Source organism: Pseudorca crassidens, chromosome 6 (genome assembly GCF_039906515.1).
Source record: "Pseudorca crassidens isolate mPseCra1 chromosome 6, mPseCra1.hap1, whole genome shotgun sequence".
Taxonomy (NCBI): domain Eukaryota; kingdom Metazoa; phylum Chordata; class Mammalia; order Artiodactyla; family Delphinidae; genus Pseudorca; species Pseudorca crassidens.
The window spans coordinates 20,116,391-20,188,479 of record NC_090301.1 but is presented as its reverse complement, the minus strand read 5'-3'; the positions used below and the strand labels follow the sequence as shown (position 1 = coordinate 20,188,479).

The window sequence follows — 72,089 nt, the reverse complement described above, 5'->3', positions numbered from 1 at the left end:
ATAAGTGTATAGGAATGCCAGAGATTTCTGTGCATTAATTTTGTATCCTGCTACTTTACCAAATTCATTGATTAGCTCTAGTAGTTTTCTGGTAGCATCTTTAGGGTTCTGTATGTATAGTATCATGTCATCTGCAAACAGTGACAGCTTTACTTCTTCTTTTCCGATTTGGATTCCTTTTATTTCCTTTTCTTCTCTGATTGCTGTGGCTAAAACTTCCAAAACTATGTTGAATAAGAGTGGTGAGAGTGGGCAACCTTGTCTTGTTCCTGATCTTAGTGGAAATGCTTTCAGTTTTTCACCATTGAGGACGATGTTGGCTGTGGGTTTGTCATATATGGCCTTTATTATGTTGAGGAAAGTTCCCTCTATGCCTACTTTCTGCAGGGTTTTTATCATAAATGGGTGTTGAATTTTGTCAAAAGCTTTCTCTGCATCTATTGAGATGATCATATGGTTTTTCTCCTTCAATTTGTTAATATGGTGTATCACATTGATTGATTTGCGTATATTGAAGAATCCTTGCATTCCTGGAATAAACCCCACTTGATCATGGTGTATGATCCGTTTAATGTGCTGTTGGATTCTGTTTGCTAGTATTTTGTTGAGGATCTTTGCATCTATGTTCATCAGTGATATTGGCCTGTAGTTTTCTTTCTTTGTGACATCTTTGTCTGGTTTTGGTATCAGGGTGATGGTGGCCTCGTAGAATGAGTTGGGGAGTGTTCCTCCCTCTGCTATATTTTGGAAGAGTCTGAGAAGGATAGGTGATAGCTCTTCTCTAAATGTTTGATAGAATTCACCTGTGAAGCCATCTGGTCCTGGGCTTTTGCTTGTTGGAAGATTTTTAATCACAGTTTCAATTTCAGTGCTTGTGATTGGTCTGTTCATATTTTCTATTTCTTCCTGATTCAGTCTTGGTAGGTTGTGCCTTTCTAAGAATTTGTCCATTTCTTCCCGGTTGTCCATTTTATTGGCATAGAGTTGCTTGTAGTAATCTCTCATGATCTTTTGTATTTCTGCAGTGTCAGTTGTTACTTCTCCTTTTTCATTTCTAATTCTATTGATTTGAGTCTTCTCCCTTTTTTTCTTGATGAGTCTGGCTAATGGTTTATCAATTTTGTTTATCCTTTCAAAGAACCAGCTTTTAGTTTTATTGATCTTTGCTATCGTTTCCTTCATTTCTTTTTCATTTATTTCTGATCTGATTTTTATGATTTCTTTCCTCCTGCTAACTTTGGGGATTTTTTGTTCTTCTTTCTCTAATTGCTTTAGGTGCAAGGTTAGGTTGTTTATTCGAGATGTTTCCTGTTTCTTAAGGTAAGATTGTATTGCTATAAACTTCCCTCTTAGAACTGCTTTTGCTGCATCCCATAGATTTTGAGTCGTCGTGTCTCCACTGTCATTTGTTTCTAGGTATTTTTTGATTTCCCCTTTGATTTCTTCAGTGATCACTTCGTTATTAAGTAGTGTATTGTTTAGCCTCCATGTGTTTGTATTTTTTACAGATCTTCTCCTGTGATTGATATCGAGTCTCATAGCGTTGTGGTCGGAAAAGATACTTGATACAATTTCAATTTTCTTAAATTTACCAAGGCTTGATTTGTGACCCAAGATATGATCTATCCTGGAGAATGTTCCATGAGCACTTGAGAAAAATGTGTATTCTGTTGTTTTTGGATGGAATGTCCTATAAATATCAATTAACTCCATCTCATTTAATGTATCATTTAAAGCTTGTGTTTCCTTATTTATTTTCATTTTGGATGATCTGTCCATTGGTGAAAGTGGGGTGTTAAAGTCCCCTACTATGAATGTGTTACTGTCGATTTCCCCTTTTATGGTTGTCAGTATTTGCCTTATGTATTGAGGTGCACCTATGTTGGGTGCATAAATATTTACAATTGTTATATCTTCCTCTTGGATCGATCCCTTGATCATTATGTAGTGTCCTTCTTTGTCTCTTCTAATAGTCTTTGTTTTAAAGTCTATTTTGTCTGATATGAGAATTGCTACTCCAGCTTTCTTTTGGTTTCCATTTGCATGAAATACCTTTTTCCATCCCCTTACTTTCAGTCTGTATGTGTCTCTAGGTCTGAAGTGGGTCTCTTGTAGACAGCAAATATATGGGTCTTGTTTTTGTATCCATTCAGCCAATCTGTGTCTTTTGGTGGGAGCATTTAGTCCATTTACATTTAAGGTAATTATCGATATGTGTGTTCCCATTCCCATTTTCTTAATTGTTTTGGGTTTGTTATTGTAGGTCTTTTCCTTCTTTTGTGTTTCTTGCCTAGAGAAGTTCCTTTAGCAGTTGTTGTAGAGCTGGTTTGGTGGTGCTGAACTCTCTCAGCTTTTGCTTGTCTCTAAAGGTTTTAATTTCTCCATCAAATCTGAATGAGATCCTTGCTGGGTAGAGTAATCTTGGTTGCAGGTTTTTCTCCTTCAACACTTTCAATATGTCCTGCCACTCCCTTCTGGCTTGCAGAGTTTCTGCTGAAAGATCAGCTGTTAACCTTATGGGGATTCCCTTGTGTGTTATTTGTTGTTTTTCCCTTGCTGCTTTTAATATGTTTTCTTTGTATTTAATTTTTGACAGTTTGATTAATATGTGTCTTGGCGTATTTCTCCTTGGATTTATCCTGTATGGGACTCTCTGTGCTTCCTGGACTTGATTAACTATTTCCTTTCCCATATTAGGGAAGTTTTCAACTATAATCTCTTCAAATATTTTCTCAGTCCCTTTCTTTTTCTCTTCTTCTTCTGGAACCCCTATAATTCGAATGTTGGTACGTTTAATGTTGTCCCAGAGGTCTCTGAGACTGTCCTCAATTCTTTTCATTCTTTTTTCTTTATTCTGCTCTGCAGTAGTTATTTCCACTATTTTATCTTCCAGGTCACTTATCCATTCTTCTGCCTCAGTTATTCTGCTATTGATCCCATCTAGAGTACTTTTAATTTCATTTATTGTGTTGTTCATTGTTGCTTGTTTCATCTTTAGTTCTTCTAGGTCCTTGTTAACTGATTCTTGCATTTTGTCCATTCTATTGTCCATTCTATCTCCAAGATTTCGGATCAACCTTACTATCATTATTCTGAATTCTTTTTCAGGTAGACTGCCTATTTCCTCTTCATTTGTTAGGTCTGATGGGTTTTTATCTTGCTCCTTCATCTGCGGTGTGTTTTTCTGTCTTTTCATTTTGCTTATCTTACTGTGTTTGGGGTCTCCTTTTTTGCAGGCTGAAGGTTCGTAGTTCCTGTTGTTTTTGGTGTCTGTCCCCAGTGGCTAAGGTTGGTTCAGTGGGTTGTGTAGGCTTCCTGGTGGAGGGTACTAGTGCCTGTGTTCTGGTGGATGAGGCTAGATCTTGTCTTTCTGGTGGGCAGGTCCACGTCTGGTGGTGTGTTTTGGGGTGTCTGTAGACTTATGATTTTGGGCCGCCTCTCTGCTAATGGGTGGGGTTGTGTTCTGTCTTGCTAGTTGTTTGGCATAGGATGTCCAGCACTGTAGCTTGCTGGTCGTTGAGTGAAGCTGGGTGCTGGCGTTGAGATGGAGATCTCTCGGAAATTTTTGCTGTTTGATATTATGTGCAGCTGGGAGGTCTCTTGTGGATCAGTGTCCTGAAGTTGGCTCTCCCACCTCAGAGGCACAGCACTGACTCCTGGCTGCAGCACCAAGAGTCTTTCATCCACAGGGCTCCTTAATTTGGGATGATTGGTTGTCTATTCAGGTATTCCACAGATGCAGGGTATATCAAGTTGATTGTGGAGCTTTAATCCGCTGCTTCTGAGGCTGCTGGGAGAGATTTCCCTTTCTCTTTGTTCTCACAGCTCCCAGGGGCTCAGCTTTGGATTTAGCCCCGCCTGTGCGTGTAGGTCGCCGGAGGGCGTCTGTTCTTTGCTCAGACAGGACGGGGTTAAAGGAGCCGCTGATTCGGAGGCTCTGTCTCACTCAGGCCCGGGGGTAGGGAGGGGGCACGGAGTGTGGGGCTGGCCTGCGGCGGCAGAGGCCGGCGAGACGTTGCAGCCTGAGGCGCGCCTGTGCGTTCTCCCGGGAGAGTTGTCCCTGGATCCCGGGACCCTGGCAGTGGCGGGCTGCACAGGCTCCCCGGAAGGGCGTGTGGCTAGTGACCTGTGTTCGCACACAGGCCTCCCGGTGGCGGCAGCAGCGGCCCTAGTGTCTCATGTCTGTCTCTGGGCTCCGCACTTTTAGCCGCGGCTCGCGCCCGTCCCTGGAGCTCTCTCAAGCAGCGTTCTTAATCCCCTCTCCTCGTGCACCAGGAAACAAAGAGGGACGTAAAAGTCTCTTGCCTCTTCGGCAGTTCCAGACTTCTCCCCGGACTCTCTCCCGGCCAGCTGCGGTGCACTAACGCCCTGCAGGCTGTGTTCACGCCGCCAACCTCAGTCCTCTCCCGGCGCTCCGACAAAAGTCGGAGCCTCAGCTCCCAATCCCGCCCGCCCCGGCGGGCGAGCAGACAAGCCTCTCGGCTGGCGAGTTCCGGTCGGCCCGATCCTCTGCGCTGGAATCTGTCCGCTTTGCCCTCCGCACCCCTGTTGCTGTGCTCTCCTCCGCGGCTCCCAAGCTCCCCCACTCCGCCTCCCGAAGTCTCCACCCGCGAAGGGGCTTCCTAGTGTGTGGACACTTTTCCTCCTTCACAGCTCTCTCCCGCTGGTGCAGGACCCGTCCCTATCCTTTTGTCTCTGTTTAGTTTTTTCTTTTGCCCTACCCAGGTACGTGGGGGGTTTCTTGCCTTTTGGGAGGTCTGAGGTCTTCTGCCAGCGTTCAGTAGATGCTCTGTCGAGCTTTGCACTTTTTAAAGTCGTTATCTAGATCTAGATCCAGATCCAGATATAGATATAGGTGTAGGTATAGATATAAAATACATATACAAGGATAAATATAGAGTAGACAAATGAATTTATAAGCCTAAAGTTTGGGAACCATGTCTGGGGTGGAGATACAAATTTGGGGGTCATCAGCATACAGATGATATTTAAAGCTCTGAGACTTGGTGATACCACCTAGGGAGAAAGTGGAGAAAGAAAAGATTTTTATCATGTTTCCCATTGCTTATCTCAGTTCCTAACCTGCCTGAAGTCAGAACTTCAACTGTTTCCTTGGACAGGCTGATTGGTGTCTCTTGAATGGGTCTTCTTCACTCAAGAAGTCAATCTTGAGTGACCACAGGTATCTCATTGAAATGGGAGTATATACTCAGTCTCAAAGCTCAGATTTCATCCTCTTTGTACCCTTAGGCTTACCTCAGCATTGGGCTGGTCTATATTCTAGAAGGACCATTAAAGGACATTCCCTTCACCCTTGGACTCCTGCTGCATGTGTCATCCCCACATATGTCTGTCACTTCCTTCCCTCCTCCTCTCCCATTTATCATGTTGGTAGAAGGGCAAACTTGTATTGAATGTGTAATAAGTGTCAGGAATGATAATGTATGCTTTGCATATGCTATCTCATTCCATCCTCACCACAAACTGGTAAGGTAAACATTGACCCAAACTTACTGATGTCATAGCTGAAGCTCAGAGAAGTTAGGTAATGTGACTACATCACACCTAGAAAGGAGCTGGACTCTTGAATGGTACTTCAGTGAAGAGTCCCCATCTCTTTACAAACCACTGAGCTGCCTTACAACAAGAAAGGAGCTGATACTTGGGAGCTGATACTGGTACTTTGCAGATAAAGAAACATGCACGAAAGATAGATGATAGATAGATGGATAGATAGATAGATAGATGGCATATAGATACATGAGAATAGAGATATATAGAAATATTTAGGTGTTTTTTTTTTTTTGTTTTTTTTTTTGTGTGTGCTACGCGGGCCTCTCACTGTTGTGGCCTCTTCCGTTGCGGAGCACAGGTTCTGGACGCGCAGGCTCAGCAGCCATGGCTCACGGGCCCAGCCGCTCCGCGGCATGTGGGATCTTCCCGGACCAGGGCACGAACCCGTGTCCCCTGCATCGGCAGGCGGACTCTCAACCACCGCGCCGCCAGGGAAGCCCTGGAATTTTTTAAAACTCAGTACATAGTTCCCTACCTTCTTAAATAGATAATGAACAACATAGTTTAAACTTTCCTTCATACGTGTATTTTATGCCCATTCTGTGCTCAACATTGTGTCAAGAGCAGTATTTTTATTTCAAATTAAATTTTGTCCTCAAAAACTCTCAAGTGTTTGTAATCTAGTTGAAGAGGGATAAGAAAGTTCCAAGTATTCCCATACATAGACATTAAGAAAGATCATATTAAGAGGTATAGACAATTCTTTTTAAACGTTGAAGACTTTCTAAGTTGCAAGACATTTCCCCATACATTATTTCATTTGACCCTCACAATAATTAACACTATTTTACAGGTGAAGAAACTGAGGCTTGGAAATTTTTAATACTTTGTTGAAGATTACACAATGAGCACAAGGCTAAAACTGAGAAATAAAACCTAGGGTGTCATCTAATGTTCTCATTAATACTGTGATGCTAACTCGGCACTAGTAAAAACTCTCTTATTCTTCAAGACTTTCAGGGAAAGAGATGCCACTCCCTCCTTCCATCACCCAGGATCCCAGCTCCTTAGGAGATATTGAGTCTTGGTGTTCGTTTCTGTTAAGCTGGGCTTTTGGATTCAGCTGGGTGATGCCTGAGGGAGAGGGTGGCAGGTGAGAGAATGTGTCTGCTTTGCAGCTCTTGCCAACCCTGGAGAGGTAGCATTTTCTGAAAGAATGCTGGGTTCTCAGAAACACTATTGATAATAAGGTTGCTCATTTCTACAATACTGTAACCAGATATTCTAGGAAAACAGACCTGGTTCCAGGAGGGCAGCCATGGTGTTTGGGTTTAAGGTTTGAGGTGGTTGTTCAAGATGAGCTTTCAGCTGGCCTGCCGACCTGCCACTGGACTGAAACAAGTCTGCACAATCAGGCCATTGTGTTAACGGAGAAATCTCAGGGCTCCTTGGAGCCTAAACCTGGCACGTACTAAAATGGACTTTTCACCTCCTGGGACTCTGGTGAGAATGAAGTGCATGCATGCGTGTGCATGTGTGCGTGTGTTTCAAATCAGAGGAAACCAGCTCAGGGATTACACAGAATCCCCTCTAGCCTCAGTAAGCCTTGGAGAAAAATGTAAATGCATTTGGATTGAAGAAGAAGGTCTCAGGCCAACGGGAAACAGGGTGGCACAGAGCAATTTCTCAGCCTTGGCAAGGGTGCAATTTTCCAGGAGGCAGAGTTTCAACTCGTGTGTCTCCCACAGGCTGGGCCGGGGCCCCACAGAGTAATAAATGAAGACTCACATACCACGGACAAGCCTCTATTTCTGCTTAGAGAGTCACAGATTCAGAACTGAGCGGGTCATCAATAGGCTGTCCAGCCCAACCCCCTACCTCCTGGACCACTTTCTTTCCATCATACCTCTCACCCTGTATCTATGTTCTTCATATTGAATGAGACAGGAAATGAATGCTTACTACATTTAATTATATGCCAGGTGTTTCACTTAACTTATGATGGGAATAACACAGCATGACAAGAGCTAACATTTATGGAACGCCTACTAGGTGCAGGCATGGGTCTAAGTGTTGGATACATACTAACTTATATTTAATTCTCACATAGACCCAAGTGGTAGGCTGGGTAAGTATCATCATTTTACAGATGAGGAGACAGAGGCACAGAGAAAGACTCTTGGCTAGCAAGTAAAGGAACTGGATTTCTGCCCTTCACTCCAGAGGCCTCCACTTAACACAAAGCCAATCCTCCAGCCTGGATCCAAACAAGGTTCTCCACTCCAAAATGGCACATGGCCTCTTCCTGAGGTCATTCTGGTAAGGTTTCTTCCTCTTCTTCTTCCATCTGCTATCCCCGCTCCAAGGGGCAGAGCCAAAGATGACCATCTACTCTAGAGCTTGTCAAAATCCCTGCGGACCACCATCTCTTAGCATTACATTACCAAGGACTTTAAAACCCTGTCAACCCTTAAAAGTTCACCAACCCATATGTGTAGCTGATCCACTTTGCTGTACAGCAGAAACTGAGGCAACATTGTAAATCAACTACACTCCAATAAAAATTAATTTTTAAAAAATGTTCACCAACTCTAATGAGTCAATTGACATCTGGTAGTGATAACATTGGTTCTACCTCTGAAAATTAAGATGAGTTGTGCCCAACAGTTCTATTTGGTCTGGGTTCTTTTTTACATTGGTGCTTATTATTCTAAAGAATCTATTAAATTAATGACTTATTAAAGTCATTTGTTCAGGAGCTATGAATGTTAACTGGTAAACGTGAGCCCAGTTCTCGAGATGATGATGAGTTGGAGTTATAGAAGAAAAGATCTTTCCAAAATGCAGTCTTGATCATAGTAACCTCTAGCTTACAACATACCTGGTTGTTGTTTTTTTTAACCTTTTAAGATCTTGTTTTTTACCATCTTGCTACTCTATGCACCCTCACCCTGGAGATTCTAAGCACAGAATCTCAGTAGCACAAGTCTTCCTGGGGAGACTGAAAACCACTCTGAATACACTTTCTCAGACCGCCCATTCCATCCCCTCTACCCAGCTAAATCCTGCTAATCTTTAAAAACTTCATCACCTCCTCCAGGATACCTTCCCCAGAGAATGTCTTGGAGGTCAGGCGTACTTCCTGGAGGCTCCTGCCATATCCTGAGCCTACTACTCACAGCACCCATCTCTTCAGACTGCTGTTGCTAGATTCCTCTTAGCAGTTTGAATTCCTTGAGGCAAAGACTGCATTTCTTTTACTCTGTATCTTCAGAGTCTGACATCGTTCCTGGTACATAGCAGATACTCAGAAAGTACTTGGTGAGTGAATGATTCATGTTTATAAATCCACTACTTAAATGTTTTTAAGGCTTTAAAGGGACTAAGATATATGGACCAGGCACCCTAGGTCAAATATGATGTTTACAATGATTCAGAAGGAGGGCCTCCATTAAACTAATTAGGATGAATATATTAAGTCTATTCTTTGTTTTCATTTTAGTTTTTCTTACTAGGCATATTTTTATTGGGATCATGTTTTGGAGTACCATGGTATAATGTTCAACACCATAAAGAACAGAACTAAATTTAAGCATTTAGAAGGCAGAAATTAAGACTGATTGTAGGTCACACCAAGGTGCAGGCATGTCGAATGTACATTGACAAAGAGTGCAAACACTGAGCCATTATATAAATAGACTATATCTGTATCTATTATATAGATATAGATAGGTAGGTAGATACAGTTTATTGTTACATATAATATAGAGGAAAGCCTTGAACTTAGTTTTAACATTGGAAACAGTGATAATAATTAGCAAACAAATGAATCAGAACCATGTTTATATAATTCCTGACCATTATAATCACATATTTGTTTGAAAGGGGTTCTCACAGATTATTACACTTAACTGCCCCCTTCCAGAGTATGGATTTAGGTTTCAAAAGCTCTTGTTAACTTTTGGAGACTTCTCTGGTCTAGCTATTATTTGTTTTCTTTGATTCCTTACTGACTATTCTCTATTTTTACACTTTCATGTGCAGAGTTAGTGCATCCATGGGGAAGGGGACCAAGACAGGACTGAATCCAGACAGAAACGGGACAGAAAGTTTTCACATCATTCTTTCTGGAAGCAGAAAATTAGAAGTAGAAAGGGATTGTGTGTGTGTGTGTGTGTGTGTGTGTGTGTGTGTAGAAGAGAGAAGAAAATCCAGGATCAGGAAGCCCATACCCCCCTCCCTCCACCTCTCTGGACTTGGAAATTCTGTCTGAAATACAGCTGGCATTCACTTCTTATACACTGAGCCCCATGACCTTGGCTGGTACCCAAGTCTAAACTGCATCTATGGCATCCAAATAGCTAATTTCGTGTTGATGAAGAAAGGGAAGGCAGGTTGGAATTAAGGAATGGGAAGGAAAAAAACTGCAAAAGTTAGATTTCCTGCCAGGTGGCTTCCAAATCATCCAGCAGCTTTATTCAAGGCTTTGAAGTCTTGAGCCAACAGTTCCAGATCTGTAATATTTACCCTGCAGTCTCCAAAAACAAAAGATGACTGTGTTCCTTGAAGTCAATCTCACCAGCATTTCAGGATGACAGATGGGAGAGTCTGGAAAAGACTTATTGGATGACCTGGAACTCCTCAAACTCCTCAGTAAGTTTCTGTTATGCCTCAGTCTGTCTGTCTGTCTCTGTCTCTCTCTTTCTCTCTCTCCTCTCTCCCCTTCCCTCTCACTAACATTGCTCTATTTCCACTATCAATTCCTGTCCCCCCAAGCCAATCACCTGTTGCGTTATTCATCAGGTATGTCAAGAACTCACCCTAAAACAGCAATAGCCAACTAAACTCTAAATCCCTTTAGCCCAGTAGTTGAATTCTGCCACGTACACCCATGGACTAAGCAAATAATAATATAGAGCCAATTCTGTGTGTGAGGCAGAATCTCTATCCAGTTATGAACTTATCTAGGATAGACCTTTGTGCAGGGGAAATAGGTGATGGGTGAATATAAAATTCTGAAACTAAAACATACTCAGGAGGAAAAAACTCTATCCCAATCCAGCCTTGACGGATACTTCTCACTTACCTTTCTCCCTTGCTATCACCCATCCGTCTTTGTCCCTCCAAACCCTACTCATTTTTTAAGATCCTCTAAAGGTCACCACCACCACACTCACTCAACAAATATATATTGAAAATCTACCATGTGTCAGGCACTGTTCCAGGCTTGAATTAAACAATGTCCTTGCCCTGTTGGAGTTCATGTTCGGATGGAAGGGATAAAGAATAAACACATAAATATAATAAATAGTAGGTCAGGTGGTGAACCATGCTATGGATAAAAATAAAGCAAGATGAGCAGGATAGAGAGAGTGGGGAGCAGGGGCATTATTTGTTGTGTGAGCAGAGACCTGAAGGAGATGAAGGAACAAAGAGGCTGTAATGAGAGAGGAGCCTTCCAGCAGAGGAACCTGCCAGAGCAAAGGCTCTGTGGTAGAAGAGGAAACAGCAGCAAGGCAGATTGGTTGGGCCATGGCGGAGAGAGGTAGGAAATGAGGAGAGAGAAAGACAGCAAAAAGCTGGCTCACAGAGGGTCCTGGGAGGCCTTTGACTTTAACTCTGGGTGAGACGGGAACCACTGGAGAGCTTTTAGCAAATAAGTGACATGATCTGACTTCTGTCAGACTTTGAGCTGCTCTGTTGAGAATAGACTATTTAAGGGGAAGAGCTGAAGCAGCAGGACAAGAGTCTTTTTTCATTCATCCAGAAAAGATAATGTTGGCTTAGACCAGGGTGATGATGGTAGAGATTGAATTCTGGATATGTTTTGAAGGTAGGGCCAACTGATATAATTGCTGATGGATTTAGATGTGAAGAACAAGAAAAAATGAGATGTCAAGGATAACTTCTCAGTTTTTGGCTTGAACAACTGGAGAGACTCATCCTTCCTCTGTGCCCCAAGTACTTTTATTAACATCAATATTATAAAACTCTAATAACAGTTGTTCATGTGTATATCTCTCCCACTAGGTGCACTTACTCTTAATTTTCAGGTCTTAATATGCTGAAACTCTAATGAAAGTTATGGACTCTTGCCCGTGAGGGGAAAAACACACATACACAAATTCATACAAATATTTGTATTTAATTTCAAAAGGTTTATTTATGTCCTGAAGCTCATCCATGTGTTCCTGAGTTGTTCATGGATCCAGGATTTGAAAACCCAGGTACTAGGTTAGTTTATTCTTTTAATTAATTATTATTGAGTACCTGGGACTCTGAAGACATTGATGATCTGATAGTGACCAAATATAGGTGGTATCCCTTTTTATGGAGATCACAGTTTGATGTGGGAAATAGACAAGATGCTAGTAAGCAAATAAACAAGTAAATAATTATAACTTTTGAGAGAAACTATGGGGGAAAAAAAAAGCAAGGGGGTGTAATATGCTACTATAGGGTATAGTAGAACAGCGTTTAATCAGGAAACAGAAGTTATCCAGGTATCATAAACAGAGGGGATTTAATACAAGGAGTTGTGGTACACATGATGGAAAGAAGAGAGGACAATGAAAGTCATCAGACATTAGCAACATAGGAAGTTCACTGCCACCCCCAGGGCTGGAGGGGCAAGGGGAAGTGGTGGTAATACCAGAGCCTGGAAGCCAGGACTACCTGCAAGTTAGAAGCATAGAAGGGGTGCTGCCCATGGGAATCAGGACTTGAAATGAGGGCTTATCTATTAGAGATGCCAACCAAGATAGAGCGCGAGAGAGAAAAGTACCCTGGCTTCTCCCTCTCTCTCATACCCCAATGTTCTACTAGTGCCTCCGCTTGGCCAAATCTGGCTAGAGCCAGCTCCCTTAGTTCAGAGTGGAACAGGAAAAGACCAGGGATGGATCAATCAGATGAGAGAGCAATCAGGCAAGTGATTGACACCTACTAGAAAGAGCAGTCAAGTAAGCTACTTGGAGAAGCCAAAATTTAAGTTGAAACAAGCTAAATCAGAAGATGACTACCAAGGGAGGAGAGCATTCCCAGCAAAGGGAACTGCAATGGAAAGTTCCTGAAGTGGTAAAGAACTCTGCCTTTTTGTGGGTAGTGGAGCCTCACCTAAGGCCAATCTGGCTGTTCACTGCTATAGCATTCTCTAGACAATCAGAGTAGGAGGTTAGCCATATGGCTGCTCTTCCACAACCATGTGCCAGGTGGCATATTGCAAAGGAAACAAGCCTCAGACCAAATTCCGCCAGATGCCCAAACATTTATTATTGAGAACACTGAAAGATAGCCACACAACTTGCTCTGTCCTTTGGGGCACCCCACAAATACCTTGTCTGAAATGTGAACCCTGAGGTAGAGGCATATTCTGACAGCAAGAATTTTCTGTCGAGGTCTTCCCCTAAGTGGAGGCACACAGGCTAAATGGAGTTCTAGAACAAAGAGGTCATTTAGAAAGTGCTGGTTACTAGGCTTGCTAGGTTCTTATAATTTATGCAAAGGTGGAGGTGCTATACAACCTTCCAGCCAATCACATATCTTGAACACCACTCATTTCATCACTGAAAAGTTATTTGCAACATTGTTTATAATAATTAATATATCCTTTAATGCAGATTTAGAAATTGATATTTAAAGCAATTGCTGAGGCCATTTCTAGAGCATGGCATTTTTATTAGGGTGATTTAAATATTGCCTAACTGCCCCCTAGAGTGTAGATGGAAGCTAAGCTGCACGGTCAGTTAACATGTACATCACACAGTTTATACGGAAAGTTAACTAGAGACAACGAAACAGATGGCATGACAGGCACCCAGTATGGCTCAAGTTTTGCTAGCAAAGAGGGGAGTAGATCGAGATGAGGCTGCTGGAGTGGGAAGGGGCTAAACCTCATAAGCTACCTTAAATAATTTGCATTTATTTCAAACTGCACTGAAGGATTTTAAACAAAGAGGTAACATAATCTGATTTGGTTTTTAAGAGCTCATGCTGGTGCTTTGGGTAGAATGGGCCATAGAGGAGGGAGAGTAGAACCAGAACATTCTAGAGGTTCAGATAGAAGTCATAGCATCCACCCTGCTTGATGGCAGTGCAGATGTAGAAAAGTAAGCTGTATTTTGGAGATAGAGACACAAGAATGATGACTGGATGAGAGTCTGGAATGGGAGTGAGGGAGAGTTTGGAATCAAGGATGATTCTGAGTTTTAGCTAATGTACCTAATTATAGAATGGTATCTTTTACTAAGATGGAGGAGACTAAGAGGAAAAGATTTGGTAATAGAGTGAAAAAAATAAGGTAAAAGAGGGATTCCACTGTGTACTTAAAAACAGGGAATATGAGCTGGTCTTATTTATCTGTGTGTTCACCAGCATGACCTTGGTGGGTGCTTAGTGCATGCCTGAGGAATTGAAAAGCACAGATATGCTACTATTTTTGTCATTTATCTCAGTGTTTAACCTCTCACTCACCCCCTTCCCCTTTATCTTACTCCCCACCCCCCCTTCTTCTTCTCCTTCTCCTCCTTCTTCTACTCTCTCTCTCTCTCTCTCTCTCTCTCCAATTCTAGATGGTGGCCCAAATAATCAAAGACAAGATGAATCAATAACATAATACACTTTAGACAGAAATAAAGATTCTCTAAATCATGAGGACTTGGCTTGAGTTGGCAGGGTGATACCAATAAGGAATTAAAAGGAAATGAGCTCAGTGATCAAGTATGGAGTCTGGATAAAAAGATGTAGACCACAAATTCCCTTGTCTCTGAGATGGGAATTCCCTTGTCTCCTGTTGCACTTGAAGTTTCCACCAGCTCTTTGCAACTCTGATAGATGACACCATCACAAATGTTACCATCCCTGTGGGTGGATGTGATGATGGTTTCCTCAACTGTAAAATGAAGGGGTTGGATAATCCCAAAGACTTGAAAGGCTCCTCTCAGATCCATCACATCTACCTTTATTTGCAAATGTCTTCCAGAGAACCAGCAATACAACAGCAGCAGCTCTGGAGACTTCTCTGGTAAGGTTTCATGCAGTAGACTGAATAGCACCAGACCCTTCTGTAAAAAATAACAGAAGTTAGGGAGAAGCAGAAAAGGGTCTATATTGGACTTCCCTGGTGGGAAGAAGAAGCTGCCTGCCAATTCAGGGGACAAGGGTTTGATACCTGGCCCAGGAAGATCCCACATACCGCAGCGCAACAAAGCCCGTGCGCCATGACTACTGAGCCTACATGCCACAACTACTAAAGCCCGTGCACCTAGAGCCCGTGCTCAGCAACAAGAGAAGACACCACAAGGAGAAGTCCGTGCACCACAACGAAGTGTAGCCCTCGTAAGCTGCAACTAGAGAAAGCTCGCGTGCAGCAACGAAGACTGAACACAGCCAAAAATAAATTAAAAATAAATAAATAAATAAACACACAACCCAATTAAGTAAAAGGATCTATATTTATATATCATTTCTGCAGATGGAGGAAACTCTTATTCTTGCTTTCATTTGGAAAAATATTACACTCTTTTCTGTATTTCTTTATAGTTCATCAAAGAAAAGAGAGAATAGTACTCTATGGTTTACTTAATTCTGAAGCACAGTTTAAGAGTTTTCAAGAAAGAAAAACCTACTGAAAGCCTCAAAAGTAAATTAAAGTAAAAAATTTGTCCATGCTAGTCTCATAACAGCAGATTTCCTAGAGCTGTTCACCATATTAAATTATATATAGCACCTTTTGCCTAGGAAGGGAAATAGATATAGCCCTTTACCAGAAAGAAAACTTTACCCTGAGCAGATTATGCATATTCATATAGTCCAGACCATTTAACAAAATATGTTATCATATTCCTCCATTAAATCACTAATCTATCCATAGTTAAAATTGAGTCCAATTTGGTCCCAAGCCTCCTGATAGCCAATGCGAAACAAACACAGAATTGGCTACAAAATATTAATTATGACAAAGAAGGAAGCATATCATTTTGGAACGACAGTAAATACCTCCTTTAAATAGTGCGAGGCTGCGAGGAGCAGTGAACGATTCGGCAGTAGTCAGTAACCTTCTCACTCTTGCCTCTGCTGGCTGTGACACTTCGTATGGCTGTGTTCTTCACCAAAAGTCAAGGGCAGCCTGTTAAAACACAATTCATTGAAGGGTTAGGGCAAAACAGACCTTGGGTGGTGCCACTGAACCCAAGGATAAAAACAAAAGACCTAGAATGTCTGATACAGAGATTATGATCCATACGTGACTTGAAATGTGACTGGTCTGAATTGAAATGGGCCATAAGCATAAAATACACACCCAATTCTGAAGCCTTTATACAGCAAATAAAGGAAAAAAGATCTCAACATTTTAAATATTAACTATGTGTTGAAAAGATATTTTGGATGTATTGGGTTAAATAAAATATATGATTACAATTAATTTTACCTGCTTATTTTACTTTTTTAAAAATACTGCTACTAGAAATTTTGAAATCATAAAATTGTCTCATATTTGTGCCTTGCATTGTATTAATACCAGTGGAAAGTGCCAAGCTAGAGGGATGATCTCGCCACTTTACCTTGGATGTGTTGCTTTCTCTCCCCGCCCATCTTTTTCCTTAACTGTAAGCTGAGGAATCCTGATACCCATTTCCAAGGGTTAAGTGGACTGGCTTGTATAAAGTGCCTAACGTGTTGACTGACACGTTGTAGGAGGACACAGAGTCTTCTTTCCCTACTTCTCAGCCCAGAAGCCTACCTTTGGGGCCGAAAGTGGGAAAATGACAATATTCTGGCTTCTAAATAGCAATAGTCCTGCTAAAAGATCTGCCTGTAAACCTCCTTCCCCGAGGCCTGGGGCTATTTTCTCTGCCTTGAGGCAGTGCAGTACTCTGTGATTTCAGTGTCTCAAGACAGATAACTCTGGCCCCTGCAGAATAGCCAGCATGATGACAGAGAGGGCCTGTTTATAGAAGAGAGGGCTAGAACACTACTCAGGGACTTTGTTTAAAATTCTTTTTGTAACCACACAGCTCTCTGTTTGGGTTTGCTGTTCTCATTAAATAAATATCTGGAGAGTCTTTAGGGATCATCTCAGATATGTGTGACCGGGGTTTTTAAGATAATGAACCACACTCTTGAGTCAAACTCAGTGGATTCCCAATTCAGCTTTTATGAGTCACTGAAGGATGGTCAAGAGGGGTCGGCAAGGGATGCAATGAATTTCTTCCCAACGAGACCAAGCGAAAGGGACCCTTGTAGCGTTACATGCAAGGTTCCTACCCACCAGTTCCTTGCATAAATTTCTGACAGACAGTGTTTAGGTCAGTGAGAAGGCACAGGGAGGAGGAGAAAGACAAGACATATGATCTGAAAGGACAGAATTGGAGGGAACGAGAACATCTTGTTAACTTGAAGCCGGCCTGAGGCTCTGCTTCATGGTTTGTGTGAACATGTGCCAATTACTTATGATTAGCACAGAAACATAAATTTATATGTTTTTTTAAAATAATTTGAAATACTGATGATGCAGGAATATTTGGTGATCTAAATTTGACCCTCAGCAAGTCTAAGTCACTTTTAACTCAAACATTCCTGAAAGGAGATAGAGGAAATAGGGAAAAATACTTGGGGTAAAAGGAGCTTTCCTTTTTTAATTAATAAACTTTAGTTTTCAGAAAAGTTTTAAGTTTATAAAAAGTTGAACAGAAAGTACAGAGTTCCCATATATTCCTGCCCTCCTTCTAGTTTTAACACCTTTGCATTAGTGTGGTACATTTGAAAATATTAGTACACTATTTGTAACTAAATTCCATAGCTTACATTAAGGTTCATCCTATGCTGTACAGTTCTATGTGTTTTGACAAATGCACATGTCCTTTTCCCCTAATACAATAGGATACAGAATAGTTTCACTGTCTTAAACATTCCCTGTGAGCCACCTAGTCATTCTTCCCCTCTTCCTCTACTCCAGAACCACTGATCTTTTTACTATCTCTACAGTTTTGCCTTTTCTGAAATGTCATATAGTTGGAATTGTACAGTTTGTAGCCTTTTCAGACTGGCTTCTTTCACTTAACCATAAGTACTTAACAGTTCCTCCAGGAGGTCTCTTTTTTAAAAGATCAAGAAAATAGTGCCTTTCAAGAGAGATGAGGAGCATGAGAATAAATAAAAGGAAAATTTTAGGCTGTGCTATTGTTTTTGGCTCCCAGTATCTGAGAGACCTACAGGACAAACTCACTCTGGAAGAGGAGATCCTAGGATAAAAGGAGTAACGTTGGCATGAGGTGAAGGGTATGAGCACAAATAAACACAGTACACACCATGGGAAAATAGGGCTGGAGAGCAGGGGAACCTTGAGTTTGTCCACAAAGAATATAACCCAGTTGTCCAACAAGATGGTAGGTACAATTTCTCCTGGGGGCAGGAATATGAGACGACACCATTTAGAGTTATTACTCTATTACGTTGTTTTTTTCTTGTCTAGTTTAATTCACTTTTCAGTCATTGACTCAGAAGGATAACTTGGCTCTACCATGAGTCAAACTGATTTATTTACTTTTCTAGACAGTTTTTTTGTCCATTGATATCTTTTTCTAGAATAACATACTCTAGCTCATTTCATTAGAGGATGCTCACTGTAACACAGAGGGATTTGTCTTAAATGTATCCTAAAGACACAAACCTGAAATAATAGTAACATTTTCTTAAGCAAAATTTAATTTGGGGTTTTTCATGTCAGAGAATCCTGATCAGGCCAATGTTGATAGAAGACATAGGTGAAGGAGACCTTTGGGCTGGAGATTAGTACAGCCTGTGAATAAGAAGAGCTGTGGACACCTGTCCTACCACCAAACTACTGTCCATCCTTGAAGACAGCAGTCCTCAAGAAAAGGCCATCGGTTAACCACGAACTAATAACTATTCTTCTGAACTTCTGGGTCACTCAGTGTCAGTTAAATGGAAGATCCAGGAATCTGACCCGACTGGTAGCACCACCACTCATGCCCTCAACCTCTATTGCAGTCTTTGATGGTCACTCCAGGAAAAAATCTCACTCTCCAAAGGGTCTTTGCCTAAGTGAGCCATTGAGACACACTCAGATCTCCTCTGAACAACATGCTCAGGAAGCCATGGACTAAAGGGGCAAAATGTTTCCAACCTTCACCCCTTCAGAGTAGTGTCAAATTTGGAGGAAGAGGCAGGCCATCACACCAAACATCATCAGTGAAATCAAATATCCTGGCAGTGTGAGGAAACAGAATTTATCAGGGCTCACCTCAGGAAGAATACTGCATGTGCTTAGAAGGTATATTAAGGCACTTAGGGGCAAGGAGGTGAGATCTTCCTTCCTCCAAGGGTTAGGCTTAAGGAACCCTAGATACTTGCTAAGTAAGGAAGATGAGTCCATTTAACTTCAGGTCTTTGATTTGTTGAGTGGAATATGAAAGTCTGGGGCTAGAGTGGAATTACCATGGACAAGAGAAAGGGTTTGTATGCCCCCACCTGGGGTCCCTCTTCTCCAACTCCCCCCTACCCTCACAGCATTCAGTCTTTTCTTTAAATGAACTGTGTACAGCGTTGGAAGGAGTACCAAATTATTATCTCACTCAGAGGACCTAATCAATTTATCCATTTTCCCAGGATTCCTTAATGTCTTTTCAATCCTGAATGAAGTCAAGGTTCCACATCAAGATCCATCTCCTTGAAAGACAATGCCTTCCCATGCAGGTGGCAGCAACCTGAAGTCAAAGGTTTGCTTCTTCTACTTCCTCCATTTGGAACTTTTCTCTTTCTGTCCTCCATGTCTGCCTGTCTAAACTCTATCTATCCTTTAAGATCCAGCTCAAATGCATCTCCCCCAGCAGGCCTTATCTGGAATTAATTCGTCCCTTCTTTGTATACTCATAATTACTTGTAAAGAAACAAAGGAAGTATGATGAGACTTTAGAACAAGGTACAATGTGCTATCTCTCACTAAAATGTAAGTTCATGAACATCAACAACGTCTTCCTTTCTATGTTTATGTTGGACTCAATCTAGGTACCAAAGGCCACACAGAGAATAAAATAAACATTTGATACTGTTATTGCTATTGATTTAGGGGCTACCTAGATTGCCATCCATTCTCCAAACTTATCCTTTAGGAGCAAAACAATGGTCCACTTCTCTGTGATCCATGTCAGACTCCAAGAAGCCACTGTGTGTTGTGAGGAGTCCCAGAGAGCCCTGCCCTAGAGAATGTCTACTACTAGACCACGGAGTTGATGTCTGGCTAGCATTCATCTTTCTTCTGGTAACAGCACTCTGGTTTGCCTTTGGGATCATGCCTACCCACACTTAATCCATGTGGTTTAGATGGTGCTAACTCCACAACTCAGTTGTAGAGGTAGAAACATGACCCAGATCTAGCCAGCATTTCATCCCCTTGGGCAGAGTGTTTACTTGTGAGTTGCCCACAAGACCCAAGCGAGGTCATTGAGATGCAGCCCTGGGACTTTTGCTAGAACTCTTGAGACAAAAGGGCTCTTCTTCCATGGTTCTTGGCTCTGAGATGTGAGTCTAGGGCCTCCAACGGTCATTCCGTCACCTCATGGCTAGAGCCTGCTAGAGAGTAATCCTAACATGAGAAGCAGAAGAAAGCTGACATAGGGTGTCAGGTAGAGATAAAATATAGGAAGCAATATGGGACAAACTTATATTAAAAAAATTGTGGCTTTTTTTCTGTCTCTAAAATCAAACCTAACTAGGTGTCCTGTATTTTTATTTACTAAATATGACAACCCGAGCAGCAGGAAGCCTGGATCTTGGTGACCGATTTTGAACCTCTCCATTACTCTACACCTCTGAACTTCTCAGCTATGTGAAGCATTACCTTCTTGTTTTTGCTTAAATTAGTTCGAGCTGGGTTGCAACATAAATTTTCCTCACTAATGTAAAAGTTCTGCCATTTTAAAGACCCATAGGTGTCCTTTTCAAAAAGAAAATATTCTTAGGAAAGAGTCATAGACCAGAGAGATTAACAGCAGGACAAGAAATTTTTGCCAGCTGTTTAGGACATGAAATGTACTCAGATTGGTTAATACCTTATGCTTGGGGGTAGTAGAAAATAAGCCAGTGAAAGACCACATAGCCTAGGACTATAGGCTTCATGGGCTGCGATCAAAAGTGTGTTACCATCACCAGTGTAATCTGTTCTGAGCATTCCTGCTTGTCCTCCAAAAAACACTTCACCTCCAAAGACTGTACCCCTACCTTAACTTCTGGGCTATCTACAGGGGAAAAGAGCAGACTCAAATCTCCAACACAAGCCCCAAGTGATGGAAAGAAGCCAATATGTTCTTGCAGTTTGAGAGGAGGAAGAAAGAGAGAGGGGGAAGAAGAAAGATTCTTTTCAAAACAGCCCCTGTCACTTGCCATCACCACCTGGGGGAAAGACAAACTGAGGGCAGTCTGGGTGGGAGAGCAAACAGAAAAGTGTCTCTCTGGCACCTGGAAGCAAGCAATCTGATCCGAGGGCCCCAGAGACAGAGCTTGAGGACAGAGCTTTTGGGGGTGGGGGAGGGCAATGAGCTGTGCAGATTCCAAAGCCTTCCCTGCCCTGCCCTGTCTCTGGGCGCCAGCGTGTCAAGTCGCTGCAAACAAACAGCATGGGGAAGGCTGCCAGGAGAAATGACAAGGGTGTTTGTGAGTTCAGAAGGTTTGCACCGACCAGGCTGGGCAGGGCCACTGAAGATCTCCCCCTTCTTTACTTGGATTTCTGCTGTGTTAGCCAGTGCCTTAATTAAGCGACTTCTGTATTGGGGTGCTGGGCTTGGTGGGCATTTTAATTCACTTGACAATATTTTTTCTGATTTTCTTGCACCGCTTTTTGGAAAAATAAGTCAAAACTAGTATCATAATTAGGGGAACAGGAAACAGATGTGGATCCCCTTAGATCACACAGGACATCAGTGCAGAGGAAGAAAGATCTTTGCATCTATGCCGTCATTCCCAAGGCAGGACCTTCTCCTCTCCAGTAATCAACATGGTCGCTTACATGTCAACAATGGGGAACCCAGTTTGTAACAATTCTCTACAATTAACTACAACAGAATCAAGTTTTTGTTATTGTTTTCAAAAACTAAAAGTTGTACTGATGGAGATAATATCGAACCCCACAATTAATAAAGAGGGCACTAAAGGCTTTATCAATAGGGTGTTTCATTCAAGTTTGGGCAAGTTCAGGAAATATCACCATTTATTATTGATTTTGGTATTCTGCATAGCCTGTATTTGTGTGGTTCTTTGAATTCTCCTTCAAACCAGTTATAACTTCTTGCTGGTTCCCTCATTAATTATTGAGGGATATAAGATCTTTGATATGTGTTCCTTTCATAATGTCCGAGAATTGTAGCTTTACTCTTTAACAATGACTTGGCTAAAGAGAAAGCACAGGACACAATGCATCTGTGTTACAAGATACCATCAAGGCAGATTTTTCTCAAACTTTTGAAAAAAATAAAAGCTTTGCTTCTGCATCATTGCATAGTATTTTCTGCACCCTTATCCTCTTAAGGTGAGCCTGATTCCTAGCCCTCTCATTCTCCTCATTCCTCTCCCTGCTAACCCATTCAAACAACCCTCATCCCTTCCCTGGAAAAATTGGTTTTATGTAAAATCTCATACTTGTCCCTAATCAAGTGTAACTGAGAGATAAGCATTAACGAGTGTCCTTTCCTACAGAACTTTTCTAGCATGTTGCTAGGAAACAAAGCCTGAAGTTTAAGAAAATAATTTCTAGAGGTTGAGATTTCTAGGAGAAAATCTCAGACCATTCTGTGGAAAAGAATAAAAGCTTTTCAGAGGCCCTGAAATTAGAATTTGTCACTCTGCCTACACCCTCCTCTACCCCCTGCCAAAAAGGAATATATTTTGAGTAATAACCTTGAGATGGGCTGTTTACCTATGGAACAATGGCAAGTTATGGAGAATAATTCTGAAGGATAGGGTCTTTGCTGCTAGAAGAATTTTATTTGAGGTATAACACTATCTTAAACAATCAAGTAACAGACACACAGAATACACACGTTGAGTATACAAAGTGAAAAAAAAATCTTCTATTACATAATTCACCATGACCATATATTGGGTATGAATGTGGAGAATGGCTGGATGGCAGCATCAACTTTCCATTGCCACCCCTCTGGGACAGAAGACGCTGGGCTTTCAAAAGACCACTTTGACTTTCCCACCCTGGCTCACTGTGATCTGCCATCACCAATGGCAATGTTTGGCTACCTGCAGCTAAATCTTCTGAGTTTTCCCACTGAGCACATAGGGGACAAGACAAGCAATATTTTCTGAGAATGAGTGTAATGAGAAGGTTTAATCAGGTCAACAGACAAGCTCGTCCCAGGTGCTTCCCCTGATGTGACCCTTCATCACTGTGTAACCTGCCCACTCACCCTCTGATATACAGTTAAATTGCTGAGACAGGCTTTGGGACTGGCACCAGAAGCCCTCAGAACGCAGTGGCATTGTAGATCAGACTCACCTTCCACCAAGTTTAGATGGGGGAAACTGTCTATAAGGAGACTTCCAGGGGTCTCAGACCAGAACCAGCCTGTGAGTATCCAATCTGGGGTCTTAGATATGATGAGCTGTAGCCAACAAGAACTCAGTCACCAGCAGTTACCAGATCTATCCAGAGTTATGACTCCATTTATTCCCTTCATCTCACTGCTGCCAACACTCCCACAGACCTTGTGCAGGACGGTCAGTCTATGGGAAAGAGCCAAAAATTCCTTCATCTGGGGCTCTGCCTCCACAACTCTGAGATCTAAGTGCTAGAGATGATCTGCCTTTCAGAACTCACCAGCCAATCTTTAAAAAGAACCTATGACTGAATGGCAACCACGTGGTTTGACCTTCACCCCTCCACTCCCTCTGCCCTCACACCCTCAATTTCCAAATATGGACAGAGTTCATGTGACACTTCTGGAACACATGTTGTTGTACAGTCATCTTTAAACTACATCACTTGAAAATGATTTAGTCTAATTCCATCAGAGAGCAAAGGGCAGACCAACAGCTGCTTGATTGTGCAGTTTTCAGAACAAGAACTAGAACACAGAGCTGGAAGTATTAAGAAACTCATTCATCTGGAAGTCTCTGTCTCTAGTCCCTATCCTGTTTACCTCACTTAAAAATGAAATCATTTAGGATGGTGTATATAAAAGTGCCTTAAAAATAAAAATATGGAGCATCTATTACATACTGATCAAATGCTTTATATGAATTATCATATCTAATTCTTGAAGCTGAGGCTCAGATAAGTTCAGAAATTTGCCCACAAACACATACATCTATCAGATTCCAAAGCCTCTGTTTCACCAGTGCAGCTATATATCCCCCAAGCTATGTACCTGGTTAGCTCACCCTGACAGCCAATCTAATGCCCTCAGCTTTAGTTCTGGCTCTCTAGTTTAACATGTCTAAATGAGATTAAAAACAACTCCACAGTGTCCCAACACAAACTCCTTCACATGCCTCCACACTCCCAGAAAAGACAACTGCCAACGAGGAGGGAGTGATTCAATGACAAGGTGGGTGGCATTGTGTGAATAAGAAGGAACAAAGCTCTTGCCCAAAGGGCATTTATACTCCACTAGTTCCAAGGCCTGCAGACTCACTTCCTTTCAAACACCACCCATTATATAAAATGTGTCGCCCTGCGTGAGCCCCACAAATTCTGAGCCTTTATTTCCCAACCAGGCTGAAACAGTGGGTATTTAATTATTATTTTTATTACTTCCTGTGTGTCAGCACTTCGATGGATGTTTTCAAACACATAAGCTCATTTAACACATTAGTAGAGACATGCAAAATATTACCCCCATTCTGTTGATATGAAAACTGAGTCCAGTAGAGATCCAACCTTGTATATTCTATATCCCTGATCAGAGCCACTAACCAAGATGCAGAAGGCAATGAAAAACCTGGCTTCTTTTCCACCTGGTCTGGGTGTTGACAACCTGTGTGTCTTGGTCGATGGCCAACCTATTTGACCTGAGTGCCCTCCTGGTTACTGAAGGAAGTTTCTACATGACTGTAGTTCCCTAAGCAGGTTGCACAGCATTTCTGTCCCTTTCTAACAAGCTGATGTCACTTCTCTGAGTGATGCTTTGTGGTATATGAGAGGGCTATATCACATAACTTTTAGGCATCTATTATTTCACTACGTAAGTCTTAGGCTAAAAGGAATTTCAGGGGTCATTTAATAAAATACTATCATGCATTGAATCTTTGAGGCTTTATAACACTTCACCATTTCTAAGCACTTTTACGTGCATTAGTTCATTTGATCCTCACCACTCTAGAAATTGTGTAGGAACAAACTTGAAGAGTTTTATAAGGATTCAATGGGAAAATGTATAAGCACCTAGCATAATGCCTGGTATATAATACATGCTTGATAAATTTCACCTTTTATTACTGTTAACACTTTGAAATTGGTAGGCAATGTGGTCCATTTTCTATCACACTCTCAAGGATCTTCAGAGGATGGAGAATCTGAGTTTTCTTGACCTCTCCTTGCCCTTCAATTTGTTTATTTTCTTTGCTTGTTTCCAGGTGATAGGTAAAACTCATGTTGTTATGTACTAGCATTCTCTAGTCAGACTTGCATCACATTAGGATAAGAAATTTCTCTCCAGCTCGAAAACTGGGGAAGGTCCAGTGTTTTCATGGCTGACAGATCTGAGAAGTTGACATTGGGCTCTGTTGCTCATGATGGCCTTTGGAATGTTCAACCAGCAGCTTTATAGCATTGGGTCAGGTTGGACAATGGGGTATTCTGCTGGAATGAGCTCTCACCTGGGATCTAGGAGTCAGAATTTAAAGGCTTCATCTTTCTCTACTGAGTCACTGAAGCCTTTCCTGCATGAGTTCTTGCCTCTTCAAAACAACCTGCTTCTGCTTCACTCATGTATAATTATAAAGCTTCACTGCATGAAGCTGAAACACCCCAGTATGTGACCTTATTTGAGGATAGGGTCTTTACAAAAGCAATCAAGTTAAAATGTGGTTATTAGGGTGGGCACCAATCCGATATGACAGGTGTCCTTTACAAAAAGGGGAAATTTGGACACAGAAACACACATAAAAGGAAGACAGTGTGAAGAGACACAGAAAAAAGATGGCCATCTACAAGCCAAGGAGAGAAATTGGGAACAGATTCTTCCCATACAGCCCTCAGAAGGAACCGATCCTGCAGACACCTTGATCTTGGATTTCTAGCCTTTAGAACTGTGAGAAAATAAATTTCTGTTGTTTAAGGAACTCAATCTGTAGTACTCTGTTATGGCAGCCCTAGCATGAAAGGAAGCAGGAGTATCTTCCTAGCCCACAGAAGCCAGGGTTTCTGGGAACTTAAAACACAGACCCTCTCTTTATTATGACCTGAAGCACAAGCTGCTATAAAAGAGCCACATCTGGTGGACAGGCTTCCATGACCAGGTTGTGCATTATTGATGCAGAAGGTTTTAAGACTCCTCCTACTTCCTTCCCCAATATGCACTTTTCTTAGCCAAGAACACAAGTGAATAATGACATGTATACTATGGAAAGTTCTGTGGGTTTTACTCTTTCACCATGGATCTGCCATATGTTTATCTGCACACAGATGTTGGAACTTTATTTTCTGATCAATTATGAGCTCCCAAACAAAGCTCCCAGCACAAGAAAACTTAGAGATGCTCTAATCCCACCATTTCATTTTCTAGGTAAGGATACAGGGACCCAGAGAGCAGAAAAAGTGAAAGCAATTCAGCAGGTTGATAGACCCTGGCCGATGTCCTAACTCCAAGTCCAAGGTTACATCCTATACATCACATTGGTTTTCCTTCACAGAAATACTTTTTAGTATGGGAAATCTGATTAAGTTCTCCCTTACCCTGTATAGGATTCCCTTTATTTACTCCCTTTTTGGTGATTAAGGAAAAAGATAAGGCCTTGCCCTAGAATGAGGGACTCTGAGGTCATCTAACACCTCTACAATATTTTTATCAAGTGGTTTGCTAGTCTCTGATTAAACACTTTCAGAGATGAGAAACTTACTATTTCATTTCAAACAGCTCTAATGATGAGAAATTCCTTAAAAGTGAACCGAAAACATGCCCAGATCAAGAAGGCAGGGACTTTTTTTTTTTTAAGTTACTTAGCTTGAGCTGATGCCCAGGGCTTTTGGTCTGCCAAAGTCTCTGCAATGGTCACAATGGTTCAGATGACACCTCCCTTCTATTGGGAGAACTCCCTTCAGGGTGGTGGTAGGACTTGGTGCCCAGCTAGCACAGAGGACACTAAAAATGTCCAGTCTTTTGGGAAACAAGACAAAAAGAGTAACGAGGAGTAGTGATTTCAATTTCAAAGAATCTGCAAAGTGTGTTGAGTTGAAGAGTGGGATTCTGCCATAAGGAGAAGCATTAGCTTATTTGTGAGGAGAATGTAAGGGGGCACCCAGGGCATAGCTATGGCCTGCTCAGGTCTGCTCCATCCTACATGCTGAAAACTGGCCCTGATCCTGGCCACTGGCCCTTGAGGGAGTGCCACTGAAGGAGACGAGGCGTGGGGGAAGGGCAACAGATCAGGTGACATTTTATAGCTCTTCCACCCAGAGAATTTCTCATGGGTACCATTCTGCCCCTCCTTTACCAATAGTCACAGATGGTTATGCATGGATGGGGCTCTAAATACTTTAAGGGTAGCTTGCTGAAGTCAAGAAACCTGGCTTTATAGTCCCAGCCTTATGAACTAGGACAAGTCACTGAATTTCCATGGACATTGTGTTTCTTATTGGTCTAATGGGAAGACTGAAGTTAGAAGAGAGCATGGCATTCTATAGGGATGCACGTCTAAATATGTCCACTTCCACCCATTCAGGGGAAATTCCTGATAGACAAGTTAGAGAGAATAAAACAAATCCTGGGTTGGAATAGAACAAAATTCTTCACTAGGAAAAGCTGGCTTGGACTGTCACTTTTAACAGTAAATAACTGCTACCATATATTGAGTGATTACTGAGGTGCCAGGCTCTGCTCATCTCATTTAACCCTCCCAAGTTCCTGTGTCCATCAAGAGATGAATGTATAAAAAAGATGTGGTATGTATATGTATATATACATTATATGTGTGTGTGTGTGTGTGTGTGTGTGTGTGTGTGTGTGTATATATATATATATATATAAAATGGAAAATTACTCAGCCCTAAAAAGAATGAAATTCTTCCATTTGCAGCAACATGGATGGACTGGGTGGACCTAGAGAATATTATGCTTAGTGAAATAAGTCAGGCAAAGAAAGATAAATACTGTATGATATCACTATATGTGGAATCTATAAAATAATACACATGAATGTATATAGCAAAGCAGAAACAGTCTCATAGAAAACAAACTAGTGGTTACCAGAGGGGAGAGGGGAGGGGGAAGGGGCAAGTTATGGGTATGGGATTAAGAGATACAAATTGGTGTGTATAAAACAGATAAGCAACAGGGATATACTGTATAGCACAGGAAATCATAGACATTATCTCCTAATAAATTTAATGGAGTACAATCTGTAAAAATACTGAATCACTATGCTATACACTTGAAACTAATATAATATTGTAAATCAACCATACTTCAATTAAAAAAATAAAATAAAAATAGAGGGTGAAAAAAGCAATGTTTCACGTTTTTCAAGAATATATACAAATAATACACATTAAACACATGAGGAATGATTGCCTATGGAAATTTGGTGTGCAGGCAGAGAGAGGAATGAATGAATGAAGGTAGGGACATAGCAGGATGTAAAGAAAAATATTGTCAAAGTCCCTTCCAAAAAGTAATAGCGTTTACGTTAAAACCCACAGTATAAGGGAGTGGCCATTTTTCCATACCATTTCCAGTAGTGGATGTTATTGAACTTTAGAGTAATTTTTCCAAGCTGATGGTTATTATTAAACCTAAATTTTTTTCCAGTCTGATACTTGGGGTTACATTTTTCCATGATGAGTGGGGTTGAGCTATTCCTTTGTCTTTTTCTGTAACTCAGGATACTGTCCACACCAGAAATGTCTTTTGATCCTCAGGGGGTTGACAGACCTAACAGGACAGCGTCTTAGATCAACAGGTCTTCTGCTATCCACAAGAATGTCACATGGTCAGTGACCACACAATCCAGAATGAAACTGAGTGTGGGTGCCATGGTCACCTCCAAACCCTCTCTCCAGCTTTTAAGTCACCAGCTAAGGACTGGTGACCCCCAAATCTTTCCAAACTAGGAGCCCATCTGTGCTTGGTTGGTAACCTCAGCTGCATGTTCAGAACATTTCCAACACTGTTTCAAATTCATTCACACTTAATGCATCAAAAAGCACTGCTCTCTCTGCACTGAGTTCATGTTGTGGAGCTGTTTCCGTGAGCCCTTTTTGTTTAGCTGGGCTTTTTTTAAACCTTCCCTTCCACCTTTCCTCCTCCTCTTTTTTTTTTTTTTTTTGGCTTTTCTTGGAAGAAGTTGATTCTTTGCCAAAACTAAATGAAACTCTGGCTCCAAGTTCAACTCAGAATTTACTAGCTGATAAATTAGAAGTGGGGTGTGGGTTGTGAAGGTGGGAGGAAAGTGGATGGGGGAGGCAGGCTTTCCTTTGGGAGCAAGTTCAAACTTGGAATCAGAAGCTATTAAAGTGTCTGATTTGTGCTGAATCATATGGGGCGGGAGTCAGGGGATGATGCTGGCTACCTGCCAGCCACACACACTGCCCAGGTTGATGGACGAGCCTCCAAAGGAACTACAACAGGATTATAATTTCACCAACATTTGAAATATATCATGAGAAGCCACGTGCATGACACTGAGGAAAGCCACACCTCCGGGGCCTCTTGTGTTCATCTATCTAACCGGCACCTGAGTTTTCATCTTTGTTTCTTGGGCCCCAGACTCTCATTCAGTTTCTTACCCAAACTTCACCCACTATGATCCTTCCTCTCACCCTTCCCTCCCTCCTCCTGCTGAGTCTTTCTAGAAACTTCTTATTCAACAAGAGGTGAGGTGGAACCATGGAGAAGACTCTAAGCTTTGAGGAGTTGAGAGGAGACTCTTTCCTAAGAAGAAGATGATGATATTAGCTCATCTAATACTGAAAGCAGTCTTATAAGGTAGATAATGTTATCTCTATTCTTATAAAGAATCAAAGCACAAAGAACTTAAGCAACTTCTCCCAGGTAACAGAGCTAGTGAGTGCAGAGCTGGAATTCGAATCTAGGATGTTTGTGCTCTTAGCCTACAACTTCTGCCCCTCTTTCAAGCGCTCTCATCTCCGCACAGAAGTACTCATCATCTCCCAAAGAATACCTTCTCTCTCATGTTCCTGAGACTTAGCGTTTGCAGTTTTCTCAAAAGGCAGAGAAGTGGAGCAAAGAACAGGTCATTCCAGGTCTCTAGTTCCTTCCATGCCTTTCCTTACTCAAATTCTACTTCAAAGATCATCCAAACATTCAATCACTCCCTTTTCTCTCTCAACACTTTATTATGGAAAATTTCAAGCATGAAACACCCATGTACATACACCCATGTATGTACCCACCATCTAGATTCTACAATGAAGATTTTGCTGTTTTTTTTAATCATATCTATCTCTTCATACCTTTATTCATCTACCTGATCTATCTAGTTTTTTGGTACACTTCAAAGTAAGTTGTAACCGTTATCACATTACGCCTCTAACACTTCCGTGTTCCCCTCCTTTTTACTTTATGCAAAATAAGAATCACAGTTAACAATTATTGAGTATTTACTCTGTCAGGCACTGTGCCAAGCACCTTCTGTGCATTACATAATTTGATTCTATTGGTAATCATATGAGGCAGGTGCAATTACCACACTCATTTTACAGATGAGAGGAACTGAATTATAGAGAACAATGGCTGCAGCCAACATTTATTTAATGCTTTCTATGGACCATGGGCCATGCCAAGTGCTTGTCATCCATTATCTCATTTAATCCTTACAACAACCATATAAGGTAAATATTATTCCAGATGAGGAAACTGAGAGTTGGAGACTAATGTTCTGCAACCTATTAAGCATTAGAACCTGGGTTTGAATCATTCTGACTCCACTATGCTCCACTTGCTCCCATCTGCTCACATCCTACTGTCACATCTCTTTTTCCTACTGCATTTTAGTTTTTTGCCTCCATTTATGTTTTGTATCAGACCATGGCCTCTCACAGGAAAGAGTCACATTTTAGTCTTCTTAGTCTCAGGTCCTCAGTCTGATACAAATAGGTACTTTGTAAATGTTTCCTGAATGGATTCATAACAATGAATAGTAGTAACTGAAAGCCCCATGTCTTAGAACCAGTAAAGTATTGCTAAGTTCATGACTAGTCTAGAAAAAGCAATGGAAATCTTGAAAGCTGATTCAGATGCTTCTGCTGGTCCCCTGAAGCTTTCTTTATACCAGTAGAACCTGCAACTCATCAAAGGCTCCCCACTTCATGCAGTCTGGGTGACCTGAAGGTTGGGTTGGTAGCCTAGACCATACGAGTGCTCTTGCTTGCCCAGGCTGGAGCACATATCTGTGCTCTTTGATTCACTGGGCATCTTTTATGTGTCCCATACATGGAGGACACCAGGCTACATGCTGGGGAAGACATAAAAGTAAAACATGCAAAGAATTACTTAAGAGTTCCTACTCTAAGCAGGGCAGAGTAAAGACAAGAACACTCACCACTAGAACAAAGGCTATGATTGGGTACTTCCTAAGAAAGAGACAAGTCTAGTTTTAAAGGACTTCCAAGGAAGGACAAATCAGATTCCAGCATGGGGAGGAGACTCAGGGAAGGCCTGATCAAGAAATTTTGTCATTTGGGATGGGCACAGTTTTCAACAAGCAGAAGCATGGCAGAAACGAGAGAGTAAGAGTGGGAAATACAGTCCTGTGATGCTCCAATTGCCAATCAAGGAAGGCCAAGTTATCCCATGCAGGGTTGGAAAACAGGCAACACTGAGGCCAAACTCAACCACCATGTATGTTTATTACCAAGTACAGCAGTACCATGGACATAGTGGTGACCACAAACCTGACTTTCAGGTAGAAGCTCATGCAGCAGGTTGCCCAGGATCCTACCTGCTATTGAGATGCAACAAAAGGCACAGTGTGGGAAGAAAAGATCCTGAAGGACCACCTCAAATGTTATGTCCCAGGCACCAAACACGGGCTGTGCAATGTTCAAAGTTCTTTACTATATATCACTTCATTTGATCCCCATAACAAGATGTGAGAGCTGTTATTAGTCCCAGCTTTTCAAATGAGAAAACTGAGGCTAAGAAAACCTGATGACTCACCCAAGGTCAGATGACCGGGAGAGACAAACCATTGACTCCAAATCCAGTGCTCTAGGAGTTAACTCTCAGGATGGAATAGGAAGGTCATGGTTTTGGAAATGGTTATGGCATGCCAGAGATAACTTCCTTTCTCCAAATCTGAGTACTTCACAGTCAGTCTGTGTTATTAACTGCCACTACTGGGGTTATAGAGTAAAAAAAAAATCTAAGAATTTCGAGAAGTTAGTCAAGCCTGACATTGGGCAAAACTAGCCACTCAAATGGAGTTTACTCAAGAACACCTTGTGATAATGCTTTGTGGTTACAAGTGCAGGCTCTGAAAGCAAATTGCCTGGTTTTGAATCCCATCTTACTACCTACTGGCTGTGTGACCTTGCATAATGACTTCACCTCTCTGCGCTTCAGTTTCCTCATTTGTATAATGAAGATAATAATTGTACCTACACATGCAGCTGTTGTTAGGATTAAATGCTGTTTTACGTATAAAAAAGCCTAGGAGAGGGACTAGGTACATAATAATTGTCCTACAAAAGTAACTTGATGTGTCATTTATATCCCATTTTACAACTTTCGTTAGGCACTTTAAGGTTTCAAAGAATGGAGACCTGTTCAGATGACCTCAGAGGACTGGTGTTTATTATAAAGATATGTGGCATAAACAAAGTCCAGGAAACTCCACAGCTGCATGATCAGGCCTCAGAGATCTGGGAAATCAGTCTTCACCTTTTAGGCTATTGCAGCCATAACGGGTCATATGACCAAACACTGTTTGTCTGCTTGTCGCCAACTTTGCTGCATGCTCCTCACTTTTTCTCCTTTCCATTTTTTCCTCCTTTTTTGTCAGTTGAATAAAGTGTGTACCTCAGGCCATGGTTATTCTCTATATTATTTATATACTTTATCCCCTTTCCTGCATCCTTGTCTTTTTTTCCCCCACCCCTTAAGCAACCACTCTGATTTACATTTAGCGTGTATCTTTTGATTTGTACCTGTTCTTGTAAAACATGCATTTTTTTAATGCATGTACTTTTCATCTTGAAAAATGCTACTTTGTTATATATCTCTTTCCATTTCTTATTTTTTTCACCCTTCACTATTTATAAGTTCATCCATATTATTAGAAGTTCCTCTGGGTTGTTCATCTCACGTTGCTTATCTCTCCGACATATACCGACCATACGTTGCCTATCTAATCTCCGCTGGTGCATTCCCAGATTGCTGCCAACTGCCAATCACTACAAACAACACTGTAATGAACATCTCTGAACACATCCCCTTATGGACCTATGTGAACTCTTGGGAAATATGAGTAGCATTCATTTTAATTTGACTAAGTTTTGTCAGATTTGCTCTGTTTCTGGCAGCACCCTCAACAGCAGTGCATAAATCCACTCCAAATCATTGGCATCTCGCAGCTTTCTAACTTTGAATAAATGGCTTCTCAGTCATTCTCCAATTTCCACAATTCTGCTTCTTTCAGGTGCTGCTTCTGCTTTAATCCTCCACCTGCCCCAACCCTGCTCCCTTACACTGCAGCTACCTGCTCTTGTTCTTTCTCTAATCTCCTGCACACTCTGCATGGTTTCTTCTTACTCATGGCTTCTATAGCTTTCAGGAGCAATAGTGTCTCTTGGCCTCCTTGTCTTTCTATTTTACCTTCAAATACACTGACTGGGTCCCTCAGTCATTATCCAGTCTGGTGCACTTCTGTGTAGCAGAGTTCTGCCCCTGGGCCACCTCTCTGACTATCATTGGCTCAGACATCCACCCCTGGTCCAATCAGATGTCTCCATTATTCTGAGGATCACCTGGTATATACCTTATTGACCTCTAGGAAAGGGAATATCCGTTGCAGACTCTTTCCATCGATGAGGGCTATGGATATGGCAGGCGTTCAGAGTTTCATGGACTGCCCTGTACACATATTGATTTGATATCTTATTAAATTGTTCAAAATTTACCAATTTTGATGTGAGGTAGCTGCAATTATTCAGGTAGATCATAAATCTCGAAGGTTATTTTATATGTAAACACAGTGGGAAATAATCTTCTACTTGCCCCTTGTTTATCTTGGGTCCCTCTTTTTCTTCTCCTTACATTTCTTCTTCCAACCCATACACATGTTATTAGAGAAATCCTGTCTTAATCCAAAGGACATATTATTCCCACTGCCTGGAACATTTTTCCCTAACTCTCCTTTTGGCCTGGCTAAAGCAACTCCATTCTTGAGCGGAATTAAATTTCACTTCTCCAAAAAGATCTTTACTGACCTTCACTCTGGATTAAATTTTTCTGCTGGACGTCCCCATCCCCTTCCATCACACACATCACGTTTTATTATAATTCAGTGTTGTTTTACCCTACAAGATATGAGCAACCTGAGGATATGGATTGTACCTGCCCTGTTCATTGATGCATTTCTTTTGCTTAAAAAAAGTACTTTGCATCTAGTATGTGTTCAAAAATATATTTGGGTGATTTTGTTGAATGATAGAGCAACAATATTTCCAGGGACTGGGTTTAAATCCCAGTTCAGTTATCAGGTCTGGGACAAATTGTTGTTCCTGTATTATCTACCACACAAAGCTTTATGTATGAAAAATTTTTTCACATTGTAAATGTCTACAAAAATATGGCAAGGACACTGGATGGGTAAAGATCATTAGATAATGTTATGTTTATTAAGAGGAATGTAAGTGCCAATTACTTGAGTAAGAGAATTAATACTCTGATCCCACTATCATTTCATGAAACAAGGGGACCCTGGAGCTTGTCTTGTCTAGATACTTTGTTTTAGTGGAAAGTAAATTAACCAAGAATCTATGACTTGTCACTTAGCTCTATACCAACAGGGCTAAGAAAAGGGGTTTTCTAGAGCTGTCTCTCACATATCCCAAGACATGTGCCCTTGTGAGAGGAAGCACCATCCAGCTGCACGTGGTCTCTGAATGCTTACAGCAGTCAGGCAGCTTCCTCTTTGGCTGCTGCCAAGCCGACCTTGGATTCCAGCTTCCCACAAGCCATTATTTCTTAGAATCATAGACTCATCAAATTCTCTAGTGTTTTTTTTTTTTTCTTTCCTCTGTGCCTCTTACTGATCCAGTTCTTCCCACTGACCTATGAAGGAGTAGCAAAAAGAGATACACATACTGGGTCAGAGCTTTCATGTGCTATGATACAATATGTACCCCACTTCCTGCCACCCCACATCAGATGGCTGTGGAAATATCTGGGGGATTCAAACGCTAGACCTCTGATTTCCAGGCAAAGTGAAGTTGTTCCCCAACATACACATGGCTTCCCAGTAAGAAGAATTATAATATTTATATTTTTTGTAGTGGCTACAGGAATTAGAAGCAGTAACAAAAGCTAATCCTAATAAGGAGTCCTTTGTGCCCAGCTGTTATAAAACAGGGTTTTTCACAAGTATTTACTCTCTCTGCAGAATGAAGCATTGAAGTGCAAAAGTTTACCCCAAGCATGCCCACTGCTTTTCTTTAAACCTTCCAAAAGACACACAAGCCTCTTATTTTTCAGGGCCCATCTGGCTATAAATTGCAATCGACATTAATTTATGAAAACAAATGACACCAGCCTACTCCACAACATTTTGAAATGGGAGAATTAGGCAGGGCAATAAAACAGGAATAAAATAAAAACACTCACTCAGACCCCATAGCTGCCCTGGCAATATTCCAAGCCACACAAAGACCCTGAGTATCTCTATTCCAATACATTTTGCTTTTGCAAAGTTACAGTTATTTGATCACAAGACATGAAATTAGCTCTTTGTCACAGAGAGTGGCAGGAAATTAAGCACATCCAAGTCTTTCCCCCTGTGACTGGAATCACCATTCCATCTGCAGAGTATACATCAATGGTGATAACCACAGAGAGAAAAGAAACTGGATCATCAACACTGGCTGATGATGTAGCTAGTGGTTTAATCTATTTTCTCTAGGACCTGCGGAGCTTATTTTGTTCCTGGGACTATTATCCAAGATTTGGGGCATGGAACTCTAAGGAAAGTCAAGAGCGTGGTTTATAAGCATAAAGAAGGAATTGAGGCAATTTTGACCTCATTATTATGGCATCTTTATTTATTGGCATTAAGGAGACAAAACGTCAATGCATTGTGCCAATTAAGATACCATAAGAATGATGTGAAGAGAAAGGGCTTCACAATGTGTCTATGACTCTACACAAGGCAGCTGACCTCTCTGGGTCTCCATTTCTTTGGATGCATGAACCTTTTGCTTCTGAGTTTTTCAGTCATGAACACCAAAGGTAGTAAAACACACATATATACACAACAAGAATATTTGGAGCTCTGGGAGACAATCAATTGGCACAACTTTAAAAACCATTTTCATTTTAAAAGGCTACATTTAACATAAAACATTTAGATGGAGGCTGGAATAGGGGCTACAGACTCTTCCTCTAGACTCCGCCCCATTGAGAGAAAAGATACAAGGTTCATGAGACCCAAATGAGGATCAAAGGACCAGACTGTTTATTGGGGAAGAAGGATGTACCCAATCACTCTCTGAAAGTAGGATTTGTAGACAACTTTGGAGAATAGGATTTAGACCTTAAGTTTAGTGGGGCTTCTTATTCCAGCTACCCAAATCTTGGTCCTTAGGAGCCATCAGTTTAAAGAGCTGATCTGTGAGTCTGACCTGAATCCACCTTCCAGCTAGTTTCAAGGACCACAGGCTTGTCTCTACACCCTGGCACAGCTAGAAAACAGAGAAAGGATGGAGAGCCTCTTTTCCCCCACCTTACTGGGGCACTTTGCTCAGGGGAATTTACCACATGGAGTTTACCACAAGGAGAAGACCCAAGACCATGAGCCCTCAATTCCCATGAGAAAACACAGAAACAATACCATGTGTAAACTGTGGGCAACATTTAACACAGTCACTCCACCCACTAGTAAATATGGTTCAGTAAAGGTCAAGCCCTCACCAGTCAACTTCACTATCCACCCCCATCCCCTTTAGGGAAGAGCAAATAGGCAGTTGGAGGGATAAGACAGAAGTATTATATTCCTTCTCTAAGAGACAAAGAGCAAACGTGGGGAGAGGAATAAAATAATTTCTTCCTTCAGCTATCAGAAGAATTTTCTAACTGAAGGAATGGAGAAAACAGGAACAACCAGAAAAAGAAACTTTAGAAAGAACTTTCCTCAGAATATTTAAAGACTAGGAAAGAACCATATCATTCTGCACTTGAGAACAGAGACATATCAAGTGGAACAAAATTCCTAATTTCCCCTCTTGAAATGCATTCATGGTGAGACTTCTCTGATTGATCCCATCTTACAGTCTTCTTGGTTGGTCCTGAAAGATGGACAAAAATTATGAAAGCCGAGTTCTCCCTGATCTTCTTCTGGAAGGTGAAGTGATGGTCTAAGGTACCTGTGATATAGAGCCTGAGAGCAGGGTCCTCACCATTAGGGGAAAAGATAGAATGTTATCTAGACTTTCCCAAGACTGACATGAGAGAAATATACAAAATGTGAATCATTCACTTGAGAACAGCATTGGAAGAACCGATGAAAGCTCAGAGAATGCAGCGGGGAGAAAAACTTACAGGAAAAGATTTCCAGAGATACAGAGAACAATTTCTCAGTGAGCCAGCTTGGAAAAAAACAATTTAAAGGAAGCACATCTTCAGTCTGTCTTTAACAGATGTTTACTAACTCACTGTGGTCCTGGAGCCAGCTGTGGCTGAATAGGGAACATTTTCCATCACAGATCCTTTGTGGTGAAAAAGAATAAAGTTGAAAATGGATGGCACCAGACTGTCCATGATTTATCATTTTAGTCTTGTCACCAAGAATCAAAGAGCCCCATTCAGGGACGCTAGAGCAAAGGAAAAGGCAAAGAAATATTTGATTTGATATGAATCAGTTATTTGAGGTCAATCTGGAAAGTTTCTTTAGAGTAAATAAAAACCCAACATTTCAAAGAAATAAAGAATAATAATCTGGTGATCTCTCATGGCAAACTTTCAAGAATAAAGAATTTAATTTATTAAGGATGTACAGCAGCACATTCTAAGGATGGAGCAATATCTCAACAACTTAATAGGGATAGAATTACTGGGAGAGCAAGCTTTCTCCAGAGGTTATTTTGCCCTTTACCCTGACTCTAAGAAGAGCAGTAGTCAAGCCAAATATGGAAGTCCCCAGTCCTTATGGCTATTACTTGTTCCTGTACTTTGTAGTATTTGGAAGTAGCATGCTTCAATGATAAAATTTAGGCCAGTTTTTCTTTCATCTCTTGCCTCTTCTCAGATTCTTTTTTCTTCTCTCCTGCTTCACAGCTTTTGTATTTGTTGTCCCTATGCCTACAGTGCCCTTGCTTCAACTTTATTTGGCTGTTACCTTCTTACCCTCTGGTCTTGGGTGGAATGTCACCTTCTCCAGGAAGTCTCCCCTTATGGCCTCATCTAAAGTAAAGATGATCTCCTATTATTTTCTCTCCCATTGTTCTGTTTATTTACATCATAATAATTATCAAATTATCACATTTTTATAATTAACAGATCATTAAATAGGAACTTAAAAGGGAAATTAGAAAGTATTTTGAACTGCATGAAAATCAAAATTTGTGTTATGTCACTAAAGTAGTTCTTAGGAGGAAATACATAGTGCCAAACACCGCATTAGAGAAATAAAATAAAATCTCAAATAAATTACTTCAGTTTCCACCATAAGAAATTGTAAAAAGAAGAGCAAATTAAACCCAAAATAAGTAAAAGAGTGGAAATAATAAAGATCAAAGAAGAAATCAATGAAATGGAAAGGAGTAATTATTAGAAAAATAAATGAACTGATGAAATAATAGGTAGTTCTTTAAAAGCATCAATAGAATTGATCATTCTCTAACCAGATCAGGAAAAATCAGAGAGAGAGAGAGAGAGAGAGAGAGAGAAGGTATGAATTATCAATATCAGGAATGAGAGATGGCATTATTATAGATTCTACAAAAATGAAAAGAATAATAGGGAAATATTATGTACAACTTTATGCCAATAATTTGACAACCTAAATGACATGGATAAATTTCTTGAAAGACACAAACTATCAATGTTCACTCAAGAGAAAACAGGTCACATTAACAGGTATAGCCCTATATCTAATAAAGAAATTGAATTTGTAGTTAAAAATCTTCCCACAAAGAAAACTCCAGGTTTAGATGCCATCATTGGTGAATTAATTTTAGGAAGAAATAATACAAATTCTAGGGACTTCCCTGGCGGTCCAGTGGTTAAGACTCTGCGCTTCCACTGCAGGGGGAGTCGGTTAGATCTCTGGTTGGGGAACTAAGATCCCACATGCCTCGCACCTCAGCTAAAAAAAAAAGTTACCAATTCTATACAAACAATCCCAGAAACTTAAACAGGAGAGACTGTTTTCCAACTCTTTCTATGAAGCCAGAATTACCCTGATACAAAAACCATACAAAGACATTATAGGAGAAGAAAACTCCAGACTAACAGCCATCATGAACATAGATGCAAAGCTTCTAGACAACATTTTAGTAAACCAAGTCCAACAATATATATAAAGAATATGGCACATGACCAAACAGGGTTTATTCCAGGAATACAAGTTTTGATAAACATTTGATAATAAATCAATGTAATTCTCTATATTAGAAAGCCAAAAGAAAAAAATGATCATCCTAATAGATACAATAAAGCATTTGACAAAATCCAATATCCGGTTCTGCCCAAAACTTAAAATTAAAACACCCACACACCTTTCGGCAAGCTAAGAATAGAAGGGAACGGCCTCAATCATACTTAATGGTGGAAGAATAAATATTTTCCCCCAAAGATCAGGCACAAGCAAATTATATCTGCTCTCACCATTTCTATTTAATGTTGTACTGCAGCTTCCAGTCAGGAAAATTTGGCAAAAACAAGAAAAAAAGATCTATATTAAAAAGAAGTAAAACTTACTTCACTTACAGATTCCATGATTGTCTGGGTATAAAATCAGATGAAATCTACAAGAAAATCCATTGTATTTCTATATCCTAGCAAGGAACAATTGGAAATTGATATTAAAAACAATATTACTCACAATTTTGAAAAATCAAATAGTTATACATAATTCTGACAAAAGATGTGAAATACCTATGCCCTGAAAACAACAAAACATTGCTGAGAAAAATTAAAGAAGACCTAAAGAAATGGAGAGATATATTTTGTTCATGGATTGGAACATATATTGTTAAGATATCAATTTTCCTCAGACTGATCTATATATTCAATGCAATACTGATCAAAATATCAGCAGATTTTTTATTTGACAATATGACAAGCTGATTCTAAAATTCATATGAAAATTCAAAAAACCTAGAACAATAAAAGCAAGTTTGAAAAATAAAAGCAAAGTTGGGTGTCTGTCACTACTAGACTTTAAAACTTATTATAAGAACTACAGTAATAAAGACAACATAATACTGGCATCAAGATCAATAAACAAATCAAGGGAAAAGAAGAAAGAGTTCAAAAATAGCCCCAGAGAGACATGCATATTTGATTTTCTTTTCTTTACCAAGGCGCAGAGCTGATTTACTATAGAAAGGGTAAGCATCAAAAAAATATGCTGGAATAACCAAAGATATCGATATGCCAAAGGATGTTCTTCAATTCATATCTCACACCACATGCAAATATTAACTTAAAATGGACCGTAGAATGTAAAACTTATACCATAAAACCTTTAGAAGACAACATAGGAGAAAATTTCTGTGAACTTGGATTAGGCAAAAATGTCTCTGTTACTACACCTAAATCACAATACATAAAAGAAAAATATTAATACATTGAACTTCATCAAAAACTGCTCTTCAAACATCACTGTTAAGAGAATGAAAAGACAAACATAGCCTGGGAGGAAATATTTGCGAAAAATATATCTGATAAAGAAGTTGTGTCCAGAATTTATAATGAACTCTCAAAATTCAATAATAAGAAAGCAAAAAAACAAACAAAAAAAACCCCAACAACAACAATAAAAACAGGCAAAAGGTTTAAACAGACACTCACTACAGAAAATGTATGACTGGCAAATAAGCACATGAAAAGATGCTTACATCATTGTTTATTAGGGCCATGCAAGTTGAATGACAATAAGATACTATTGCACATTTACTGGAATCACTAACATTTAATACATTGACTCATACCAAGTAGTGGATAGGATCTGAGGCAATGTAACTTTCATATATTGTCGGTAGTAATGCAAAATGGTATATCGACTTTGGAAAACAATTTAAGAGTTTCTTAAAAGGTTAAATATACACTTATCATAAAACCCAGCAATCTTCACACAAAAAACCTATACATGGCAGCTTGTTTTATAATTGTCCCAAACTGGAAATGATCCAGATGTCCTTCATTGGGTTAATGGTTAAACAAAATGTGATATGTCTTGTACATATAATGGTAATAAAAAAGAATTAATTATCAATATAATCCACGACATAGATGAATCTCAAAATAATTGTTCTGAGTGAAAGAAACCAAACCCCTCAAAAAAGATGCAACAATAAGGTTGAAGAATATCCAGTGTTCTACCCCAACCAGCCAATAGGATTCAGAAATAATTTTTGTTTGTCAGTTATACCTATGGTATGAAACACGTAGAAGATGTCAGAACCCATACCACTTGATTATGCCTGCAGACACTAGCTTATTTTCTGGTGTGCATTTTGAGATCACATCCTTTTATTTGCCATCACTTGGGTAACCGACATTTCTTTGGACACCTCCCTCCCCCTTCTACCACTGCCATCACAAGGCAATCTCCAGAGTTGTAACTCAGAACTTGGGAGCTGCTAGACCCATGCTCTGGGAAGATTAGACATTCTGTGATACTACCCTTGAGTTGCAACTATGATGTTTCTAGCTGGAAGTGGGAAAAACTTAATCATATAAGATGATCCCCAAGAGAGTACTCATGCCAGAAACCTCGAAGTTCAAATTCTCCAGAAACATAGCCTTGTCCTATATCCTGACTCATTCATCTCCCTTACTCTTTCCTGAGAATTTGAATCATGGAGAGCTGCTCTTGCCCGGTGTGGACAAATGGGGTAGGTATATGACAGGTGAAACACATGTTCACCTTATGCTCTACATTATGCTTCTGCCTTACCCCTACAGTTTGGCCTATGGGTTGTTTTCTTCATAGCTTCTAAAACCAGGATTGACTTATATTTTTTAATCTTCTACTTAATTTTATGACTAGTTTTCTGGTTAAAACCCCCAATTAAATCCATCCCAGGGGAATCTATTCTGTGGTCTGCCTTTATGGTCAACATCTCCTGTTCCATCTGTCACATTCTAATGAGGGGATCCAGCCACCCATCCTGAGTCTTCCATGCTGCTCTGCAACCTCTCTCTCAGGTCTACCTGAGTTGCAGGAGTTGCACACCCATAGGGATTGGAGAATTCTTAGAACCAGCTTACACACAGGAATTCTTTATACTTCTTCCAGTCCAAACAGCTGCATGTAAAGTACATATTCTTAAAAGGGTTATCATTGGCTAGGTCATCTCTCTCCAAACTCCTCTCCTAGCAGTCTCCAGTCCCTATCACCTCCATCTAATTCAACTCACTGGCATCGTTGCCTTAGGGAAAGTGAGAGTGGGAATTTCTGGGCCAGGAGCCATAGCCTAAGTGAATGGGAGAAGGATTTGAATGCATCCTGTTGGCATCTCAGAGAGAGTCAATTAACCCCTGAGGAATCAGAAATACTAGATAGTCCTATGACATTTCAGTAATGCCAACATAGCAATTTGTATTAGTGCCACATACTTATTGAAGAAGGAAGTGAGTGAAGAGGAGCAAAGAAAAGAAAACAAAGAAATAAGTGGGGAAGGCAGGATGCTAGCTTCTCTTTTTCTGCCTTCCTGGACTGTTTGGAAACCAAGAGTCCTAAAAAAGTTTAGTCATGACTCTCCAACTTTGCCCATCGCTGGACTCCTTCTGGGTTACCACTGCCAAATATTTGAAAATTTTTGAAATTATTTTTATGGAAATATAGCCAAAAGTTTCAGGGAAACAGACAAGTTTCTAAGAAGTTGGACTTCAAGAAAGGGTTCAGTGTGAGTAGAAAGGAATATTTTAAACAAATATGGTACTAAGACCTTGGCTATATTCAGGAATGATTAACAGCATTTAAGAATTGGTGAGAAAAATACCAAGGGGTATAAAGTTGTTTATTTAAAAGATGAAACAAAGTTTCTGAAGGGTTGATAAAGAACTACCCCATTTTGATAGAATGATTCTCTTTTTCCTCTTCTTTCTCTTTTTTATATCCATTTTAATAATGTATATGGCACTGTAATCCACTCCCATTAACTTTCCAGACTGCAGTGGTCAAACATCTCAACTATGGGTTCAGGATTCCATTTGCTTCTTAGCAGCAGTGTAGCCCAAATGGAGGTTCACCTCTTAGAGTGATGGCCAAAGGTCCTGAAAAACCATACAGAAACCATACAAACCAGCTATGCTTCCATTTGTATCTCTTTCCTTGATGACTAGAATCTCTGCATTAGCATGCAATGAGCACAGCTATAAAGATGGACTTCACCACTTTTCCTCTACTTATCTCATCTCCAGACACATGGTTTTTCTACTGTGTAAGATTTCATTCTAGTATGCCCTTTGGACCTGACATTCCTAGGTATCAAACATCCTGTGTTTTAGGTTTTTCTATCCCTACTTTATTTCAAAACTAAGAGTATGCCATAAATAAAACGGAGTAAGATTCCTCAGGTAATGTTTATTTTATCTGCTAATCAGTGGCTTCCTAACTTTGTTAGAACAAGCCCTCTAAAGAGCTTGCTACAGGAGAAGGAACATAAAAGGTAAATTAGAGAAAGCAAGTGAATATTCAGGAACATTCCAGGGGTCTCCATGACCCTCAGACACAGAATATTAGAATTTGGAAAGAACTTGAAATTATGGTTTGACTCCTGCCAGTTTCACTGGTTGTGGAGCTAGCCAGGTAAGCCTGGACACCATTTGCACTCTCTAAGTGAGAGTGACAGAGCCAGATCTGGGACCCAAGTTTTCTGATACCTTTCTTCCATGAAGACTTCCAAATTACATTACTTAGATGCTTGCTCACTCTTGAATGCAAATGGAGAAATACAAGCTTTTTTTCCATCTGGGATGAGCATTGTACCCTTTATTCAAAGTGTTCTCAGTCCTCAAAGCTGCAGCTACAAATGGTCAGGTCACCTTTAGAGGGCCACTGGGAGAGAGGCCCCAAATCAATCATACAACATCCACTAGCAGCTCTGAAACCTCCAAGGAGCAGCAAACCTCTTGGGAGAAATCAGCACTGACCAGTGGTTTCCCTTTTCTACAAACAGGTTTTCTATCTCAAGGTTCTTAGCTCTAAACCCCAATCTCAGCTCTGGAAAAGCAGGTCTTCCTTAAAGAGCCAGCTCTTGACCTTGCTCACTAAGGCCTAGAGAGTTCTTCATTCGTCATGGAAAATTTCCTAGGCAAAAGGAATGCAGTTATCTTAATTCTACCCTTATGTTTATATGATTTTTTTCCTGGGGATTTCTACTTTTAATTGAAAATAGAGAAAGAGGAAGAAAAGAAAATCTTTGAAGAACACATTTTATAGCTCCCCGTACCCAGGTATCCACCACCTCAAGCAACCGGGATTGTGTGGTCAGATCATTTCCAGAGAGTATTCTCCTCTCCTGAAGGCTCACCTGTTTCAGCCTGCTAGACCTGCTTTGAAATTCATCTAGTTCTCAGGATGTTAGCTGGATTCTGAATAGGCAGGCTGCAGAACTATTGAGGAAAAGACAAGAGAAAACAGGAATTAGCATGACAACAGCAATTTAAGTTATACAATTGGCCAAAGTTTGCCAAGGAAGATTTTGAGTGCTAGAATAGAGTTTTAAATCTCCATGAATAGTTTAAGATTTAGGTCAAGCCAGGGATAGAATAAAATAAAAATAAAAATAAATCAAATGACAGAGATACTCATCTAATTCATTTTCCCATCTATGAATAACCTGGCATGCAGGCTAAGGAGAGAGCTTGTGCAAGGCAAATATTCTGAAGGGATGTTTTTTCCCTCTGGTTCTCTATGCTGTCCTTCCTTTTGGATTTTGTCTTTCAGTCCGAAGAACCATAATACCCTCATGTCCTAAGCATGTTTTGTAGATTAGTCACTTTCTAGCATTTGCTTTCCTTTTCAAGCTCAACTTCTGACCTTTGAAATCTGAGGCTTTCTGTCATCCTTATTTAATACATCCCAGCTTCTCTCTTTTGACCTGTCTGTCCATGTCTCAGACTTGCCTCTCCACCACCTTAGCCCTCAATCACCTAGAACCAGCCCCAACCAGAGAGGATGAGATAAGCCAAGCCTGCTTTCTGAGCCCTCAAATTTCCCCAGCCCTAATCTCCTGTTGTTTTGGGGATTTAATGACCTACCTTATATTAATGTATGAATCCCCAGCATCTTCATGGACAAGACTGCCTTTCCCAGGATGCAGGGTCCAGTTCTGTGGAATTCCCTATGTTTTTCTTCCTCAGGAATCTGTCAATAGGTAAGAATTTGAAAAAAAAATTTAGACCTAGTCATGAGTGCCTGAAAAGTAACCTCATAACTTGACAGAGTTCTAAGAATAACAATGCAGTTTTTAACTCTGTAATCTCATACAATTCTCACAGTCATCCTATGAGGTAGCATAGAGACATATTACAGATAGCTGTGGCCCCAGGTGAAAAAGGAATTGTCTAAGGTGATGTCAATAGCTTTTCATCTCAGAGTAAAAACCAATGTCCTCAGCATGGCCTTCAAGGGCCTATGTGATCTGTCCTATATCTTTCTCTCCAACCTCATTTCCCACCACTCTCTGACTCTTCATTGATTTTTTATACTTTCTGTTAACACATAATTTTCCAAAGTTTAAAAATGTCATTCTAATAAATATATAAAATCAAGATATCAAATATTTTATTGAACTCACTAATTAATGAGAGAATCAGTAAGCTCTTAGGATTGGTTCAAAAGAGAATTTTAAGAACAGAGATATATGTATACATATACTGTAAGAAATATTGAAGTGAATTTGTTAATGGATGCAAAACTGGCTAATATTGTATGAGACAATAAAGTGTAATGTTTGAATCAATAAAGTTGACATGCATTTATCCAGGAGAGTACTCAGATTGCTAAAATCAGGAATGAAAGAAGAGACATCACTACAAATCCTATAGAAATAAAAAGATTTATAAGGAAATACTATGAACAACTGTATACCAACAAACTAGATAACTTACATGGAATGGATAAATCCCTAGAAATACACAAGTTAAAGAAACTTCCTCAAGAGATACAGAAAATATGAATAGATCTATAACAAGAAAAACAATTGAAATTGTAATTTTAAAACTTACCAAATATTCAAAGAATTAATAGCAATCCTTCAGAACCCTTCCAAAAAATACTAAAATAGAGAACATTTCTCAATTCAACATTTGAGTCCATTATTACTAGGTCTTCACACATGAAGACACCATAAGAAAATAAAACAACAGACAAATATCCCTTATGAACATTGACACCAAAAATAACAACAACAGCAACTCAACAAAACACTGGCAAATCAAATCAAGTAACATAAAAAATATTCCCTTATAAATCTTTTTATTTATATAAGATTTGTAGTGATGTCTCTTCTTTCATTCCTGATTTTAGCAATCTGAGTACTCTCCATAAATGCATGTCAACTTTATTGATTCAAACATTATACTTTGTTGTCTCATACAATATTAGCCAGTTTTGCATCTGTTAATAAATTTACTTCAATATTTCTGACAGTAACATAAAAAACCTACACCAAGACCAAGAGGGACTTATCTCAGAAATGCAAGATTAGTTTAACATCTGAAAATCACTTAATGTAATGCATACCATATTAATAGAATAAAGGACAAAGCCATATGGTCATCTCAGTGGACACAGAAAAAAGTATCTGATGAAAATTTAACACTCTACATGATTAAAAATACTCAGCAAACCATAAAGAAAGGAACTCTTTCAATGTGATAATGACCACCTATGGAAAACCCACAGCTATCATATTTAATATTAAAAGACTGAATGCTTTCACCATAAAATCAGGAACAAGACAAGAAGGTCCAATCCTGCAACTTCTCCAACATCATAATGAAAGTTCTAGCCAGGGAAATTAGACAAGAAAAACAGGGCGGGGCTGGGGGAAGGCACCCAGATTGGAAAGGAAGATGTAAAAGTCTCTCTCCTTGCATATAGCATGATATTGTGTAGAGAAACTCTTAAGAAATCCACTAAAAACTATTAAAACTGATAAATGAGTTCAGTAGGTTGCAGGATACAAGATCAATATACAAAATTCTCTTGTATTTCTATACAGTAACAGTGAAAATTTTGAAAATGAAATTAAGAATTCAATTCTATTTACAATAGTATCAAAAATAATAAAAATACTTAGTAATACATTTAATAAAAACAAGACGGGCTTCCCTGGTGGCGCAGTGGTTGAGAGTCGGCCTGCCGATGCAGGGGACACGGGTTTGTGCCCTGGTCTAGGAAGATCCCACATGCTGCAGAGTGGCTGGGACCGTGAGCCATGGCCGCTGAGCCTGCCTGTCCGGAGCCTGTGCTCCGCAAAGGGAGAGGCCACAACAGTGAGAGGCCTGCATACCACAAAAAACAAAAACAAAAACAAAAGACATACATGGAAAATTACAAAATATCATTGAAAGAGATTGAGGAACATGTAAATAAGTGGGAAGATATTCCTTGGTCACCCATCAGACAATGTACTATTGTTAAGATGACTTTACTCCCCGGTTTGATCTACATATTTGTAACTATTACTATCAAGATACCAGATGCCTTTTTACAAAAATTGACAAGCTAATCCTCAAATTCATATAGAAATGCAAGGAACCCAAAAAAGTTAAAACAATCTTGAAAAAGAACGACAAAATTAGATAACTCATTTTCCAATTTCAAAACGTACTCTAAAGCTATAGTAACCAAGAAAGTATGAGAATGGAACAAGAATAGACATATTGATCCATGAAATAGGCCTGAGTTCCATAAATAAACCCATAAATTTATGATCAATTGATGCTCAACAATGATGGAAAAACAATTTTGTGGTGAAAGAACAGTCTTTTTAACAATTGGTGGAGGGCCCACTGAATATCCATAAGCAAAACAATGAATTTGGACCTTTACCACACAACATACACAAAATTAACTCAAAATCGATCTTATATCTAAAGGTAAGAGCTAAAATACTAAAACTCTTAGAAGAAACCATAAGAGTAAACCTTCATGGTCTTGGGTCAGACAATGGTTTCTTTGAAATAACACCAAAAACACAAAGAACAAAAGAAAAAAATAGATAAACTTAAAATTAAAAAGTTTTATTCTGCAAAAAATACCATCAAGAAAGTGAAAGATAATTCTCATAATGGGAGAACATAGTTGTAAGTCATATATTTGATAAGGGACTTTTTTTCCAGAATATATACACATACATTCTTCTTTTAAATTGAAGTATAGTTGATGTACAATATTATAAGTTTCAGGTGTACAACATAACGATCCACAATTTTAAAGGCTATATTTCAATTTAAAATGTTGACTATAGTCTCTACATTGTACAATATATCTTTGTAGCTTATTTATTTTATACATAGTAGATTGCCCATGTTGTTCCAAATGGCAAAATTTTCATTCTTGTTTATGGCTGAGTATTATTCCATTGTGTATATATATATATACCACATCTTCTTTATCTTGGACACTTAGGTGGCTTCCATATCTTGGCAATTATAAGTAATGCTGCTCTGAACATTGGCATGCATGTAACTTTTTTAATTAGTGTTTTTGTTTTTTGGAGGCATATACCTAGGAGTAGAATTTCTGGGTCATATGTTAGTTCTATTTTTAGTTTTTTAGGCAACCTCCATATTGTTTTCCACAGTGGCCACACCAATTTACATTCCCACCAACAGCACAAGGGTTCCCTTTTCTCCATATCCTGGCCAACATTTGTTATTTGATTACAGATGATAGCCATTCTGAGAGGTGTGAGGTGATATCTCATTGTGGTTTTAATTTGCATTTCTCTGATGTTTTAATTTCATTATTTTACATGTAGCTGTCCAGTTATCCCAGCACCACTTATTGGAGAGCATGTCTTTTCTCCATTGTATATTATTGCCTTCTTTGTCATAGATTAATTGATCGTCAGAATATATATTCTTAAAATTCAATAGTAAAAGACAAAATTTTTAATGGGCAAAAGATTTAAACAGACATTGCTCCAAGTAAAAATATTAAAATGGCTAGGTGCATGGAATGATGTTCAACATCATTAATCCTTAGGGAAATACAAATTAAAATCACAATGACATATCACCTCACAGCAGCTAAAATGGCTATATTTAAAATGATGGATGATAATAAGTGTTGACAAGAATGTGGATATATTAGAATCCTCATACACTGAGGAAATATAAAATGATACAACCATCCTGAAAACAGTTTGATAGTGCCTCAAAATATTAAGCATGGACCTACCATATGACCCAGCAATTCCACTGCTAAGTATACACCCAAAAGAAATTAAAACATACACTCACACAAAAACTTATTTGTGAATGTTTATAGAAATATTACTTATACTATCCAAAAAGTAGAAAAAAACCCAAATACCCATCAATGAATGAAGAGATCAACAAAATGTGTTATATCCATACAATTGAGTATTATTTATCGATAAACAATGAAGTATTAATACACGCTACAATATGGATAAACCTTGAAAACATTATGCTAACGTATAGTTGCAAAAACCATAAGTTGTATGATTACATTTATATGAAATTTGCAGAATAGGCAAATCTATAGACAGAAAGTAGATGAGTCATTGCTTAGGGCTCCTAGGGGGAAAGGGAATGACGGAAGGGAATACAGAATATCTATTAATGGGGTTTCTTTAGAAGGTGGACAAAAATTAGATTGTAGTGATATTTGTACAACCCTGTAAATATACTAAAAAAAAAATTGAATAGTAAACTTTAAAAGACTGAGTTGTATGGTATAAAACATTGTATCTCAATAAGGCTGCTTGTTTGGGGCCATCTTTTCTATAGGGTAGAATTCAGTTGTATCTGTACTGGACAAAATTCGTTATACTTTGGAAAGAATCACTTGCATCACTCTCAGTTTTCTACAAATTGAATTCTGCCTCTACAGAATTATAAAATAACTTGGGCAATAGGAATTCAGTCAGAGGGGAATATCTCAGTATAATCAGATAATCTCCAGAAAGTACCTTAGACAATTCCCAGGTCTCCGCTGAAAGGATACTCAGTATTATCTTGCCCATTTCCAAATCTTGGACAATTTTTTCCTGACACGCCCTTGAAAACTCCAAGCATGTTCCTACCACAAGGCCTTTCCAGTTTTATTCCCCCTGCTTCAATCTCTCTTCATACATATTATTACCTGGCTTATTTCCTCTTCTCCTTCTGGTCTCTACTCAATTATTACCTTCCAGAGAGAGCTTCCCTAGAGTACATACATTAGTTATTTACTGCTATTTAACAAATCATCCTCAAAAGCTCTGGCTTCAAGCAACAAATATTTAGTATCACAGTTTTTCTCAGTCAGGACTCCAGGAGCAGCTTATCTGGGTGGTCTGGCTTATGGTCTCTCATTCAGTTGCAGTCAGGATGTCGGCAGGGACGGCAGTCATCCAAAGGTTTGACTGAGGCTGGAGAATTGGTTTCCAAGATGGCTCCTTTACCTGGCTGTTGGCAGGAGGCCTCAGGTCTTTGCCACATGAGCTTCTTAAGCTGCTTGAGTGTCCTCACAACATGACAACTAACTCCCCCCAGAGCAAATAATTCAAGAAAAACCAGTGGAAGACACAATGACTTTATTATTCAAAGTCATACCCTCTCACTTCAATCTCATTCTACCTTTTAGAAGTGAATCATTAAGTCCAGCCCCTACTCAAGAGGAGGGAAATTAGGCTTCACCTATAGAAGAGAGTATAAAAGAATTTGTGGACATATCTTAAAGCACACTAACACACTCTTACACAAATATACCCTCTTGTATGGTACTCTCTATTGCCTTATTCATTTTTGTTTTCTTCATAACATTTGATATGATTACATGTTTATGTGGCAATTACTGACTTACCCACTACAATGTAAGACCTGTGGGAACAGGAAATTTGCACTATCCTACACTGAAAACTCAGCACCTAGAATAGCACTAGACATATAGCAGCTCAATGACTATTTTGTTTCCTAAATAAGTGAAAGTGTGGATGAGGTTTTAAGTTACAGGAGGAAAATCAGGCTTGGAAACTAGGTGTTATGACTCCTAACCTGGTATGTTTCCCAATATTTTATCTTAGAGGAATTCTACTGATGAAATGTAACTTAAACTGTGGTTTGTGGGAAGAAAAAGAAAAACCCTCCCAGTCCTCTATGAATTCACTCCAACTGAGTCCTCGTCCACTCTTTCTAGATCCAAGACAAACCCTGCTGACCAAAATTGAGAAAAGTCTTTCTCTACTCCATACACACAAAAACATTCCCATTTTTTAAGCATCAGTGAGGGGGCTTGGTGGGGGACAGGGACCATGAAAATGTCTCTGTTAGCCCCACATTTCCTCCCCTACTTATAAAGAGAAAGTTGGGGAAGCACTGAAGCAAGTCTAGAGCCTAGGGTTGAACACAAGCATTGCGTCTGGCTTTAGGAGTAAGAGATCTTGAACACTACCTTGCATATTCACTTTGGTTTATTCAGGATTTAACAGCATTTCTGAAGCCAAATGTTGATGCTGCCTGGCTCTGGGGAATAAGGAAATCCACATGCAATTAGGAAGCAGATTGTAATGGAAAGTACACAGGATTGGTACTGCACTGTTAATTTGCTGGAAGTCTTATTTTCCATACCTGTAAAATGGCAGGTGCAATTGGAGAGAGCATAGATAAGTTCAAATTCCTATTCACGTTCTAAAATTCATATAAAGTTCAGAGATGTCTTAATATCCCTTGAATAGTATTTTTCAGCTTCTTACCAGAAATTTCAACAAGGATCAGCACAGGACGCACTTGCATTTCTCTCTCCCTTCCCTAGCAGCCTCTAGACTGTAGGAAGATGGGACCAACACACATGCACACATACACACACACACAAACAACGCAAAGTCTATGAAAGGAAAAAAGTCATTTCATCGTAATTTTTGTAGAACAGAGAAAGGTGATGGGAGATGTTGAAGACAAACTCCATCCATTCATATTGTATGACACTAGGCAATATGAGGCAAATGCCAACATTGGGACGCTGGAGAATGAAAGTCCTAGATATTCCCTATCACTGCCCAGCCTGAGTGGAGGCAAGAAGAATGCAACTACTCACAGGTTGAGAGGAGGGTGTTATTTCAAAACTGATGGTGAATTCACCAGCTCTCAGCAGGTGTACCATCTCACCATTCCTCTTGGTGTCCCTTTAGTGAAGCTTCTAAATTAAGACAAAAGGAGCCCTGGTCCTTGGGGCAACACCAAGCCTCAGGAGTCACCTCATTGAGCCTGGCATTCTGGTTGAAGAGATGGTGATGAACGTGGGATGAGAATAAGAAATTGATATTCACCATCTAGTTAATCTGCAGCAGGAAAAAAAAAGTGTTTTAAAATCTCCTGTCAATGTTGTCTGTCTCTGCTGAGTGGAAGAGTGGCACCCCAAAACAATGTGTCGATAAAATAAAAACAATGGCCACTCTTTGTAAGCCTTGGCTCCAGGCAACTCCCTTCCCTGCTGTGACAGCAGAAGGAAAGGTCACGAGACCGTCTCCCTTGGGAATGTCTGGGAAATCATATCCTGGCTAAAGGTTTGAGTCCTAGGGCTGCCACACGGCAATCAAAATCTCCTTTAGCAGGATGGAGGAGGAAGAAGAATAAAAAGGTTATTGGGAGGTGGGGAATGAGTGAAAGGGCAGAAAATTCAGATTTTTATTTTGGGGCCTGTGATATTGTTAAGCTGACAAATAAATGAATATCAGTGCTAAGAAAGCTCTCAGAGATGTAATCCAATGCCCTTGTGTTTTAGATGAAGAAATGGCAAAGAGGTTAAAGGATCCATTCATAGTCATGGTAGTGGGAAGATCAGGTAAGGAAGCTATTGTTAGAGTTGCAGACAGGACTGCAAGGGTCTGAAGAATACAAGAAACAAGTGAGAACCAAGTCAAGGTGCTGGCTTCAACTGGTTTATACAAACAGTGAGCAACCGTATTTAGTAACTATTAAGAGGGAGTACAGTAAGGTTGAAATCTAGGATGTTGGTAGATTGCTGGCTTGGAGACTGAGTGCATCAACTGTGTGACTTAATAAGATGGGAGACACAGGAGAGGGAACAGGTCAGGAATATGAGACTCTGTTTCCTATTTGAGAGGGAAATTCAATTGCAATGTCCATTAGTCAGTTAGGCTTAGAGCTCTGGAGAGGTTCAGATTTGAGGGACAACAGCATGTAATGGAAGTCACAGGAGTGGATGAGTTCTTTGAGAACAAATTTGTGAAAGGGGGAGCAGAACACAGCACTTGAAGAACACTGGTGCTTGGGAGGCAGAGAGAGAAGAAAAGAAATGAGAAAACAGGAGATGCCAGAGGGGTAGGGGAGAACCTGGAGTGGGAGTGGGAGAGCTGAAAGCAGCGCACTCCAGCATCCAAGGATTGTTGGGCCCATGTGTGCATGGCCAGGCTCTGGGAACTTTTGTTCTTTCCTAGTCTGTCTGTCCTTTCCTGGTCAGAATGAGGCAGGAAAATCTTCGATCCATTTGCTGTGTTTTGTCCTCCTAGACTTCCTGGTATGATGAAGTTGTGAGAATCCTGATGCAAAGCCACAGTTCCTAGATGTAACTCAGGGTGGGTGCCTCTAGACTCAGCCTCCACACAGAGGTTTCCCTGAATGCCCCATTGACCCCACTTTAGGTGTCCTACACGGAGGGTCTGGTGTGCAGATGTGTATCTTCAGGCCAGGTAGATGCTCCATCAATATCTGTGAAATCGCAACCATCTAGACTGTCTCCTGTTTAGCAGACATAGATAGAGATTTGCAGAAAAGATGAGAGGAAAAAGGGAGAAGAGAAAGAGTAGGGAAAATGGATAAAAAGAGCAAGAAAACAACAGTTAAAACCAACATTTAAATAGAAGTCTTTGCTTTCAAAGACTCAGTTTCTCTCTGAATTCTGCAAAGTGTCATTAGCAAATAGGCAGTAAGCTTCCACTATGTCCCCTCAACTCAGTTTGAAACAGGAGATACTTATTTCCAAAGAATCTTAAACTAGTAGGTTTCTCAAATCAAGAAATATAGACAATGGGATGAATAGGTCAGGACTTCAAATGAGCTCTACAAATCGATGAACTAGGAGTCAATGGATGTAGGAGAAAGCACAAGGGTAAGAGTAAAGATACCTAAGTTCTAAATTTGGTCCTGCCACCAATGAGCTGTGGGCCTATGGATATCTCTGTTCAAGAAATATTTCCTGAGCAAATAGATGATCAAAGCTCTATGTCAGATCCCACAACAAGCAATGACACATAAGACATCATCCCTATTGAGATGAAGCTCTTTGATGTCAAAGCAAGCACATAATACTATTGGGAATCAAGAAAAGGGAGTAAAGATTTGAATCCCAGGAAAAGAAAATTAGGTTTTGAAAAGTAAATATGATCTTCAGAGTGGATAGTTAATATAACTATTTTAGGCAACAACAATTTCAGGAGAGAAAGCACAGAGCAGAGAAAGCATAAAGACGTGTGAGGAAACCCTAAGGATCCATTTTCACTAGACAATTTTCATTTGATCAAGATAGGACTGGGGATCCATTGAAGGTCTTCTGTTACTTGTGAGATTTTTACAATTGAAGTTTTGCCTTATGAAAATCAAGTTATCCTAGAAACCGCTAACCCATGAAGTGGGAGATACTGTTAACCCATGAAGTGGGAGACACTGAATCTGAAAGGCCATTCAGGAAGCTGTTTCATCCACTTTTCTATGAGCCTCTCTTCTGTCAACTACATGAGTCACCTAAGGGAGGATTGTAGCACCTAGTATCCTAGGTCTCCAGTCTGTTCTAACATCCTACTTATAAACTTAACTAGATGTAAGTAAATCAAGAACTAACAGGAAATTCTCAGGAGAGGTAAGTGCCGCATTGGATAAAGGTGCTAAAAGGAGATTTTGCCACTAATTGCGTGTATGTGTTGTTACTTTTTAAGTACTTGAATGTTTCTCAATATTATTCAGCAATTCAGTCTCATTTGATCAGAGACTAAGTTAATATTTTTAGCATTCCTTAAGTGCAGAAGTCATGTCTTATTCGTTTTTGACCTTCCCAGTGTTTGGTGTCAAATAGGAGCATAATGCATGTCCTATGAATGAACAAACTCAAGGGACTTAATGTTAACTCTACTACAAAAACCAAGCATAAATACCCAAGTGTTTGGTATAACAAAGTTTGAGACCAAACATCCGGTTCCTTCATGCTTCTCTTGGGAGGCTATTTTCCTTGATTATCCACACCCTCACCTGCACTGGCTGCTTCAAGTTCTGGTTTCTCCAACACATTTTAAGAATGAGTAGCCATTCTTGATGCTAACTGTTCATTATTTCAAAATGAAAATTTGTACAAAGTATGCAGGCAAGCGCAGAGGTATGCATTGATCTCAAGAAGTCTGGACTGTCCCAATGTAATCTTCCCCATTACTTTACACTGTGGGTTCCCAGACGGGTTGGATGGGGCTCAGTATTCTTCAGTTTATTCCATATTTTGCCCTGCCACCTCCTCAGCAGGTACGGAAAATGAGAACATCCAGCCTGGAATCTCAGGTCTGTGGACTGTGTATTTCCCAAACATCCAATCTTCATCCTTAAAAGGGTCTACTCTGTCAAGGACCCATCCTCTTGATTTCAGCTCAACAATCTTGCCTGCCCTGGCAGGACCTGCTCACATCAAGCTTGGATGCAGTGGTGTGTTAGGGGAAGAGGAGGATTAAATACTTCTCCTTGTTTCTTCTTGCCCTCCCTGAAACATTCAACTGAACTCTAACATTTAGTTTGGGGAAGAATTTTATCCTGAAGCCATCTGGCGAGACAGAGGAAATGTTTTTTTCATATTCTGCTTTCCTTGGGAGTTCTGGGCCAAGATAGACTCATGCTTGTCCCACAAAGAGGAGATGACAATGGGTTCTGGAGATATCTCATTGTAGGGCAGCGAGGTCAAGGGAAAAAGAGGATGGGAAAGTAGGATGTTGGTCTGTTTCCACTCGTCACCAGATTGGAGACTTCCTTATACACCAGCCTCTAAGGTCTCTCTTTCAACGTGGGTAAATTTAGAGTAAGACCCACATATATCACCCCAGTTTAATGAGGCCAGGAGAGGAATAGTGAAAGTTTAAGCAGCACTGATGTGGAAATCGTGATCAATAGAGTTCTCTATTAACAGACTCTTGACTGAGTTTTATAGGTTGATTTGTTTATGTAGTTTAGGGCACTCTGATCCATCTAAATGACTCCTAAACTGATTTGATCCAAGGTATACAGCACAATCCTTCTGCATCTTCTTTCTCTCACATTTCTCACTTCTATAGAACACAACATATTTCAGTATATAACTGCACATCAAATAAAATTTATTTGGGGGTACATGGCATCTAATCAAACTTTGAGTCCTTGGCTAGGCACTTGGAATGTATGAAGCAAGAGTTTGGCTAAATATTTTTATATAACACTACAGAGTGAAATGTAATAGTACCAATAAGGAATTTGGGTAAGTCTTTGAAGCTTCTTATCCTGAGCTACATTCACCTATAGTGAAGAGAGAACACCCATTAGTGGATCACTTAGGTGGTGACCAAGAGACTGGGTGCTACTTTGCCTTCACACCTTATGAGTGGCCTTTCTGTGTCTGTGCTGTGGGTAGAAGCTGCCATGACGTCATGGCAAGTCCTGCTACTTTGAAGATGCTACTATATCACCCTTATGTATTCTTTTTATTTTTGTAAATTTATATACATTTATATGATCTCCTCTTCTGTCTTGGTGGGAAGCTCATTTTGTGATAGAGCAAAATGAGTCAACTGGAGTGTCCATTAAATTACCAGTAAGATACACGAATAGGCTGGGTTGTTACTTCATGCCTAGGAAAAGGGAAATGGTCCTGAATTAGAGACTAGGTGCAGAAGAAATCAGGTCAGATACCCTGAGACCAGGGAAACACAAACATAACATGGATTTCTACTTTCTGTTTCAGGTATAATTCCAAGAAAATGTGTTTTTTCTACTTTACATCCCAAACTCAGGTAATGAGCTAGGAAAATTTAATGTAACTTAATAAGACAGTTGAAGAGAATAGGGTCTTTCAGTCTAGTTCCCCATTTCTGGAACTTCATCCCAGCTAAGCCACCACAAACCATAAAGGAAAAGTCTTGAAATGTCAAATAATTGGGTCTAGGCATACGTCACTTCTCCTTGTTTTACTTACTCCTGGCTGCATAACACAGAGAAGATTGCTACTCTCTGGAATTTTCTATCTATAAAACTATACTAAATTATATTACAGCCAAGGACTGACCTACTAGAGGGCAAGAGAGTATATTTCAGCACCTCAACACCCCCATGCTACATTTGGGTTGCTCAACCTAAAGGTCATGACGCATGACTCTGGCCACAGAGCATAGTTTGCGTGGCTACAACTTCCTGCTGTGCCTCCAGCCCAAGGCCAGGAAATCTCCCTTCTGTTCTTTGTTGATTTTTTGTTTGCATGTGTTGTTTGTTTTCTTCTTTGTAGGTTATGAGGAGTTGGGGTAAAAGAGGAAGACTGGTGATCTAGAGACCTTGAGGGAACTGGATTTCAGTTGAGTCTGAGCACTTAGTTACACCAGATACAAGTGTGATTTGGGTATTGATGGGTGAGGAAGAGTGTGTCTGGCAAGAAAGGAGGAACAGACAAAGAAGAGAGGGTAACATAGGATGACAGGGAAAAGAATGGACCCTCCTAAGGGTCCTAGGACCCCTGCAGAGGGGTCCAGACCTGCATAGATCCCTACAATTAGGAGCTGGCACCAGTAAGGGAATTTACAAGGGGCAGTTGGTCCTTCAGTCCAGAGACTTCCCTTTATGGTCTGGCAGCCAAGTTCATGTGGGTTCTCCAGGTGAGGACATTGAGAGCTGCTGTCCAAGTGGCTGTGGAAAGCATGGCTGGCAGACCCCCCAGATTCCCAAGATTTCACCACTGTCCCTGGTATGTTGGCTAGGCCTGCCTCACTCTTTCCCCTCCTTCTGATTCTCAGAAAGGGATGCCAGCTTGTCTGTCCTGTCTGGGAGACTTCCGCTGTGTTTCTGAGAAATGCTGGCTATTGAGAAGCACCTCCAGGCCTCTGGTCCTCCTCTGGTTCAACCTAGGTATAGGAAGGCTGTTTGTTCCCTGTTTGCACCTTGACAGTAGGGAACCCACTCACCTGCTTCTCCAGTCTCCTCTCCCACCCCCTCTCAAAGCTTACTCAGCCTAGGCTGGAGTGCCCACCTAAATTTGCCAGGGCCAGGATCATTCAATTCAGAAACAAGGGGATGGATAACTTTGTAATTTCTGAGGCCTTGACCTTTCTGAAAATTTCATTGTGTGTCTTTGCTAGTCATAGCTAACCTTCCTGGTCCCCATTTTTCCTCACTTTCAGTACTTCTGACCCCTTTGTCAAGCCCTCATTCCATTGAACTCTGACACCACAGTGTCTCCTGGGAACAAATGCACTGAAATACTGCTCTCCCCACCACACACACACACACACACACACACACACACACACACACACACACACAAACCCTTATGAAATCTACAGGGAAAAGTCATTGACTTTCAATTACTTCTCAAGACACTAATTTCTTCTTCCTTTTTAAGAAAATTATGTTACTACTACAGAAAAGAATACACAGTCTTTATTTTTAAAATCACACAACACTGAGAAGTACAAAAGAAGTAAAAAAAAAGCCTCTTTAGTATTTCATCATTAAAATAGCCCTTATCAATATTAGGTAAGAATCATTCCTCTCAATGCATGGAGATATGTATAATTTTTTTTAAATGAGATCTTATTACTTTTTACTTTTAAAAAATCAAAAGGATTAATTTTGCTTGAATGTAGAAGAAGAAAAAGGCTATTATGAAACTTAAGGAATTGCTGAATAGCAGAAGAATGTTTCTTTTCCACATAAGACATTAATTCCTAAAAGAACCCTCTTTGTTTAGAGGGGTGGGAGAAAGGAGTTGCTAAACTTTATATGAGAATTACTATCTTTTAAAACTTTTATTTATTTTAGACTGTGGCTTTTCAGGCTAGAGCTTGTACTTTACATGTGTCTTTAAGCTATGTTCTTTAAAAATAAAATCAGAACTCACCAAGTGTTTTAACTATTATTTACATTTCTGCTTTGAAGCTTTTGCATTGTGCTTGCTGTGTAAGCAGCACTAAAACTCCCCTGGCAGAGAGCTACCCAGTAAGAGAAAAGTGTAAGGAAGAGACTAGAAGGATTAGATCTCTGGAGAAAACCCAATGGAAGGAAGGTAGTCTGGCTTTCTGCCTAATTCCCCTTTTCTTTTAGTAATAACAGTCTAATAACTTGCTTTAGCCAGGTTTCTAGAAAATTAGTCTCCTCACAAAAAACCTGCCCTGTACCACGTATAGGCATGTTAATATTAAAATATTAACCCTTATTTTATTGACATTTATTTATGTATGTATGTTTGTATAAAATTACCTAAAAACTGGAGTAGGTAGGTGTCAGAGTAAGTAAGCTAAAAAGCGTTCAGTGCCAGAGCAGTACTGAGTTCAAAACACCACAGCTACACAGGTCTTCCAACCTTTACTCACATCTCTCTCTCTCTTAATATTTCAGGAGGTTTAAGAATATAAAGCAAGATTGTTTTTAAAGTCCTCATCTTCTCCTGTTCTTTACCATCTCAAACTCCCTGACCCTCGTGCTTTCCAACCTCAGGAGAACTTTCCCTTTCATCCACACCACTTGATCCCGCCATCTTTGTCTCTCAATCCTCTCTCCGCCATTTCTCCCTTACCAGGGGGCTCAGGTGTTGTCATGACCCCTGCTGCATGCAGCCCCTTCTTTCTCAAGAATGTGCTTGCCCTTTCTCTTATCAGAGAGAGAAGGGAGGGGAGAAGAGCAGACAACATCTAAATGTCCTCTCACAAGAGGAGAGAGGCAGAGTCCTAAACCCCGCCATGCTGGTGAGTTGTGTCTAGTCGCACTAGCTTTGTGGTTGGACTCTTGGGAGAGGTGGTAATAAAGGGTGGGAGGTGGGCTGTCTGAAACCTTATCATCTCTCTCTTGTTGACTTCTCTACTCCTGGGGGGCAGAAAGAGTGGGAAGTTAAATATGTGGCAATGGGGTAACCTTTTAATTAGTGTCCCCAAATATCAGAAAGAGTAGATTTTCCCCGCATTGACAAGCTTGGAGTAAGAGTCTATTTAGAGATTGTTTTCTGTGTTAGACCAAGGTTTCTTTGTTAATGATTCTGAGTTTGATTCCTGTGTCTGTGTGTGTGTGTGTGTGTGTGTGTGTGTGTGTGTGTGTGTGTGTGTAGTAGGGCTTTCAGTGGGGGTTGAATGGAATAAGAAAAAGAGGAAAACAATGAAAAGTATGTATCAGGTGCTTTTAAAAAAATCAGTGCGAACAAAAACAGCAAAGGGATGTCTGTGGCCAGTAGGATGCCTGTGAGCAGAGCTGGAGAGAAGGCTCTGCCTGCAGGGGCCGCGTAGCAACAGAGCTCTGATTGGCTAGAGCTGTGCAAATAGGCCCTGAGCAAGGGCTGTGAGTCCTCGCTCCTGCAGGCAGCTGAACTGGAGCAGGTCCAAGCAGGCCCTGCGAGGCTGTGCTTCAGAGCGATCCAGAGTACAGGGGCTGGCTGACAGCAGTTGTGAGTCCTCATAGCATTTGGCGTTGTTAGCCCAGCACTTACCACGGCAGCCTACTGCCTCTGCCTGTTGCCCCTGCCTCCCATGGGTTGAACTTGTGTCCTCACAGACCATAAACTATTTGAGACAGGGTTTTACCTACCATGATAACACAGGCAGAGAATGTCTCTGAAAGAAAATCGGCCAGGGTGTCAGGAGGTGCCTGGCTTCTAGTTCTACACCAGGTATTAATTACTGTATACTCTATCATTAACACAAGATTCACAACAGCTCAAGTAGATAGAAACAATTATCCCATTTTCCAGATGAGAGAACTGAGTCAGAGAGAGGTCTGGGGATATGCAGTCTATAACTGTGTGGAGCCCATGTGGATGCTCAAATACCTGCTGGCTGACAGTAGCTCGGTGGACGATTAGATAACAAAGTCTTCTGGCCGATTTTGGCCTGAAATGAAAGCATTAGGATGAGCCAGTAGTTCCTATTATTTAAATAAAATACCAGGAGAAAAGATGGATAAAACCTGAATATTTTCAGTGGAAAATTAATAAATACTATGTGATAGATTCACAAATTAAATACTTGCAACTTTAAAAAGAATGAACTTGGCACACATGCATAGAAAGAATAAATTTCAAAAACATTGTTAACTGAAAAAAAATGAGTTGTACAACAATGCACATGATCTGAATCATTTAGGGAAAATTTTTAAACATATAAAGCAATGCTGTCTATTGTCTGATATGTAAACCTGTAATAAGCTAATACAAACATGGACCAGAATGATACGCATCAGATTCCTTTTTTTTATTGGAGTATAGTTGATTTATACACATCAAATTCTTGATAGCGACTGTCTCTGGAGAGAAAGGGAGGGGACTGGGATGGGAAAGAAGAATAAAGTCCAGTAGTTTTCAACTTTAACTGTAAGATCATTTATACACACACATATTTAAAAACTATCTGAAGGCAAAGTGACAGCAAGTAAACATTTCAAATATGAGTGGGTAGATGTATGTGTATATTATATTACCTCTTAACTTTTCTGAATTTAAAAAAAAAAAAAAGCAGAGTCTTTCCTGCAGGCATCTTCATTCATGCCACCCTGCACCTGTGATGCCTAGAAATTAATCCATGGGGTGATTGATCCTGGGAACCTCCTATAGTACCATGAGGGAGAGTAAGAGATGAAGATGTGTGTGCTATTTTGGAATTAAAAGAAAGTACCAGCAGTCAAGAGTCCTGTATTTCAGAGAGAAAAGAAACTGGAAGAAATCTTAAAGATGTTACTAAATGCAGTCTGATCTCCTCCCCCTTCCCTTCCCTTCTCAGTCAGAAAGCAGCCTTTATTAAGCTCCTTGTCTGTACAGGGATCCAGCCAACCTCAAGGGTCTATATATGTTAATGCAATTGCTACATTTTTCTAAATATTTCAAAAGTAATGTACACTTATCCGTGAAAACAAGTTCTCATTCTTTGCACCGTGTTTGCCTTTATGTCTCAGAAAATAAGAAAGGGCAAAGAACATCTGAGGTGGGAAGAGAGTAGAGGAATGTTCCAAACACACTGTACCCTGCAGACCAGAGTGGAAGGGAAATTACCTGCATGTCCCAAGTGGGAGAAAAGAAAGACAGAAGTAGGGCAAAGAGATCAGACTTGCATGTCCTTATTTTCCACTCCTGGGATGAACCCCAAGGCCAGAGGAGACACGGTGGAAACTTTTAGGTAGGTATGGAAGGAACCTGAGAACATTTGGGGTAGGGGACCAGGGCCACCATTCCCCAAGCACAGCCTGGAGGAGCATGTGAGCCTCTTGGCAGAGCTGCTCACAAAACCAGAGTCAGTGTGTCCTGGGCAATAGCTTAGCAGTGCAGCAGGGAAGTGCCTAGGTAGGAAAGCCCATAGCATTCTTTTTCTCCCACTACCCAGAACCCTGGTGGTGAGCAGTATACCCAGAAATTCACAAATGCTCCAGAGAGAGGCCAAGGAGGTGCTGAGAAGGCTAAGAGGGTTGAGAAGGTGCCACATTGGCCCCATAGGCCACTTGAGACCAAGGGTCACCAATCCAGGGACAAGTCCAGACCATCTACACCACAGTGGAGAGTAGTGGGAATCCATGATATCATTTTGGCTCAGAACGCCCTCCTTTTCTTCTCCCATGAAGTCTCCTTAACTTCCCCTTAACCACCAGGTGCCACCCTGGAGAGGCGCAGTGGAAGGAGGAGAATTCCAAACAGCTCTGAGTCTCTCTGGGATAAGTGTTACTTAACTGGAGGAGACTGAGCTATCACTAGGTGGCAAGGTTGCGTTCCCATTAGCCTGTGCCATAGGGACTCATATAAGATCAGTCACAGAAGAATTTGAAAAACTACATGAGCCACATTTCCTTTGTATATGTGAGCGCAGTGTGCATCAATTGGTAACCATGATACATAGTTCAGTTTTGTCCTCTATCACAGAATAAATATCAGAGATCCTAATCAAGGGAGGCACATAGAAAGGAGACCTTATAGGGCTATTTCGGAATTTAAATTCTCCGTGTTTGTTTCATTACCTCTTTAAATCCTCAATAATTGTGAAAACATTAATTTTGTTTGTTTGTGTTAACTCAATGTTATGGCTCAAAAGGCTGTGGTAGGGCTTCCCTGGTGGCGCAGTGGTTGAGAGTCCGCCTGCTGATACAGGGAACACGGGTTCGTGCCCCGGTCCGGGAAGATCCCACATGCCGCGGAGCGGCTGGGCCCGTGAGCCATGGCCACTGAGCCTGCGCGTCCGGAGCCTGTGCTCTGCAACGGGAGAGGCCACAACAGTAATAGCCCCGCGTACCGCAAAAAAAAAAAAAAAAAAAATGCTGTGGTAGAAGATATGGAGTTTAAATTTGGAATAGGGACTATGGTTAATAGATATAAATAGAAATATGTTTTCCACTGTGTACATGCACACACATATCCACATGCAGAATACACAAATGGACCAGACGTATGCTCTGCCACTAAGCTGCTGGGAAATTACCTGGAATCTAGCATCAGCAGGAGCCTGAGTCCAAAATTAAGCAGGCAGTTAATGAGTTCAGCTTCCATCATCCCTGGCATTGCTGTAATTCTTTGCTGAAATGAAATGTAAAATAGGGCCTAAAAGAAGCTTGGCTCTAAGCAGGTAAGGTTTCATCATTTGCCTGGTCTCAGGGGCTCTCTTGCAAGGACAGCAAGCCCACCCAGATGGGACAAGCTTTGCAAACTCAAGCAGCCTTGCCCGTGGTGGGTGTGGAGACCGTGACCCAATCCCCTGGCTGCAGGGGATGTTCTAGCACACCATCTACCCCCGCCCCTTTCACTGACCTGGGCTGTGGGATCTCCAGGCCATCAGATGAGCGCCTTTCTCAGTTCTGACCCATGGGCTGTCCTAAGCTGAACTCTGCTCAGCTCCATCCTTGCTGCTCCCTGCTCCCTGCAGAGTGAGCCCGCCCCTTGCTGGCTCAGCCTTTCCCTGCAATATTTGGTTTAAGTTACTTCTTTGAACTTTGCTCTCATTATTTTTGGACGATCATTTGGTCTGGAAGATTTTCTTGCCACGGGTTCCTTCTGTTCTCCCTCCTTTTCACTCTCTTGGATGTGCTTCCCAAGGCCTCTTTTCACAGTTCCTTTGGGGTGGTTTTTATTACTTTCATGCATCTTAACCTAAGTAGGAAGCATTGTCATCCCCCCTGAACCCCCATATCCCTGCTTGTTTAGTTGTTACAGGAGCTGTTCAGTTTAAAGAGCTGGGGGGACTCTGCTTCTCCTGCAGCTCATGACCCAGTTCATGGAATGGCCTTTTCTAGTTTGGTGTGTGAGAAAAGAAGTTCCACTGTCATCCTGTGCTCCCACACCTCACTTCCTACTCTCAGGGGCAGAAACATAGATCTGGGGCTGCCCTTCAATGGTCAAAGATCCAATGGCACAATGTCTTTCTCTCCCCCATGTTAAATAGAAAGACTTTAATATGGTAGTTGAATTGATTTGGGTGCTTTGAGCTGCAAGAATACATCTCAACTGGTTTGAACAATTAAAAAAAACATGTTATCTCCCATAATAAAAGTCCCTGGGCAGAGAAATTCCAAGATTGGCTAAGTCAGAGCTCAGTGACATCAACAAGGTTCTGGTTCTTACCTTCTTTCTGGTCTACAACCCTCACTGTATGCTCTCATCCTTGGGCTAACTAAGCTACTGGATTCTACTGCAGTCTTACCCAGATACCACGATGTCTAACTAGCTGTGAATTTTTGCAGGTTACTTTGTCTCTCTGGACCTTTATTTTCTCATCCAAAATAGCAATAATTAATAACAACCCCCTATATAGTGATTATATGCCAACCAGTCTTCTAAGCCTTCACATATGTCTCTACACTTAATCTACACACAATGCAGTGAGGTAGGTACTATTATTTTTCTCACTTTAAAATGAGGAAACTAAGGCACAGGAAAGTTAAGTGAGCTGCCACAGCCACACAGCTCATAGGAGCAGAGCTGTGATCTAAGTCTTTAGAGTTCATGACCTAACTATGCATTTTACTGCCTCTTAATGAAGCAGTCAATAAAAATATTGTTTACCTGTTCATGGACTGAACATGATTAAATAAGATAATACAAGTCAAGCCTTTAACAGAGTGACATGAGCATAACAAGTACTCAGTGAACACTAGGTAAAACGTCTACAGTCACCTCAAGTGTATGGTTGAGAGAGTTAAATAACCCCTTACTGGTTTTCCCTTAGACCAAACCACTCTCTGTGCTACTTCTTGTTCTAAACTGACCCTTAGATTACTTGTAACTCACTTCTTATACTTTCCTAGCTCTTAACAGACTGAGGCAAAACCTCAGTGGGTACAAAGTTACTTGATCTACAGACTCAGCCCGTATCTACCTGGCTGTGACCTTGGGAATCCTTTGCAAGTCTTTTCTCGGGTGTAAGGAAATCCCCCATTGCCATCAAGCCATACTGGTCTTAAACCTGTTTCTGCAGCCATATAGTTCTACATTTCATTTGTTTCTCTTTAAAAATCATGAGATATTGGGACTTCCCTGGCAGTCCCATGGTTAAGACTCTGCGCTTCCACTGCAGGGGGCACAGGTTCTATCCCTGGTCAGGGAACTAATATCCCGCATGCCAAGATTCCACATGCCACACAGTGCAGCAAAACAAACAAACAAAAAAAAAACCAACTTAAAAAAACATCATGAGATATTTCATGATAGAGAAAATCATAAAGAATGATAAAACATACACACACTTGTACCATCACATGTACTTTTTAAACGTTAATATCATTGTGTATTTCAGGCCTTTTAAAAAATAAATAAAACATTAAAGGTACAGCTGAAACCCCCTTCCCTCCTTACCTTCTCCTTTTTGGTAACCACTCTCTTAAATATACGTATCCCACCTGCACAGGTTTTTATATTTTTAGTACATTTTTGTAGCAAACATTTATTATTATTTTGTGTGTTTGGTAACTTTAAAGGTAAGTGGTGTCATAATGTATGTAAGATTCTGGAGCTTGCTCTTTTCAAAATCAATGTTTATTTTCACTAATTTTGCATTTGCTCTTTTCATGCTTCTTTTTAAAATCCTCATTTTTTTCTCCTTCCCTGCCTTCAGTTGTATTAATATAGCGGTAGCTATTCTTCCCTCCTCCACCACCTTTTCTCCACTTGGTTTCTGGTTTAGAAGTTAGGTTGTATTTCTGCTGTTCTAATGGTCACTCATACATTTTTAATACACATACTTAATATACACATTTTTTCTAAGATCTAAATTTGCTCATTATCTCTAGCACCCTCTCAAACAAGACAAGGATGTCAGTGTGTTCTAACTGCTCAGCACTCCCACCACCAACATTCTTTGGTGCTTATTATCTAGACTTACATCCCCACGTTTTTAACGCAAACATTATTTTTACACTGTTAGTAATTAATGGACTTACTGAAATACTTTACAACTCTTTCTATCTTGTTTCCAATTCTTCTCTCTAATTTCATTTTTCTCCTTTTTGAACTACATACATGGGCCCACGAGTTGTTCTTTATGTAGCTGAATGTGTCCTTGTTTTGCCCTCACAGTTGAATAATTATTTAGGTGGGTATGGAATTCTAGGTTAACTTTTTTTCCTTAGTGCTTTGAAGATATTAACTCATTTGTATAGAGGTCTCATGTGGCATGGCTGATGACCATTCTTTCATCAATCTTATTGGTATTCCTTTGTAGGTCAGCTTTTAGTATTTATTTCTTATGTTCTACAGTTTCACTACTGCATAAATAGATGTGATTTCACTTTTATATGTTCTGTTTGCACTTTATGTGAACTTTTAACCTAAGGATTCATGACTTTATTTCTCAAAATTTGTATCATTCTCCGTATTTTTCTTTTCCTGGAACTCCTAATCAGACATATGTTGTAGCTTCTCAATCCATTTTCCATGCCTCTTAACTGTCTGTCATATGTTTGTATATGTATGTATAATTTCTCATTCTATCTATATTTTGTTTTTTTCTCTGAGTTTTATTTTTCCATTGTATTAGTCAATTTTCCAGAGAAACGGAATCAATAGCATGTAGATAGATAGATAGATAAAGAGAGATCATAAGGATTTGGTTCACACAATTATGGAGACTGGTAAATCCAAATCTGCAGTGTGAGCCAGCAGGCTTGAGACCCAGAAGAGCCAATGGTGCAGAGGAAGTCCAAGGGACAGTCTGCTGGAGAATTCCCTCTTACTTGGGAGAGGGTTGAACTTTTTCTTCTATGCAAGCCTTCAAGTGACTAGATAAGGCCCACCCATATTATAGGGGACAATTTGCTTTCCTCTACTGATTAAAATGTTAATCTCATTCAAAATCACTCTCACAGAAACATACAGAATACTTTCGACTAAATATCTGGACACCTCATGGCCCAGTCAAGTGGACACATAAAATGAACAATCACACCCATTTACATACTCTCTTCTTGACAGTACCTAGCTTACAGTTTATTCCATTTGTTGAGTAATTTTTTCAATATTATAAAATGCTATATTTTTAGTATCACAGTTTACTATTGTTTAAATATCGTCTTACATGCATCTAATTTTTGCTTCTTTCATCATTCTTTGTTTGATCTTTCAGTTTTTTTGTTATTGTTTTTATTATTCCTTTATCTCTTTGACAATCCTAAACAGACTTACTTTTAAAGCATTTCAGATTGTTCTATTATTTTAATTTAACCTGAGGTTAAGTTATTTTTCTATTTTTTATTTTGTTAGGTACCTATCTTAATATTCCTTATGTATTTCAGAATTTTGGTTTACAGGTTCACCTTGTATGAGCCCATTTCAGAACCAGGTTATATATGGGCAGCTTGGAATTTCCATCTTTGTGTGAAATTAGTGTTATTACAGATTTAATCTTCAATCCAGTAGGTGTCTTGACCCAGGTCTTAACTCAGTTCTGTCTTCTCCTGCTTCCCTAGGCATGTAGTTTTATATAAGCTATAGACTCAGGTTGCTGAATTTTCTCCAGCCTCTTTATGACTTGATAACCAAGGCAGAGATAAGGCTCTTTATACTCATTATTCCACTAGCCGTATTGACTATGCAGCTGTCTCTGCCTGTTTTTTTGACCTGTGGCTTCACCAGGCTGGAGATTCAGCCACATCTACATGTCTGGTATTTTATTGATCACTGTGATATGTCCAAGCAGAGTGAAGGCCTCAAGATGTGAACCAACAATACCATTCTGAATAAAATTCCCCCAATTCTATTGTTTTTCAAGCTCTATTGTTACAGTTTTTCTAGTGTGTTTGCTCCATGTTCTCAGCATTCTCTGGAGCCTTATAATGAAAACAGAGCCTTTAATCACCTCCCCACCTTTTCCAGTCAAGTCCCCAGCAAGAAACAGATGACATACTCAGATGGGGTAATTCAGGAGAGTTTAATAAAGGGACTACTTTCATGGGTGTGGTCAGAGTTAAGGAAAATCAGAATGGCTTGGTGAAGCTCCCAAGACTAGCAACAGCAGGAACCCAATACCACCCTAGGCTTGAAGAAGCAAAGAGAAAGGAAACTGTTAACAGAACTAGTAGAAAGTTAGAGCTGTAGCTACAGGAGAGAGCTGCTTGGCAAGAGTTGTGTCCTTTAATAGAGAATCATGGTCCACTGCCAAACCTTAGCCAGGCAAGGACAGGGGCAAGAGAGCAGATACCCCAAACTCCTTCTCCCTGTCTCTGATCTCTTGTTGGTGCTTCCCATTGGCCAAACCCAACTGGAAGCCAGATCACAAGGGGCCCCTTAACATAGTCACAAAAGGTCAGCCTCTCAAGGCACACAGCAGGGTAGAAAAGGGTAAAGAGTGGATCCGGATGTGGTAAATAGAGAATATACAAAATATTGCCTATCCCAAGACTACAGGTTTCTCAAGTCACCTCCATCTTAAAAATACCTAAATAAGTCTTCTTCCTTTTTCACGTATCCCTCATTAGCTACTGCCTTTGTGCCCTTTTTCTTTCACAAGTCATTTCTTGAAGGAGTTGTCTGAATGCACTGTCTACAATTTATTCACATTCACTCTCAACCTTCTATAGTCCAGTTTATGACTTTATAAACCCTGAAATTTCTCTCAAAGGAATTACTGATTTCCTGCTGAATTATAAACTCAATCCAAACTCCTCAACTCTTAATGACTTCATTGAGGCACCTCTTTCCTAAAGTCCCCTCCCCTCTTGGTTTCTGTGTGACTACTTTCTCCCAGCCCTTCTTTTATGGGACTGAAATGGCAGCACGTAGGAGAAGCAGCTACCTGGGCTGAAGAAAAAGCATCTTTGTAAGATCTGAAGGCTCCAAGGCAGTGAGGCCAGCCATGGCTAGAGGTGTGGTGGAGGGGTGAGGGTGAAGAACACGTCCCAGCAGAAGAAACAGCATGTGTGATGGCCAATCCATTTTCCATGCCTCTTAACTGTCTGTCATATGTTTGTATATGTATGTATAATTTCTCATTCTATCTATATTTTGTTTTTTTCTCTGAGTTTTATTTTTCCATTGTATTAGTCAATGGAGACTAATGACAGGAGAAGATGACTTCTTTTTTGCCATCAGTAGTTATACAGTTGACCACCCAGCTCGACAATGTCCCTCTTAGGAATGGGAAAAGCTAAAGTGATCTGGAAGGAATGTAATTTTCCATAGCAAAGACATATAGTATCCAACAGAGGTATCTGTTTTGTTTTGTTTTTTCTTTATTAGACTATCATTGGTTTACAATGTTGTGTTTGTTTCAGGTGTACAGTAAAGTGAATCAGTTATACATATATCCACTCTTTTTCAGATTCTTTTCCCATATAGGCCATTACAGAGTATTGAGTAGAGTTCCCTGTGCTATACAGAGGTGTCTGTTTTTAAAAATACATAAATCCTAGCCTTCCATCAACACTCTGTTCATTTGATGTCACCTCTTCACCCAGACCACTTCTTCTTCCTTTCAGAGCCTCTGAAGCAGTATCAGCTGACAGCACCCTGTCCTGTAGGACATCAAAACTGAGGCATCCTAAACAAAGACAGGGCGGTCAGTAAGTCCTGCAACCCCGTGTTGCCCCTTCATTCCTCTGACACCTGAGAGATGCAAGAAGAGAGAAGTAAGGTAGAAGAAGATGTGCTGAAGACTGAGCAAGCAGGTGGAATTCAAAGTCCTGTTTTTTTCCAAATTAAAGAGACATATTCTCTGCCAGGGCTTCTAGGCCCTGATAGAGCAATAAGTCAAACACAAGCATTCATCTCCTTGCAAATGGGACCCACCTCCCCACTTTGGAGCACAGACAGAATACAGTTGAGAGGCCCAATGGAAAAGCTGAGTATGGCTCAGCAGACCCACACAGGCCTTTGCCTCTAGATCCCCTTGCGTTTCCTCCCCGGGAGTGCTTGACAAATCTATGAGGCTGTCCAAGGAATGCAACTGTCTCAGTCATTCATTACCAAGGCTCAAAACCACCGGGCAGGAAGAGCAGACAGAGAGAGCTGGGTAGGATCTGTCTCCAATGAGGTTTGGAAACAGGAGATGCCCCTGACTAGGCAGGCTGAATTGATGTGGTCTGGCCTAGGAGCAAGGGAATGGACAGAATGACCTTCACAGCTCGCGGCCCAGCCCGGTGGGTCTATGAAAAGAGACGTTTGATTCATTCTCGGGCTCTACCCAAGTGACGCTGAAATATTCCTAGACAGTTGCCAGGAGAGTCAATGGTTGGTGAAACAAAGATCCAAGAGCCAAGATTCCGGGTTTCAAGCCATTCCCTACAGCCCCTTATGTGTTTTCCTTTGTCTGCTTGCTGATTCCTCTTCTCATAAACTGTAAGACCCCTGAGGGCAGAGGCTCTTTCCCCTTTCTGCCCCCTCCCGCCAAGCTGTGCTGGGTTGCCTTAAGAAGAAGAGTTACTGTCTGACCCAAGATCATTTCTCTGAGTCGCAGCTTGTCAGCCACAGGACTATGGAGAGGATGACCGGATCAGCAGTGGCAAAAATGATGACAAGGAATAAAGCCTGGGATTATGATGATTACTCATTTACGGTCTTCCTATTTATATTCCACTCTGATGTCCACTAAAGAGAAAGGGGATTAGTTAAAAAAAAAAAAAAAAAGGCATCTTGCCATCCCACACTCAGAAAATCAAATCTCTTACCTAGAAGAAAATGTCATCAAATAAGAAGGTTAAGTGGGGACCCAAAATCTGGTCCCCACCCACATCTGGGCACGTTGGTACCCTGTTGAGGTAGCTCTGTGCAGACAGACAGATACGTTGGAGAGGTCGCTGGAATTGGTCAAGCAGGGAAAGTCAGAGAGAGAGAATCGAGAAAGCTCTCCCACAGGATGAATTTTTGAGTACGGATTTGTGGATGAGGGGGAAAGTCATAATAAGGAGAGGCCAAGATGGTTCTCTGCAGGTTGTTATGATGGGCAGTGAGTGGAATGCATGGAGGCTGAGGCAGGCAGACAAGGACCAGGAAGCATTTTAGGAGAGCTGCAAATGGTGAGAAGTGGGTACATGGTGAAATTGGGCTGGGGAAGTAAGGGTGTGGAGAGAGGTAGCTCTTAGAGCTCACACTGAAGAGATTGGGTTTAATACAAGGGGACATGTGCAGCCAAGTTGGAAATC

At 40.4% G+C, this 72,089-nt stretch overlaps 1 long non-coding RNA gene across 1 annotated transcript; it reads right to left on the bottom strand.

Moving 5' to 3' along the window:
- Positions 1–14,455: 14,455 nt before the first annotated feature.
- On the bottom strand, positions 14,456–45,461 carry LOC137225771 (uncharacterized). Its single transcript, XR_010944019.1, has 3 exons — positions 45,360–45,461; positions 15,508–15,637; positions 14,456–14,573 (listed from the first exon to the last, which is right to left on the bottom strand). It is a non-coding gene; the product is annotated as an uncharacterized lncRNA (long non-coding RNA).
- Between the last annotated feature and the right edge of the window lie 26,628 nt (positions 45,462–72,089).